The 72,089-nt window shown below is 37.7% G+C and overlaps 2 protein-coding genes across 4 annotated transcripts; both read left to right on the plus strand.

The window, feature by feature from the left end:
- Positions 1-5,391: 5,391 nt before the first annotated feature.
- On the plus strand, positions 5,392-29,648 carry ahnak (AHNAK nucleoprotein). Of its 2 annotated transcripts, XM_057349472.1 has the most exons (6): positions 5,392-5,667; positions 13,259-13,305; positions 20,181-20,243; positions 20,450-20,606; positions 20,894-21,099; positions 21,256-29,648. In XM_057349472.1, exons 4-6 carry the CDS (start codon positions 20,450-20,452, stop codon positions 28,639-28,641), a joined length of 7,749 nt encoding a protein of 2,582 aa, XP_057205455.1. In that variant the 5' UTR covers positions 5,392-5,667; positions 13,259-13,305; positions 20,181-20,243; the 3' UTR covers positions 28,642-29,648. The 2 variants fall into 2 exon arrangements, with proteins under 2 accessions (XP_057205455.1, XP_057205454.1); XM_057349471.1 differs by lacking the exon at positions 13,259-13,305.
- Positions 29,649-29,875: 227 nt separating this feature from the next.
- On the plus strand, positions 29,876-57,879 carry klhl4 (kelch-like family member 4). 2 transcript variants are annotated; one of them, XM_057349473.1, is made up of 12 exons: positions 31,563-32,545; positions 32,644-33,293; positions 42,855-43,022; positions 43,606-43,742; positions 46,019-46,215; positions 49,065-49,277; positions 49,470-49,656; positions 49,874-50,098; positions 51,915-52,077; positions 53,559-53,771; positions 55,986-56,157; positions 56,789-57,879. In XM_057349473.1, exons 2-12 carry the CDS (start codon positions 32,875-32,877, stop codon positions 56,846-56,848), a joined length of 2,154 nt encoding a protein of 717 aa, XP_057205456.1. In that variant the 5' UTR covers positions 31,563-32,545; positions 32,644-32,874; the 3' UTR covers positions 56,849-57,879. The 2 variants fall into 2 exon arrangements, with proteins under 2 accessions (XP_057205457.1, XP_057205456.1); XM_057349474.1 differs by lacking the exons at positions 31,563-32,545; positions 32,644-33,293 and adding an exon at positions 29,876-30,039.
- Positions 57,880-72,089: the final 14,210 nt, after the last annotated feature.

Consider the following 72,089-nt stretch of genomic DNA (forward strand, 5'->3'; position numbering starts at 1 on the left):
TAAAACATGCGGCAAAAATCATACACGAAAAATCATACACGAACTCTCCAAACCAGATGTGCCGACTGTAATAATAAGTGTTGTCCTCAGAGTTAACCCAAATACACAGGTAGCACACGCCCTCATCTCATGCAACAAACCCTCCCACAAAAGACAGGATGGACCTATTGAAAACGCAAAAACCCTGTCTTTGTTTTGCAGTGTACATTGGATACAATAGCCTGTTATGCTTGTGCAGTGTTTGAAAACACCTGGCACTAATGTGTGTGGATTTACATTTTCTAAATAAATATGCACACCTGTCTGTTGGAGCGCTGCATTTCCTGAAGTTGCAGACTTATTTTGAAGGAACACAGTTATATTGTATGGCATTAGATTCAAGATTCAAGAGGTCCCGTGTGTCATTTTTTTTGGAGGATCTATTTACAGAGATGCAAGATAATATGCATAACTATGTCTTCAGAGGTGTAATAAGACCTTACGTGGTGAAGCGTTTTGTTTTTATTATCTTAGAATGAGATATTTCTATATACATACACCACGGGTCCCCTTGCATGGAATTCGCCATGTTGTTTCTACACGAGCCCTAAACGGACAGAGTGCGTTTAGAAAATACGTTATCTGCTTCGACAAAGAAGTGAAAAAGTTGATGACATCGTAGTTCTGTGTCAGCCGCCGTAGTGCTTCGAACGGGAGGGGTGGAGTGAGCCGTTGGTTGCAATTTGCAACCTCACCACTAGACGCCGCTAAATTTCACACTCTTGACCTTTAATAAAACCCATCCAGAAAAGCTCTCTAAACTTGTAACTGGAAACCACGATGATGTTTTCCAACCCAATTATAGCATCTTTGTTATAGAAACAAATGCTACCTGTCAACTACTCAGCCGTGCAATAACACCGCTTTACCAACACTGCTTGCATTGTTACACTGGATGGGAATTTGATTTGAGCTCATTGTGCGGCTGGAGTGGAATCAACTGAATCTTTTCAAGCTCAACATAACATACACAGTCCCTGTTGTAAAACTAGCTGCTCTCAGATTTACAAGCAAAAACCCAAGTCGAAATGCGCATTTCAGGTCACTTTGTTTTGTTTAAACTTCAAATAAAGTGGCTCCTCTTATCCTCCGAGGCTGATCCCAGGACACACCCAATAAACTCATCCTCTCTGCCCCTCCTTGTTCTATCCCTTCCTTCGCTTCTTGGTATAGCACTGCGTGCATTGTAGTCATACGGGATGACTCACCCTGACACACCAACACTCGGTGGTGTTATTCGCACTAGTTCATACAGGCTGACACACCTATGAGGCACACACCAGGAAACACCCGTTCCCACATATCCTAGTATAGAGCTATAGCTACATAGAGATATTTTTCATGTGCGCTCCAACATCACGCATAACACATTTCATACAAATTAAAAGCATGGGACCCTCTTGTTTAGATTATAGTGACTAATCTCGCAAATATGAACATGCCCCAAACCAGAGCGCTTTTTGGTGCATTCGCTATGGCTGTTTCATGTCTTTTTCCCCCTCACACATGGTTTCAGAACCCCGCAGAGAAGCATGACTGTTTTGTTCCTCGCCATTCTTTGCCTGTTTGTGATCCAAACGTTTTTTTTATTGCATTGGGGAGACAGAACTCCTACACCAAGAACGCAATGAATGAGAACACTGGAACACGGACACGATTCTTGACTCATACTTTTTTGTTTGTTCTTCTTGTTACATTTCCTAAATGTTTAAAACCAAGCATTGTATGTTTTACGTACTGAATTGTGCGAAACATGCTTTTCCAAAGCAACTTCTTTTCACGCCACTCCCCGTCCTCTTTGCAAGACGGAAAGTAGAACTCCATTTTGTGTTTGGAGAATTCATCTACTGCTTAGCATTACACAGCTCTGAATATGGGTGTGACATGTGGATTAATTCACCGAGCGCCTCAGGGTTCTCTCTCGGTCTGTCTGTCTTTCTGTTTGCCTCACAACCAACCCACCCCTGGGCCGTATTTACACACCTACAGTATTTGATTGCCTTTTTGGAAAGAGCGATATCTAAGGCAGCTGAAATAGTCATTTAGAACAACCACGGACATCTTACTCAATCATATGTAAAGTAGACCTTGTGAAACGTATTTGATCACAGCAAGTTAAAACAAAACAAAGGAGTCACAGTGTTGAGAAAGCAGTCAATGGAGCAATGGTTCTCAAACTTTTTCGTTGTAAGGCCCCCTTTGTGTAGAGTTCCCAAATAAAGACTTATAATCTTAAACTTCGAATTTTAATTAAATCAAAAACATATTCAGTTATACAATGCTGGAACATCAATTCTTTTGATCGGTGGTCTTATTTTCCTGACGTTTTATTGCATTAAATGCATGATACAAAATGCCACAAAATCTGTGCCCCCTGGATCCATCTTGGGGCCCACAGTTTGAGAACCACTGCTTAAGGGAATGCATTATTGATCTGATAACTGCAGGGCAAAGCGTGCAGCTCTAAAGTCTCTAAACTATACGCCAGTACTGAAAATGTTAAATATCACGTATGAAAATGAGCGTTTGGGGTTTTTCAAGTATCTCATCAGCAATGTAAATCGTGTGATGTTTAAGTGTTGCTTTAGGTTAGGTTTACTTAGCAGCGTACTGTTTTCTTATGCTTATTAAAATATAAACGAGATGCACAAAGATGGGCACGTATGCACGTGTACACTTACATCGACATTAGTAACATTTGTTTTAGCACTCATGCAACCCGTGAGAGAACAACCACTGCTCGTTTACATTACTGATTAAGATTCTTACATTTGATGTAAAATCAAGTGTAGGGCATTTAGGATTGTCAAGATTCTTGGTTTAATTCTTAAATATTGCAAACCATCTTCTGTGAGCTGGATGTGGGGAATCAGCATTAAAGGTGTACACCCTGAATCATCTCTGCCTTAAAGAGTTTGAGCCTAATTAAATTTAACAGATTCACAGACTTCATTATTTAAGTTAATAGGGTTAATTATTCTACTTCAACTTTAGTATTTCTTTTATGTTTTAATACCATTGTGGTCACCTGTAATTTATAAAATTCTGATTTTACTCATCGTTTTATTTACAAATTCCTTGTTGCCATTGACTACGCCAAATGTCCCAAATTCTAGTGTATGGCAAATTTTTATTTTATTCTACGTTTCACTTAGCACAAATTCTATCAAATTCATCTTATATTGTTTTATATCTAATGTAACTTTTGACTTTTCTTTGGGAAGCTTTGTTGCATTTGTTAGTAAAGTTATGCATTAGGCTTTAACTTGTTGGTCTTAATTTATGTCACAAAAGAGAAAGTATTTGACCATTTACTACTATAATCTAGTAAATTAGAAAAAGGTGAAAAAATATCGGATGAGTTTAAAGCTGTTGGTTTTATTACTTGTTTTATATTGAACATTTTTTAATACGTTAACGCTTAGCAAGCTACTTTTGGTAGATCTTTGGTAGATCTTATGAATTATTTAAACAATGGGTGGTTTTAAACCAAGAGTTTTAAATGTGTAAAATACCCAAAGCAATGTTGAGAGGGCCACCCGTGCCATTAAAAAGCTTCATGATATTTACAGTAATATTTATTATCAATTTGTAAGTTTACAAAAGACGATGCATTGTTCCATTTAACAGTGGCAGTATTTGCTAAATGCAGTCATCACAAAATGAGAAACTCTGCTCAGAGATTTACGTTGGATTTTCTAGTATGGAAATTGTATGGAAATGATGTTGGCCTATGAAAGAAAGTACTATCTCTGTGTTTACTGACACAATGAACACATTATCATAGATATGAAGCAATTGTTCAAATGGCTAAATGGTTGGCATTTGTCTATTAACCGTCCGATGCATGATGCTGACTACAGTAAACAAAAATTTGAAAGCCATTTTTTAGGATGTGAAATCAAATTCAAACCATCACCTTTGATCCTTACCCATAATTCTAGATGACATATATAAACATACATACAAATTTTGTAAATTATTTGAAAAGTAGACTAGAATTTTCTTCAGTAATGTTTTTATAATAAAATATACATCTAGCATCATGCACAAATGTCCATTCAGTACATGTATCATTTATATAATGAAACTACTTTAATGCAATACACAAACAGAGCAACAGAGAGCAATGACTGTGGACACACGATACGCACATGTTCACATGAGTGGGTGTGTGTGGTGTTAGGAATGTTACTTCTGTACATGCATACCTCTCAGTTCTACCAGACACCTCAGATACTGATACCATTTGTAATGTTTTGTTTGTTATAAGTTCAGGGACGTTTTTGTTTTCTTCTTTTAGTCTTAATTTAAAATACTGCAAAATGCATGGGGGGGGGGGGTGGTGGCGTGTAACTTTCTCATAATTCATATTTTGTCAATGAAATGAATACAAATTATAAATAGAATTGTAAAAAGTATTTAAAACAGACATTATTGTGATTTAATAACTTATTAGAGGTTTTAAAAATGATTCATCATTAAACAAATAAATGAAGGAGGAAGCACATGTAAACTCTTTTTGTATGAACAAGGGGTACTACAACAGACAGCTGCCCATGAGATCTGACCCAAGGTAATTAATAGAAACAACCCGGTCATGAGTTTATATTTCAAAACATCCTCACTGCAACATTTTTACAAGTGCCGAACAACAGTCTACACAGTATTGTAATTTTGTATTGGCATTCTTCCTTTTGGTGCTATAATTGTATATAACAATCAACTTAAATCAGCAACGTGAGTGAAAAAGTATATTGTGTTAGAATTTTACAGTTTGAGCACAAGACATCACACTCAATACAGCACATAAGTGCATGAACATTATGAGAGACAGTGCACCTGACAACATAAACAACATAGCAATACCTAATAGTGGAGATTGAGGGGTGTTGCAACACAGGATGAGTGGAAACATCTATTTAAACAATTACGAATTGGCTACTCGATAAAATCCCTCTACTGAGATAATAGCAGACCACATAAATCTCCATGGATTTGGAACCATACAATGTGACAGACATTGATGCCATTACTTTAAGGATGTACATTTTAAAATGAATGTATTCAGTTTCTACGTTCAAGCATCATTTAAAATGACTGTATTTTCAAAGTGTGTAAAATGTCAACGCTTTTATATCAACAACACTCTGTAAGTTTCGATATAACCTTGCAGTATACACAAAAACTAAGTGTCGACAGGATAACAAAGAAAGACAAAACTGTTCCTCGATATGCGCGTTTAACAATGCGCCTAAACGGCACGTCAATCAAACTCCGGGTGGGCTGGACTAAAGTTATAAATGACCACTCCCTGCTACACCGTTACCTCCGCCCTGTTCTCTAGTGAAGATCTTCACAGCTCCAGCCTGAACGCTGCCATTCTCCATAGCCCGGAGTTACACGCGAACACGACAAAGCAGCACGAAAGTGAGAGGAAGAGAGAGAGCAAGTGGCATAAAGTATACATAAAAAAATAAAAACATAAAGCGAAGCTTTCACGCCTCGAGAAAGAGAGAAAAAGTACACGATTAAGTTAGAAGGCGTTTTGGTGGTAAACTTTTCTGGGCTGTGGCAGAACAACGTGGACCGCGTAAGATGCCTGAGCAAAAGTGTTGAAGTTTCCAGGTGAGTTTCTGAGGCTTTTTGTCCATGATCAATTAGCGTGCAACTCTGGCGTGCAACGCCATGCGTAATGACTACCACGAGATGGTAATTAAACTGTCTGGAAACGTTTTATGTGTTTAATGACGTATGCATTATGATATATATGTGCTTATGTGTTTTTAAGGAGGTATATTACAATCTACAAAGTTTTAAATATCGTCATCTGTATGTGCGTACTCGCAAAGGGTGGGTGTGTATCTGACTCCTCAATTGCCATCTGTTGCGCACGTTTTTTTTTTTTACCAACAATACTAAACGTTGAGATTGTCCAGATTTCAGGGTTTTATTTCTTCAATTGGAAATGTAAAGGGTGACTCGAGAGCCACAGGCTTCGTTTTATCATCAAGGGAAATTTTCTGGAGTTTTGCATGCCACGCAAAAGATACGCCCAAGTATAGACGCGCGGAGTTAAAACAGTGGAACGTGGTTGTCTCTCACTTTGCTTGTTTGACTTTGAGAATTATTTCAAATGAACTAAATGCATTTGGTTAATACTCGACAAAAGAGAGAGTTGCACTCATTTATAAATATTTTTCCGTTTTTAAAGATGAAACGTTACCGCGAGTGCAATTGTTTCCACATGGAGCTTTAACTCTCCTCTTGAAAGAAATATATTGCCCTGCCCTACCAAATCTGGTCATAGCTCAAGCGTTTTGGACAACGTCAGCACAATTTCTGCAATGTGGGTGTAGTGCCCAAAAGAATAATTTTCTCATAATTTATCCTCTTGTTTTCTGATGTCTACTGTGCGTTGAAAGTATGCTTTTTTGGAAACCTCCAATTTTGCCTTGGTTTTCTTAACCTGGAGTCCTGGTCAGGGTGTGGGGTGTGAGTAAGTGGGCGATGGAGGAGGGGGTAATGGAATGCAGTGGTTTGGAAAGACTTACTAATTGAAACCAGGTTTGAAGCACAGAGGGAGAAAGCAAGGCTTGCTTTGGAGGAGAAAGAATGAGGTGTTTTATTCACGCCCGAATGCTGCGTGACTTTAGTTATAAAGCTGTTTTGCAGAATGTTATATAACCGAATGAGAGCAATAGATAAAAGGAAAAGAGAGGGTCAGAAAGGGGATCGTTTCGGATAAGTGGTGAGGTTTTGGCTGATTGTGTATAGAATATTGTCATTTTTATTGGACTTTTTTGATAAGTGTGATAACTTTGATAAATGTGGATGTTTATGCATAGTGAATATTTGGAGCCCATCCCCCTCCACTGCCACACCCAAAGCTCACTTTTGGTTTTGGCAGAAGAGATGACTCCATAGCAGATTAAAGCAGTCAAACATTTTCCAATGCTATATTCAAGCTGTACATGTTTAGATATTTTTACTGTTTAACTTTAATAATTTCATCCGTGAAGTTTTTAAGTTTTCTGGGGTTTCCTCAAATTCAACAATGCCTTTTCTTTTAACCTTGATTATATCTGGAGGTTGCAAAGTGTTTGGTTTAAAACAGAACGGAATGCATCTTGCTTATCTTATTTAGGTTTTTAATGTTGAGTCGAAACAACAGAAATGGGCGTCTGCCCCGGAGGTCTTCCGTGAATGCAGAACTTTCTCCTGCTCTGTGTTGATGGGTCAGAGAGTTGGGGTGTGCTGTATAGGTCTTTCTTTACCAGTGCGAAACGGAAAGAGTCTGGACTCGTGCACACTTCCTTAGTCATTTCCTTAAACGCTTGTCAGAGTCTTGCCATGCATTCTCATGCTAAAGAAAGCAGACTTTTTTGCATGTTGGTTTGTATCTCGCATCTTAAATGTTCTTTTGTCTTCAACAAAAGATTGAAATAAATACAGTCAGATATCCATGAAATTGTGCAGATTATCCATCAAGGATAAGTGTTTGGCACGGCTTGAGTCGGAGATGATAGTTTATAGGATGTACGGATCATTTAAACATTATGAAATATCACGTTTAAGAGTTTGTTGCATTATCCAAGTGCACGGCTTTCCTGTTCAGACAAAACCTGGAGTTATCTGTCTTCCACGATTGAGAAATTTTGGCTTGAAGCTAAAACAAAGTCTCTGCCATTATTGCTCTGAGTCAGACATCCAAATTTCATCATTTTTCCATGTGTTGTAAGATATGAAGTGTTGTAAGACCTAGTCTGGCGTAGGGTATGCCTTAAGAACAGATTCATACATTTTAGGCAATGGATAATTTTTGTTAATTCTTAATTTAGTGTTTTTGACTGTTTGATAGTCAAGTTTTGCAGGTGTCCAAAGTACACATATTTTTAGTAAATTGACAGATAACAAATGTATTTAAGTTTCTTTTTTTTTTATTGGAGGACTGCTGCGACATACTGTCCCATTGTTCCTCTATGATCCAGTCTGGATTATTTGATTATGAATGGAGAACACAGGCTGCATTTGGTTAGGGTTTATATTATCACATGACAGTAGGATGGTCAGGCTGGCTGTGTATAGATGTTCATTTGGCTTCAAGGTCACTCCAAGGGTGCACTTGATGCTCTTGATTTAGTGCTGTTTTTAGCCATGTGTACTTCTGATACTTCGTTACTTTTTGATGTTTTCTACATATGTAAGAACTGTACTTTCTACCAGTAGACATGCTTATAGCCAAGTTTAAGCACCCACACATGCACTGACATGTGTGACATACGTTTCTATGATTTCCTGTTGGCCACACCTGTGAATGTTGCATGACTAGAGTGACAAAGTAGTTCAAAAAGTGTTGAATTCTAATATCGGTGTAGTTAAAGTACATACAGTATTTGTTCCAAATATGATTGATCAGGGTGTAACTACAACGTGCCACAGGCAGCTGTGACATAATGCAAATGACCAAGTTATATTTCATATCAAATCGAAGGGCAACAGCAAATATACAGAGCACATGATAAATTATTTTTTAGCTTACAGTATGGGTCTGTTTATGAAAACAACATGCATTATGGCAATGCCTGTGTAAAAAAAGAAGTATTTATTTACCCAGCAAAAAAATAAACATGAATTTTAATAGTGCCATTTGTAAGTGTGCTTTAAGGGGACTCAATGATCGGCATTTCTTGACGTAGACTAAGCCGTTGACCAAGGCTCGTACTACATCACGCTATGCCAGCAATGCAGTGATGCACTTGTGTACAACAGCACGAGTAGATGTCCTGCAAAGGGTAGGTCATTCATCTCTGTGCATGTTTACAAAGTTTACACAAGTTTGTTTCTAGTTGTATTTTAGATTAGTGAGTAGCTTTAATTAGTTATTTGGGCACTTAAAACCACATGCTTTTTCACTTCTCCAAAACTCTTTGCAGTGGGATGATGGACATAAGTAGAAAACCATCTGATAGTGATTTAAATATGATGCAGCCTTCTGGCCACAACAGTAATTGCAGTGTGTTGCATTGCTGACTCATATCCCTGTATTTGGTTTGAACAGACTGAAAACATGACAGAAAAAGTGACTCACTCACTGGGAGCGCTTATCTATTATACACATTGAGTAAATGGACATCTAACGTTTAATTCATCAACATGTTATTTAGTGCTTGTGTATAGTGTATAGTATTGTGTGTAGGTCATTACGATTCCAAGGGAGCTTTTAATTCTGCTATTCTAGTTTGCACATCTTTATTTTGTTCCTCTAATATATTCACAGTTGGATTGAAGTATGGCTTGTCTTTGCACGCGCTTGGTCAGATGTGGGTTTTGAATTGAGTCCATGTGGAAGTGAAAATGGAACATTTAACCAAATTATAGTTTTCCCCGATTTTGTTCCATGAATGTATCAGATCTTGTTTCACATTAGAAATTGCCCGTCTGCTGCCAGAAAGATCAATCATTAAAAGGCTAATTCGTCTAAAAATTCCTTCATTTACTCACCCTCGTGTCATTCCAAACGTGTATGAATTCCTTTAATCTGCAGAACACAAGATATTTTTAAGAATGTTGGTAACAGACAAGACTGGACCCCATTGACTTCCATTGTATGGATATCTGTGTACCACAGAGAACGAGTCATATACACAGTGTGAAATGAGGGTAAATAAATGACAGAATTTTACTTTTGGTTGAACTATCCCTTTACTATAAATTTAATAAGGAAATATGACTTGTCGCATTAAGTCCTCTCTAATTTGCTTTGGGGAGTAAAGTGTTTACAAAATGGCGCGTAACCAAGTAACTCCTTTAAGCAAAGCCGAAGACCACAATTTATTTTATTGCATTGTCTAATTGCTGACTGTGTCTACGTGTGTCTCTTATTAAACATTACAACAATTTAATGGAAACATTGAGCCGTTAGCCCAGGCTCTTCTATAATTAGTGGTCTGGTTATCTGCTCAACAATTCCGTGATCGCTTTTTAACCCGCAACATTGGTGAATCTTAAATTTATGGTTGTGTAAGAGCTGTCACTTGCACTGTCATACTAATCCCTAAACCCTGCAAAGACATTTGAACATCTTTTACCCTGCATTCATCAATGTCACAAGGGCTACTGCTTGTCTCTTTAAGCGTTTTACCGCCTCCTGCCATAAAACAATAAAAGGCTCCGATTGCATTGTTAGCCTGTGGAAAGCATGAAAACGAGTACCCTGTTTTTGTACCCAGCTCGGACCCACTGCGTGAGTTGAGTGGTTGGGTAGTGTAGGACATTGCTTTGGAGTTAGTCATTGCAGGAGAGGCTGGGCTTTCTTCCAGCTGGCCTGACGGCTCTATCAAGGAATGTGTGTGACTGGAGGCCTGGGTGGGGCTCGCAGCTCACTGTTCTCTGTGCGGGCTGAAAGATGGTGTGTGTGGAGTTTTTTTCTTGTCGGACGAAGGGCGTGTCCCTACTTTGGATTTGCAACATTTGCGCACTGCGTCGTACCATAACATTGGCTCTTTGTAGTTTGTGGAGATTGTAGCATTTCATACTTGAGATGTCAAATTTCGATCAACAGGTTTCGTTCACTTTAGAAGCTCTTTTTGCACAAGGATATAAAGAGTAGTCCCTTGTTGAATAAATGATTTTTATCAAAGCTTCTATATTATATAGCTCAGAGCAGTTTTACAAGCACACGGCTTGTTGGCTTCTCCATAATCATCTTTTTAATTACACTGTTTATAAAACTGTGTATCTCTGCTTTTGTAGACGTTTTGTTCGACATGCTCCACCTTTAGCTAGGTGACAGCAAACATGATACAGCTAAGTGGAAGGCTTCATAGATGGTTACCCCTTTGAGTGTACACAGCTGCTCTGCCAAATGTTGGTCTTCGTAAACAGTGTGACAGCCCCATCCAGACTGGCCTTTATCACCACGGCCCGAGACTATTTCAGTCTCAGCTCAGAAATACCTCTCGGTTAATGAAACAACAGGGTAGCGAGAGCTTCCAGCGATGCTTTATGAAAAACAGACAATGAAGTATGAACAAGCTGAGAGAAAACATGACATTTGCATGTTTTTTTGTCCGATTTGACCCCATAGACCTGTGTTGAGCTCCTCCCCTCCAAATAACAGGTCATTTTCAAGAGACATTGTTCACGGAGCGCAAACGTGTCATTGAGGGTCTGGGCTTTCTAAATGTTTGTAGCTAAGATTTATGATTAGCTGTTTGTTCTCGAAGGGGCTCGAGATGCTTTGATACCAACTTTGTGTAAATACACAATTCTCTCGGGGCAGTTTCACAAAGTCACGTTTTACAGTTAACTGTTGTTTTCTAGCAGCTTTAAGTGTCAATGGTGGAATAGTACTGAGGGCAAATATCTGGGCAGGTTCTCACAAGCATAGCTGTCTGTTGTTATTTTGGCGTTTCTCTTAAATGAGAGGTCTTCTCATGCGTTGCTGCTGGGTGCAGAACCTCACCATTTTGACTAACCACTGCTCTAATCCTACTGTCGTCATGTGTCTTTTGATGATGATATCACAGTTGAACCCACACACAATTGATCTTTAATCATAGTGTTCTGCACATGCATCTTGTCTTGTCATGCATCGTTGCTTTAAAGTTCTTGAAAGGCCTGTCTATGAAAGGGACATTCCCAACATTGCTCCTGACCAGGCTGACAGGAATCAAACAAAAATCTCTTTGTGCCCAATCTGATAAGTTTCGTTTTTTAATCAATGGGCGCATGCAAAAATGATTACATTGGAACACTGAATTGGAAAGGAGGCTTTAGGCAGGTTCAAAAGGAGTGTAGAATGACAATTCAACAGTTTGAAGTCTGCATTACACAGAAGTTGTGTTGGTGTTTTTCTATAATGTAATGTATATCCGAGTAAACCGGCTTCTGAAATGAGAACAAATATAGGGTTGGAAATAATTTAACAGTTTGGCATTGATTGGAGCATTGGAAGTTAAAAGCCTGGCCATTGGACTGTCAAGATTGTCTCTCGTAGTATATGTCATGAAGTGATGTCGTTGCGGGGAGGGTAGGTTCTTGTTTTTCCATTTAAGAATATGAAAATGTGTAATTTTAATTTAATAGTGACTTGAAAGTTTTCTTTAATGTGAAGGATTGCTAAAGGCACTTTGACATTTGGTAGGAGGTCTCTTAAGCTTGACAAGAACCTTACAGCGTATGACTCGTGAACAAATCATACTTATCAGGTCAGGTTATTTGGTTAACAAGGGAGTTACAATGTCAGAACAAATACTGAGATGAGAAAATATTGAGCTGCTTCAGTTGCACTCATGAAATGTGCACGGATTCAGTGCCTTTCTCTGTTTTGTGTGCGTTAGATAATGGCGGATAATGAAGTTTGATTATTCAGTGTGTGTAAAGTTAAATGGTGTGTATTTAAGTCACATGGCTGGTTTGAAGACACTGGAGCTTTAAGGTTATCAGATGCTGATTTGCACATGGTTTGATGTTTGCTGTGACAAATCAACTTCATTTTGCTTGTGACTTTTGTTTGCTTAAGTGTCCGTTTCTTCATAGGCATGGTAATTATGGATGTTGTTTGATGGCTCTTATATTCTCTTATATAGTATATAGGATGTTGCGCTCTGAAATCTTTCTTTTCAATATCAGGAAATGCATTTATTCAATATATTCAGTTTTCAAATATTAGCGCGGAGATGTGAGGATGTTTATTTCGATGTTGCTAACTATATTTATCAATTGTGATCTTGCTAGCTGCTTATCAAAGCGACTTCTCAAACTTTAGAATTAAAACCAATCAAAGCACTAATTGTTTTTCAGTCTGGTGAATGAAAACTAGGTTGACAATTGTTGATCAGAAACATCCAGAGAAAATGTTTAAACTTGTGCAGACACATGTAATCTCTTAGCTTGGGTGCACATAAAGGAAAACTCCCTGTTTTGTGTGTTCATTCTGTAACTGTTTCACTGTCGCCCTCTTAGGGTAAGCCAGAGAAAGTTAAACAACTAGGGTGGGGCTGCATTTTTGAGGAAAAGAGGAAATAAAGTCTACCTGATCCCTAGCAAAAGTCCTGAAATTATGCAAGCATTACACAAAATTGAGTTTTTTACATGGAATAGGCCTAAATACTAGTGTGGTACTTGGAAGCCAGTTTTGTCACTTAACTGTTTGATACTTAGAAATAATCACTTGGATAAATATTACAATTAATTTCCTTCTGCTTTCTTTCAGAAAATAAAGGAAGACGGCAGAGTTTGAGCATTAGCCTGGGCACTTCAGTACGTCTTTTGTCTTCCTAAAGCGTTAACGCAAAGATTTTGTTTACAGTGCATGCAGAATCATAACAATCTTAATTCAGTGGTTCTAATACAGACTTGTAGACGGTTTCATTTTAGCGACCCCAACTTAACTTCCGGTACACATTTACAAATAATAGAGTGCCTGTAGATTATTTCTGATAACAATCAAAATAAACCAAGAGTAACCGTTAATTGGCTAAACTTGTCTCTCCAATATTTCGAATTTAGACTGCTGTACCAAGCTCAACCGCTAGATTTCAGTGTACCATACGGTTTGTTTAAATGCGTCCAAATACAGGACCCATTCAACAAATCGTTTATTTGATACAATTAATATACAATAAAATAATAGACAAGAACGGGTATTGTTCTTGTCTTAGGACAACTTTGATGAACCTTTTTGATCCACTTCAAATGTTGACTACTGTATAAATAGTTATATTATTAGACACTAGCCAAACACAAACAGGAAGTTAACTGGGGGCCAGGTGTGTGTGTGTGTGTGTCCGATGAAATGGTCTATAGTCTTAAACCTAGAATTTTAATTAAACCAGAAACATAATCAGTTGTACAATTCTCTAACATCAGTTCTTTTGGTTGGTGGTCTTTTTCTGATGTTTGATTGCATAAAATGTATGATAAATATCTACATTTCATAAAATGCCATAAAATTTGTGGCCCCCTGGATCCAGCTTGAGACCCTCCAGGGGGCCACGGCCCCTAGTTTGAGAACCACTGGCACTGACTAACGTATCTCATATTATTTTAATTAAAGCTATACCAAACTTCTCTAGCATATTTGATCAGATTTGTCCTATATGCAGCTGCTAATTAACTGTTTTATAGACTGTTTCAGTGGCAACAACATAAACAAATGTTATGTGGCCCAAACTTAACGATAGACCCCTGCGAAGAAACTATAACAGTTGAGTAATTTTAATTTAATACAAAATGTAAATAAAAATATGAATCTAAATTAAATATACATTTGTTGTAACCAAACACAGACCAGAAATACATTTCTGGCTACGTGTGTGCGTCCAATGAAACCGGCTATACAGAAAGATCTGTAATAGAAAGAGACAAGATTTTGTATATTTTTAATGTTGTAAGAAGCATTTTATCTGCTGTTTGCCTCTTGTTTTAAACTCTTTCGATATAGCAATGAATATGGCCTTTAATCCCGATGTGGCAATGAAGGACACCCATTAGAATTCGTCCGCAATCTGACTCATTTTTTAAATGTTTTTGTAATGAATCACTAAATCCACGGTGAATTTCTGTAACACTACCTACGTAGAGAAGTCCTCATTGTGTACAATGGCACTCATAGTCCATATTTGCCCTCTGTTGCCAGACCAGCCAATGCCACAGTAAAAAGCCATGGCTATATATCACTGTTATGGGGGTCATGCAGTTAACATAAAAGAAGCAATAGGGGTCGAACCACACTATACAGCCCCATAAAGCAAATGTGTCAGCTCACCAGGCTTACTAACTTTTCTTACGTTTTTTAATTATTGGAGGGGAAAACAACTTTTAATTTGACTGTTAATGGCCTGTTTACAGTCTTATTAGAAGTCAACAGATCACAAGCATGTGTTGTAGTTTTAGTTTGGGAGTGTTTACTGTCTTGTGATTTGCACAAACACTGGAGGGTATTAATATAGGCCTGCTTACACTTAGATCATATGATTTTTGAGTAAGACCCAGCTGCTGGTAACCAGTGACATTGTTTGTTTAATCTTGTGAAAGCAAAGGCTGTCTCTGTTCTTCATAGAAAGTTAGTCTGCCTGAATCGCCCACCACGCAGCTAAAAAATCTCTACGGTTAGGAGATGACGAGTGATATGTGCCTACATATGTTAGGGAGCCCTGTGGTTTACTGGAATGTTCTGTGCCTTTGCTCATCTTTGGGGCATGGTTATGACATGTTGCGTTTTTTTCTCTTAAGATTGTGCCCCACTTTTTGGGATTAGTAATCAGAGTTCCCCACATTTCCTTTTCTGTTACCCTCCCACTCCTTCTAAGGCGCACTGCCAGGAATGTGTGAGAGCTATGAGAACAAGTACTGCCCAAACAGGTCTGCACATCATATGGTTATAAAGGGGCTGAAGTAGGTTGGACATGCAGTGCTAGTACTAGAGGTGCACCGATTGACCGGCCAGAGATCGGAATCGGCCGGTTTTTCGTATGATCGGCCCGACCGGTGACCGGCCGGTCAGTCTCACGTCTCGCCGATTCCAAGCCGATCTTCTGTTTCCCGTGATGCGGGCAAGAACGTCACAGCCGTCAGTACACTCAAAGCCGCAAGTAAACATGTAAACGTCGCGCGCACAGCCTGTCTTTCACGGCTCGTTTATACTCGCCATGTGTGTCCACCGGACCGCGAGTCTCTGACGCGCATCTCTCATATCCGCTGACTGCACGCGCATGCACGCGCATCATGTACTGTACAGCCAAAAAGGTGCACTGTAGTTCATCTCGCGCTGCTCCGTCTACATGGGGTATGTACTGTATGCTAACAGTGATGCTATTAGCATCATGCTAAACTCTGACACATGCTAAACTCATGTTGAAGTCCTTCACTCTGTAAAACAAACGTAAATTCCATTCAACCTGATTCCTTGTCTTACGTTAAAACTGTGGTCATTTCACCTAGGTAAAATGACATTCAACACGACTTCTACTTGTTTTTAAAAACCCAAAAAATGAATAAATCAACCAATATATGTGATATATCTTATATATTCTTTACTAACACAAAAAACTGCAAATACATATACATCTTTAGAGTAGAATTCACTCATAAGATTTTTTAACGTTTTTATTGAAGTTGCAGCAAAAATCAACCCACTTCTTTTAATCCTACAGACACAAGATAAAGACAATTTATTTTACATTTCAGAAAAAATGAAATAAAGCAATGTTAGTTTCATAAATGGAAACAGGCGAGAATAAAGTTGAAGTATTTTATTGTTATCTTAGACTTTTGTGAGATGAGTACAAAAATGAAAAAGGTAAATTAAGTGACATGTGTAGTTATATTTTATTATTTGTACTTCTTTTCAGTCACAGAGTTCTTCAATTTAAGAGTTGTTTGGGAAAGAGAAGATTCTGTAAATTAATGCAGCTTGGAGAACTGCATTTAGGGAAATTTGGGGAAATTGTAATGTTCAATCATTTATTCAATGAAAATAAAAAAAATGTGTATTGAAGAAAAGTTAATATGGTTTTATATACAGTATACTGTTAATTATAGTTTGTGGATAGAAAATCGGAATCGGCAGGTTTCACTTGTAATAAAATCGGAAATCGAAATCGGCAAAGAAAATTGCAATCGGTGCATCTCTAGCTAGTACTGTACAGGAGCAAGGCATGGCGTCATGTTAAGAGGCCGAGCGTGCATTAGGCAGGGAGTGAAGTTTTGCATTGCACTGCTTGCTAGGGAGTTGTTAAATAACACAGCGCTGTTGGTTTTCCCCTTTTCTTTTAGTAAATTCCTGATCCAGCCAACAATAATAGAGCTTCAATGGTTCTCTCATAGCCTGTGTTTCTCTCACTGTTGATGGATTAAAACGAGTTTTAAGAGTAAATATGCAGAGTTCTAGTTCTAGTTGATGCAAAATGTGTCTCTTGTTAAAAATCTCTTTGTGTTTTTTATGCATTTCTGCTCAATAACACAAAAAATGATCGTAATAAACACGATTGTGTTCTCTACCTTGTTCGAAGCATAATTTTAACACAGGATTGAAATATGCTTTTAATTGTTTTTTTTCTGCTGAAATTCTTATTACCGTAATGTGTCCCGATTTCTTCGAGTGCATTGTTGAAATTTAAGTTAGGGTTAGGGTCTCTATATTTGCGACGGAGGTCCGGGCAATACCTTTTTAAATAAATATTTAATCTATTAAGCCCAGTCGAATATGTATATAAAAAAGTTAACATACAATACAATACACCTTTATTTATATAGCACGGTTTAAAAACAATAAATAGGCACAATAAAACATAATATAGCATAGATATACACAATCTGTAAGATGTGTGGTGATCCTAAAAAGCAAAATCAAAGACAGGTTGTCAAGGGACATCGAAAGCCAAAGAAAATAAGTAGGTCTTTAGATTTAAAAACAGGCAGGGCTGAGGCAATTCTAATATGGGGGGAGGTTATTCCAAAGACTTGGGCCGGCAACAGAAAAGCACGGTTGCCTCGAGTTTTTAGCCTAGTCCTTGGGACATGCAGCAGGTTAGAGTTTGAAGGTCTAAGCGATCTCGACAGTGTATAAGGCTGCAAATGTTCAGCTAAATACACTGGTGCCAAGTTATGAAGTGACTTAAAAACAAACAAGAGTATTTTAAAATGAATTCTGTACTTTACAAGAAGCCAATGAAGTGAAATTAAAACCGGCATAATAGACTTGTATTTGCGCTTTCCAGTGAGAAGCCGAGCTGCTGCATTCTGTGCTAACTGTAGGCGAGAAACAAAAGACAAGGGCGCACCAACATACAGAGAATTAGCCTCGATGTATCAAATGCACGTATTGCTATTTCGAACATCTTTAAAGACATGAATGGCTTTACTTTGGAGAGAAGCCTGATATGGTAAAAACAAGACTTGACCACAGAACTTATCTGCTTATCAAAATTCAGGTTATTGTCAAGCCAAACATCCAGGTTTCTAACAAAGGAGGTAGTGTATGGTGGCAAACATGAAGTATAAAGTCATAGACACTTTGATCATTGGGTCCAAACAAGATGAATTCAGTTTTGCTCTCGTTAACACATGAGAAATTAGTTGCTAGCCAAAGTTTTAATTTATCCAAACAATCCAAAATGGGCTTAATGGCGTGTCTACTACCATGCTTTAGGGGGATGTAGATTTGGGGGTTGTCTGCATATAGATGGAAAGAGACCCTGTGCTTATTAAAAATAAACCCTAGAGGAAGCATATAAAGTGAGAACAATACTGGCCCAAGGATCGATCCTTGAGGTACCCCAGATCTTAAATGCATCTCAGAAGAAGAACGATGCCCAATGTTAACAACAAATATTCTATTTGTGAAATATGACCTAAACCACTGTTCCCCGTAGACCAACACATGCCTCCAGGTGAGATAAAAGAATATCATGGTTGACCAGGTCAAAGGCAGAGCTAAGGTCTAATAAAACCAGAGCCACAGACTGACCAGAATCCATGGTCACTATGATATCGTTACCAACCCTTAGAAGGGCCGACTCCGTGCTGTGGCAGGATTTAAAACCGGACTGAAATTTTTCATGGATAACGTTAAGAGACAAGTGAGATTGAAGTTGATTTAAAACAATTTTCTCCAAAAAATTTGATAAAAAGGGGAGATTTAAGATTGGACATCTAATGTTTTATCAGGCCATTTATTTTATATTCTGATACCCACTGTATGTCTGAAACATAGAAGGCCTGGTAACTGAGGAAGTGTGTTGTAGGCTGTGTGTCTGGCTAAATAAAGCTAGCGCTAATAAAGATATTAGGAGATATAGCGGAAAAATATAATCAACATAAATGAGTGCGCGTTATGTGTACGTCTCAGTTATGGAGACGCGCTTCTCAGTTTAAACTACAGAAATAGTCTGATGTTTTGAATGGTTCATTATGTCGGGGCGCCCCCTAAGGTAATGGTAGGGGAAACACTGGTTTGTAGTCATGCCTAAGTGATATTAATATCTTGTGATATGCAGCAATAAAGGGATACTCCACCCAAAAATGAAAATTCTTTCATGAACTGCTCCACCCAAGTTGTTTCAAACCTGTATAAATTTCTTTTTTCTGTTGACCACAAAGATAATTGGGAATTTATTTTTATAATTTTTAATACTATGGTAGTCAATGATTTCCCAGAAATGTCAGTTGCTTACATTTTCCCAAATATATTTATTTGTGTTCATCAGAACAAAGAAATTTGTACAGGCTTGGATGGAACAACTTGAGGGTGAATAAATGATGACACAATTTCATTTTTGGGTGTAAATTTGCTTATTGTTTTGAACCTGCATTCCTTCTGTAATCCACTAAGGTCAGGGTCAGGCTCATTTTTAAGTTCGGAGATGATTTGGTCTCACTGATTTGGCTACACAATTTCATAATGGTTATAATTCAATGTCGTATTCATGCAGTAATAAATGTGATTGGCTTTAGTGAATCATGGTGTTTATGCAAGAGATAACTTGCCATGTTATTTTTTATTGCTTTCCTTCAAGTAATTTCATAGGTATAAGAAAATAGATCGTCTTTTGCACTTTATTTGAAATATGCAAGTAGGTGTTTTCATATCCAAGAGGTTCTGTGTGTTATTGCAGGGAGGAGAATGAGGGGGTGATATCTTTGAAACAATGATCTTTCTGTGTTGGATCCTGGAATGACTGGCCCACATGTCAACTCAATAAGCCTCATGTTAATCAGACAGAGACTACTTGTTTTTTAGCTGTCGTTTAATGTGTTCAAGGTGGTTTTAAGAAATCTATATATTTCTAAGTTTAAGCTGGCGTGTCTGTTAAATTCATGACTTTTTGATAAAGCATGTGAGTTTGGATGAAAGATATAGGTCTTAGATTTAATGTTTTAGAACCAAGTCTTCTAAGAGCAACTCGTGCTGGTTTACTTCTTGTGGGCAACTTTATTGCCATCTAGTGGTACACAGCTTTATAAGCTAAAGTTTACTAATCTGTTTTGCTAAAAGCTGAATTCATTAAATCTGAACTTTATAATATGTATTATAATACATAATATGATGTTTTATTGTATTATATTATATTGATGTGTACAGTAAGCATAGAAACATTCCAACACACTAACATTACATTTTGTGTATTGTGTAGGAAGGAACTAGGGCAGACAACGGTCCACTGTAGGGGACTGGTGAAGAAACAACACATTAAGAGGTATCCTATGTAGATATTTGTAAATGTAATTGAAATTTTAACGAGGCATTATAAATGCTGCAGGTGTTTTCTGTAAGTACTGTCTGTTCATTTAAACTCATTTTTAAATGCAATGTTTTGCATTATGTACCTATTATGTTTGGTATATTTAGTATTTTTTTAAACGTTCATATTTTTCACCTCTAAGTGCACATTTTCTCTTCAAGATGGATGACGAGCAGGACACAAGGGAAGTTCTCTTCCCTCAGTGGATGGGCCCTGATAAACATGGGCTCACCATAGAACAAACAGGTCAAGGAGAGATTTTTGTCACAGAGGTGAAAGAAGAGTCCCCTGCTGCTCACACTGGGAGAGTACATCAAGGTATATTAAGTCAAATTAAATCGACAAGCAAAAGTGTAGAAAACTCATGTTTTATGTAAGATTTGTATAACTTGTATAAGAATATTTTTGACAGCGTCAGTCTGTGACTGTTAACTTTTCCAATGTTTGCTCTTTTAGTGCTTGGAGAGGCATAATTTGAACTCTTACACATTTTTAGCACAAGCCTAATGGTTTTATAGTCCTTCCAGATATGACTTGCCTATTGGAAACGGCATTAGATAATAATGATTCTTTAATTCATTTCTCGTTTTCTGCCCATGTCACAGGTGACCAAATAGTTGGGGCTACCATTTACTTTGACAACATGTCCTCAGAGGAAACAGCTGAGCTACTAAAGACTTTAAACAAACATAAGGTTGGACTCAAATTGCAAAACAAGACTGGAGACAAGTCACCTTGCCGCTCTCCAGTGGGGACGTTGTCCTGGGAAGGGCGTGCAGGGTTTGGGGGGTCTAGTTCAGACATTCTCCTGGTAAGTTGATCTAACTGTTGATCTATGCGCTATGAACCATGACAATATGAAACTTTTTAAGCTTAATATTTTCATTGAGTTTTGACAAACATGTATAAGTCAAACATTGTTTCTGTGGTTTTGTTTTAATAGAAGTATTTTACACTTTCCCTATAGAGTGGAGATGATGAAGACTACAGGAGAATCTACACGAAGAAGATTAAACCCAGACTGAAGTCGGAAGATCTTGCTGAGGGTGTTGATGTGCGAACAGAACGTCATAGCAGCACAAGTAGTGATGGTTGCACCGTAACTACAGTTACACGTCGAATAACTACCTACACTGTGGATGTGCCTGGGGGAACTGATGAGCAAACTTATTACTCAAGCCCTGAGTTCAAATTTCAGGTCTCTGAGCATGAGCAGTTGGAGGGCGATTCTTCCCATATCAGATTACCACATGGCAGTGCACAAGGAGGTATAAAAATGGGAGAGATATCTCTTGGAGAACCCAAGGTTACTGGTTCTTCTGTGAAGCACTTTAGCACTGGATCTGTCAAAACAACAAGCGAATTAGATAGGAGTGAGAGGGAAACTAGAATTAATGTATCAGACACTGGACTGTTAGAGGGAAAAGTACAGGGACGTTCAAGTTTAATAGGTGGAACTGAATTTGCTACAACACAGGGGCCTGTTTTGGACACTCATGTTTCAGGTTTTTCCCTTACTGGAGGTACAGGGGTCAGAAACATAACAGGAATGGGCAAAGATTATGCGTCTGTTGCCCTTAAAGATGAGTCTGATGATAAAACCAAATTGTCTAAATTTAGCATAGATATTCAACGACCCAAGATGAATATTAAACGTTCTGAGGGTGAAATCAGTCAGAGTTCTGATGGCACCATGCATGGGTTAGAAGATAAGGTAAAACTACCAAAACTTGAATCTAGCAAATCCGTTCAATCAGTCCCCACCATGGAAATTAGTGGTGCATTCCAGAAACCCCATCTCAAATGGCAAACAACTGGTACTGCAGATAATTCTAGTCTAGAAGTAAATTTTAGCAATCAGAACCTCACAGATAATAGAGGTTTAGAAATAACTAGGAATCAGGATGTGTCACTTCCAAAGATTAAGGGTCAAACAGAGACAAAATCATTTGGAATGAAAGGCTCTAATTTAGAAGGGTCCAAAATGGATACTGATGTTTCACTGACTTGTATTAAAATGAAAACACCCAAAATAGACGATATTGCCTCAGATCTTAAAGTTCAAGGCCCGTCAGTCTCTGGCCCAAAACTTTCTTTGTCTGGTGTGGATGCCAATCTTAAAGGGCCAGACCTAAAAAGAGATGTCAATGTGACCGTGTCAAATGTTGAAGGGGGTGTTACAGGACCACAAATTGAAATCGGTCAACATTCCTTTGGAATAAAGGGTGGCAAGATTGAGGGTCAAGATGGGAAAATGTCAACAATTGGTGTGGCAGTTAAGGGACCAGAGGTCAGCATTAAAGATTCAAAGTTTGATATTGAAGGACCCAATGGAAACATCAAAGGCCCTGAACTAAAGATGTCATCAGACTCTGGTCCTGAGATTTCTATGTCTGATATGGACATCAACTTTAAAGGACCAAAACTTAAGGGAGATGCTAACATTTCAGTTCATACAGTAGATGTTAAGGCATCAAAAGTTAAAATTGAAGGCTCAGACATTGAAGGTACTGAGGGTGGTTTCAAGATGCCAAAGGTCAAAACACCCTCATTTGGAGTCAAAGGACCAAATTACGAGGGTCACAATGTTGATGTTACAATTCCCAAGGCCAAAGTGGATATTAAAGCACCAGAAGTGGATATCAAGGGTCCAGAGCTTAACGTTGAGGGAACTGACGTAAAAGTCAAGAGCTCCAAATTCAAGATGCCATCAGTTTCTGGTCCAAAGTTTTCTATGCCAGACATGGATATGAACCTTAAAGGGCCCAAACTGAAAGGTGATGTTGATGTGTCAGTTCCAAAAGTTGAGGGGGATTTCAAAGCACCAAAAGTTGAAATTGAAGGCCCAGACTTTGAAGGTCCTGAGGGTGGTTTCAAGATGCCAAAGTTCAAAATGCCCTCATTTGGACTCAAAGGGCCAAAATTCGAAGGTCCCGATGTTGATGTGAAAATCCCCAAGGCCGAGGTGGATATTAAAGCACCAGATGTGGATATCAAGGGTCCAGAGCTTGACATTGAGGGACCTGAGGGTAAAATCAAAGGCCCAAAATTCAAGATGCCATCGATGTCTGGTCCAAAGATCTCTATGCCAGATGTAGATTTCAACCTTAAAGGGCCCAAACTGAAAGGTGACTTTGATGTGTCAGTTCCAAAAATTGAGGGAGATTTTAAATCACCAAAAGTCGAAATTGAAGGCCCAGACATTGAAGGTCCTGAGGGCAGTTTCAAGATGCCGAAGATCAAAATGCCCTCATTAGGAGGTCCTGATTTTAATGTGAAAATCCCCAAGGCCGAAGCAGATATCAAAGCACCAGATGTGGATATCAAGGGTCCAACATTTGACATTGAGGGACCTGAGGGTAAAATCAAGGGCCCCAAATTCAAGATGCCATCAATCTCTGGTCCAAAGATTTCTATGCCAGATGTGGATTTGAAGCTTAAAGGGCCCAAACTGAAGGGTGATGTTGATGTGTCTGTTCCAAATGTTGAAGGCTGTTATGTCCAATCGCCAGCGATAGACATAGAAGGCCCTAATGTAGATTTAGATGTTCCAGAAGCAAGTGTGAAAAAATCAAAGTTCAAAATGCCCAAGTTTGGATTTAAAGGGCCAAAGATTGATGCCCCTGATATGGATGTCAAGCTTCCAAAAGGACCAAAAGTGAATGTTCAAGGTCCAGATGTTGATATCACAGCACCTAATATCAAAGCTAAAGGATCCAAATTTAAAATGGGATCAATTTCAGCTCCAAAAATGTCTTTACCTGATGTTGACCTAAACATAAAAGGGTCAAAAATGAAAGGTCAAGCTGGAGTCAGTATGGAGGGGGATGTCGGTGTACCAAAATTGGAAGTTGATTCTCCAAATGTTGATGTTAAAAGTCCAGATGGAGGGTTCAAGATGCCAAAGTTTAAAATGCCAAAATTTGGATTTAAGTCACCTAAAGGAGACATTGATGCAAGTCTACCTGGTAGTGATATCAGTATAAAAACTCCAGACATTGACATAAAAAATCCTCATGTTGATGTCAAAACTCCAGATCTTGACATTGAAGGCCCTGAGGGAAAGATCAAGGGACCCAAGTTTAAAATGCCATCGATATCTGGTCCAAAAATGTCCATGCCAGATCTAGACTTCAATCTTAAAGGTCCTAAAGTAAAGGGTGATGTGGATGTTTCGGTGCCGAAGATTGAAGGAGACCTCAAGACTCCAAAGTTAGACATTGAGGGTCCTGATATTAATATTGAGGGCCCAGAAGGTGGTTTCAAAATGCCCAAAATCAAAATGCCATCATTTGGACTCAAGGGTCCTAAATTGGAGGGTCCAGATATTGACATAAACCTGCCAAAAGCTGATGTTGACATTAAAGGACCTGAAATTGACATTGAAGGACCTGAAGGAAAAATCAAAGGACCCAAGTTTAAAATGCCCTCGATATCTGGTCCAAAGATCTCCATGCCAGATGTGGACTTCAATCTTAAAGGGCCCAAAGTCAAGGGGGACGTCAATGTTTCTGTGCCCAACATTGAAGGAGACCTCAAGTCTCCAAAATTAGACATTGAAGGCACTGATGTTAATATTGAGGGCCCAGAAGGTGGTCTGAAGATGCCTAAAATCAAAATGCCATCATTTGGACTCAAGGGTCCTAAATTGGAGGGTCCAGATATTGACATAAACCTGCCAAAAGCTGATGTTGACATTAAAGGTCCCGAATTTGACATTGAAGGACCTGATGGAAAAATCAAAGGACCCAAGTTTAAAATGCCCTCAATAGCTGGACCAAAGATCTCCATGCCAGATGTGGACTTCAATCTGAAAGGGCCCAAAGTCAAGGGTGATGTCAATGTTTCTGTGCCCAAGATTGAAGGAGAACTAAAGTCTCCAAAATTAGACATTGAAGGTCCTGATGTTAATATTGAGGGCCCAGAAGGTGGTCTGAAGATGCCAAAATTCAAAATGCCATCATTCGGACTAAAGGGTTCTAAAATGGAAGGTCCAGAGATTGACGTAAACCTGCCAAAAGCTGATGTTGACATTAAAGGTCCTGAATTTGACATTGAAGGACCTGAAGGAAAAATCAAAGGACCCAAGTTTAAAATGCCCTCAATATCTGGTCCGAAGATCTCCATGCCAGATGTGGACTTCAATCTTAAAGGGCCCAAAGTCAAGGGTGATGTCAATGTTTCTGTGCCCAAGATTGAAGGAGAACTGAAGTCTCCAAAATTAGACATTGAAGGTCCTGATGTTAATATTGAGGCCCCAGAAGGTGGTTTGAAGATGCCAAAATTCAAAATGCCATCATTTGGACTCAAGAGTCCTAAAATGGAAGGTCCAGATATTGACATAAACCTGCCAAAAGCTGATGTTGACATTAAAGGTCCTGAATTTGACATTGAAGGACCTGATGGAAAAATCAAAGGACCCAAGTTTAAAATGCCCTCGATATCTGGTCCAAAGATCTCTATGCCAGATGTGGACTTCAATCTTAAAGGGCCCAAAGTCAAGGGTGATGTGGATGTTTCTGTGCCAAAGATTGAAGGAGACCTCAAGTCTCCAAAATTAGACATTGAATGTCCTGATGTTAATATTGAGGGTCCTAAAGGAGGTTTCAAGATGCCTAAAATCAAAATGCCATCTTTTGGTTTCAAGGGACCTAAAGTGGAGGCTCCTGAGATTGATGTGAATCTTCCAAAAGCTGATCTTGACATCAAAGGTCCTGAATTTGATATTAAAACTCCAGATGTTGACATTGAAGGACCTGAAGGGAAAATCAGAGGACCCAAGTTTAAAATGCCATCGATATCTGGTCCAAAAATGTCCATGCCAGATGTAGACTGGAATCTTAAAGGCCCCAAAGTCAAGGGTGACGTGGATGTATCTGTGCCAAAGATTGAAGGAGACCTAAAGGCTCCAAAATTAGACATTAAGGGTCCTGATGTTAATATTGAAGGTCCTGATGGTGGTTTCAAGATGCCAAAAATCCAAATGCCATCATTTGGACTCAAAGGTCCTAAAGTGGATGGTCCAGATATTGACGTGAGCCTGCCTAAAGCTGATCTTGACATCAAAGGTCCTGAATTTGACATTAAAACTCCAGATCTTGACATTGAAGGACCTGAGGGAAAAATTAAGGGACCCAAGTTTAAAATGCCATCGATATCTGGTCCAAAGATCTCCATGCCAGATGTAGACTTTAATCTTAAAGGCCCCAAAGTCAAGAGTGGTGTGGATGTTTCTGTGCCAAAGATTGAAGGAGATCTAAAGGCTCCAAAATTAGACATTGAGGGTCCTGATGTTAATATTGAAGGTCCAGAAGGCCGTGTGAAGATGCCCAAAATCAAAATGCCATCATTTGGATTAAAGGGTCCAGAGATTGACGTAAACATGCCAAAAGCTCATGTTGACATTAATGCTCCTGATTTTGACATTGAAGGACCTGAGGGAAATATTAAGGGACCCAAGTTTAAAATGCCGTCGATATCTGGTCCAAAGATCTCCATGCCAGATGTAGACTTCAATCTTAAAGGCCCCAAAGCCAAGGGTGATGTAGATGTTTCAATACCAAAGTTTGAAGGAGACCTAAAAACTCCTAAATTAGACATTGAAGGACCTGATGTTAATATGGAGGGTCCAGAAGGTGGTCTGAAGATGCCTAAAATCAAAATGCCATCCTTTGGACTCAAAGGTCCTAAAATGGAAGGTCAAGAGATTGACTTAAACCTGCCAAAAGCTGATGTTGACATTAAAGGTCCTAAAATTGACATTGAGGGTCCAGAGGGTGGTTTAAAACTACAGTCTCCAAATGTTGACGTTTCTGGCATTAAAATGAAAGGTGGCAGCCCTGATGTCGTCATAAGCGGACCAGATGCAAACATCAAACTGCCTAAAACAAAGAAACCAAAATTTAGTCTTGGAGGTAAAAGCTCAAAATTAGATGTAGGAATTCCTGATGCTGGTGGCAGTGTAGAAGGACCTGATATAAACTTAGATGTGAAAGGAAAGAAGGGTAAATTCAAAGTAGCAAAAGGAAAGTCAAAACCTTTCGATAGTGATGTGAAAACTGGAAATATTAAGCTGGAGACGAATGAAACGGACTTACAGTTGAAGCCAGCCAAAGTAAAAAAATCTCTTTTTGGAAAGCTGCATTTTCCTGATGTGGAATTTGACATAAAATCTCCAAAAGTTAAAGGAGCTGTTAAATCATCCTATGTTGATTTGCAATCACCAAACCTTAAAACTGATATTCAGGGTGTTGATATTCAGACCCCAGGTACTAGTTTGGAGAGCCCAGATTTGAAAACAAAAGGGGGCAAAATAAAAATGCCAAAAACTAGTACTTCAGGAAAGAGCGTTAGCTTGAGTGCTCCATATGTAGGGGGATCTGGCATTAATGGAAAGGGCAGTGCAAAGTTTGATGTAGAAGGAAGAACACAGAATGTTGAGTTGGCAGTACCATCTGTAGATGTGCAAGGTGGTGATGTTAATGCTGGTTTAAATCTTTCTGAACAAAAGGCTGTAAAAGGGAGGATTGAAATGTCAGACTTGGATGTAAGTGGACAATCAAGAGAAATTTCAGGTGGGATGGAGTACCAAGAAGGACATGTAACCTTTCCCAAGATCAGAGTACCCAAGTTTGGTATTGCATTGCCTAAAGTAGAAGGAAAAGAGATGGGAGTAGGTGTAGGTTCAGGAGAGTTGGCTGCTAGTGGTAATGTCAGTTCCCAGAGTCTGGAAATGGACACTACAGATGTGAAGAACAGTGGTGCAAAAATGAAAGTCAAAATGCCAAAACTGTTTATAAAATCTAAATCTAAAGGTGGTAGTGCAGCTGATCTTAATGTTCAGGGAGAAGAAACTGATGTTGCCATCAAAGGTGGTGCAAAAGTGTCTAAGGAGATGAGTCTTAGTTCTGGGGAATTGGCAAGTGGCAGAATTGCAGTAGAAGGATTAAAAGTTTCACCAAAAAGTAAATCTGCCTCGCTTGATCTCTTCAAAAAGTCACGGCATCGCTCTTCATCAATGAGTGATGAGGGAGGTTTAAGTTCCCCCGTTTCTACTGAGGGGCACTTACAGGCAGAGGGTGGCAACATTTCAGTAGATGTTGGAGAAACAAAGGTCAAAGGTAAAAAAGGAAAGATCAAGTTTGCTACAATTGGAGGTTTTGGCTCTAAAAGTAAAGGCTCATATGAAGTGACACTTGGAGGTGAAAGTGAGGCTAAGATTGGGGGTGCTAGTGGTGGAATTGCTCAGCCTTCAAAGAAATCCAGAATGTCGTCATCCTCTAGTACTGATAGTGGTTCAAAAGGTAGTTTTCGGTTACCAGAACTTGAAATAGCAGTTTCACCAAAGAAATGATGTTCATACCCGTATCAATACGAAGAACATTCACACACATCAAGTATGTTTTCTAGACAGCTAATATAAATCTGTCTCATTTAAGCAATAGTGCACTGCTATACACTTCATTTGTTCCAAATTTTCTTTACTGGCATTGATATCTATTTCCAGCTTAACTGTAAATAAGAGAGATCTGTATTTTACCTTTTGTAGATAAGAAAAACAATCCAATTCCACCATGTGTGTAGTGAAATGAAAAGTCTGCATCTGATTTTGCTTTTCATCTGATAGTTTGTTATATTTTTGTACCTTTTGAAAGTTTTGGGAAATGGTTAAGTTTACTCTTACTGCTGTCTTTCTTAAACCTTTTCTGAGCACATGTATGCTAAACAAAATACTTTTTTTACTTTGATATGAAAGGATTTTATAATGTTAAAGCTTCAATTAAATATTCAGTGCTGTACCGCATTTACTTTTCACAGATAATTAATTTTAACAGTGACAGATCTAACCATTTAAAAAGCACAATGATGTTTAAGGGCTGTACAAACTGTAAATATACTTAGATTCATATGGGATGACATAACTTTGTCTCCCAAATAATACCACAGTTTGAATATTCTATTCTAATGGAATTTATACAGAGATTGTAATCTTCTAAAAGTATTTATATCTAAGATTCTTTAAAAAAAAAAAACTAAATTTAAAATGCACAATCAACACCAGCACGTGGCTGAATAAAGAGGCTCGCTATGATTTTAATTTTTCTAAGGTATTTATTCATAGTTATGTCTTCCACATTTCGATTCAAATCTCTCTCATCCTCTCACTAAATATCCACCCTTTGAAATGTTGTGCTGCCATGTGGTGATATAACTACAAGCATGATAATGCCCGTGATGAAGACATATATATATTGAATAAAATGTGCATTGCCATTGTAAATAATGGGACATTTAGGCTGCAAGTTTCTGCCTTTTTCATGTCAATTGCAAAAATTTAAATAAAGTGTTTGATTACCAGTACATCAGTGTGTGTCCTTTACTGTACATGAATGCACCTACTGAACGTTAAAATTAATAACATTGTATGCACCAACATGCATTCAATATTGTTTTTCAAACTCCGTTAATGTAACTTGAGCTTTTAGCTTTCTATTAATATTTTGATTAGTCGCCACTAGGAAAACAGGAGGTTGGTCTTCCTGTTCTAGTTTTTCAACCAGTGCCGAGGAAGGAAATGATCAGGAAATTCCTTTGAGGGTGGAACATGCGTTTTATTTTGTATGCAAATGCGGTATTTTTTTTTCAGCAGAACTGGGATGAGGAAAGTGAAGGCGCAAGCTTTAGTTCACTTAAAGTCTAGGCAACTTATTAGTGTGAAGGAATACAGAGAAACACTTGTTTTGTTTGAAAGGTAAGACGAACGTTCTTTTAATTTACAATGCTATTGCCAGCAATTGACCATGTGAGTTTTTAAGTTTAGTTTTGAAATGACGTTCCACCATCTACAGTTATAAATGTGTTGGTTTGATTTACTGGTCAGTGCTTTACTTGCAGGCTTGTCAAACTGGGATCAGATTAGATTTGCTTAATTACACTGGTTTACAAAGCTTGGTTTTCAATAATTCAAGGTCTGTGTTGAATAAAATAGGCTTATTTGGCTAGACCACTCGAAATTTGTGGCTACATTTTGGATAAGGACACTTTGTCCCATATAAAGGCATGGTGTCAAAGTTTGTTGTTTCTGTATATTTACAAAAATCGAAACTGTAGTTTCCTAATAAATATAACAATGACTTAGGAATTTTCTTTTTTTAATGGGACAAAATAAGGATCCCAGTAGGTTCGGTGTGTTTCTTTCTCAAATAGTATAATAAATATTGACATATGCAGGAAAGAAAAATCTGATTTTTTATTAGATGTTTGTGCATATAAGTGAGCAATGTTGAAAGCAAATCAGCTAGACGGTAATATGAAAAAAATAAGAAACTTGATTCTAGAATGCGTGTATGGATGGCTAACATGGTTTTGATGTCCATGCTCTTATGAAATGTAGTATTGTATTAATTTTAAAGCCTTTAGGATCCTCTATGCTATATGAAACTATACCGCCTTTGAGGTTAAACTATGACTGATCGGTTGTATGATGTTCTAATACATCAACATCCAAACTTTAATTGCATGGGGCAATGTAACTCATCCATGTTACCAGTTATTATGTGTAGCTCCAAATGACATTAATTTGTGTATTCAAAGGGGATCCTACATATGTGGCCTTTACCCCCTACTGTTCAATGATTAGACATGTTTTAAATGTGCAGGATGGCTGTAATTACCACAGCCAGGGCGAGATAATCAAAATTCAAAACAGCTGGATAATGGGATTCTTATCAAAAAGGCTGAATTAAGATCCAAAAGCTAAGTATTTCGACAAATTTGTTTTAGTGTTTTGTGTATTGCAAACATCTTTTGCTTACTTTCTTCTTTAGAACACAAAAGAGGATATTTTGAAGAACGTTGGTAACCAAACAACATTGGCCCCCATTGACTTTTATTGTATGAACACAAAACCACTGAGATATTTCTCACAATATCATCTTATGTGTTCCACAAAACAAAGAGTCATATACAGGTTCTAAATAACATGAGGATCAATACATGATGACAAATTTGTCATTTTTGGGTGAACTATCCCTTTAAATAAGAATATTTACAGTTCCTTTTTTCCTCCAAACTAAAGTGTCATTATAATTACAGTATTTCTGTATTATTATTAATATTATTATTATTGTTAAGTATATTAATACAATTTTATTTTACAAAAGCTTTTGTATAAACAAGTGAACTCAATAAAATCCGAAAAATGAACCTCCTCACCTTGCTGGATACCATTAAGGATAACTGTATCCATACTTTCACAACATTTAACTGAAGGCACTACACATGAATAAATCATTGACTATCAGCAGTATATAAACATCACGTCATTCCATACAGCTGCAGCATATTTTAATCTGCTTTTTATTTCTCAAGAATCTATAGGCTAAACAAAACCTCTCAATTGGGTAAAACGGGATAACATGATCACCTTCCAGTGTACAAACATAAGCAAATATTATAATTGAGTTTCAAATGAATTGTGTCATTTATATTACTAGAGGAAAACATTTTCTGTGTTTTATTAAAAGCAAAAATAATGTTATCCGAAGCAATTACACTATACGACACGTGCAGTACACCAGATGTTAACCAAATGGGTTGGAATGCACATTATGCAGTTAATTTACACATTCTTTAATAAGTGGTGTTTTTTTTAAATATCATTGAATACAAAAAAAGTCAGCTGCCTTACACTTTCCTGCATTTGTTAAATTGTGGTTTTCTCACTGCGACTGTGTGTCGCAAGCACTCTTGAGTACAAGTGCTAAACCGGTATCGATGAAGTATATTTTATTTTAAAGACCGGTTTCATAGTCTCATGCACAGATGTTTATCTGAACATTTACCTACGAAACCATAAACACAGACTGGTGTCAGTTGAAACAGTGATTCTTTCTGGTGTTTCGTTGATGTTCAGCTGTCACTGTGGCTTGAGACAGACAAGGAAAGAATAATTTTTCTGCATGGTTTGCCTCATTGAGAAGCTGAGACTGGCTCCCTCGGGATCCCATCAGATGAGGGCACTCTGCGGCGTGTGCGAGGAGACATGTCTATGTGCATGCGTGAGAGAGAGAGAGAGAGAGAGAGGAAGAGCATGTGTGCACACATAAAGGAAAGAGGCAGAGAGAGAGAGCGAACGCAGATGATGCTGCTCATTGGGGGAGACTGTGCTGGTTCTGGCTTTCCTTCCTGTGCTACGAGATTTCCCTCAGTAAGCGTTGACCTCAGTGTCCTGTCCCTTCGACACCTCACTTTCTCGGGTAAGAGCTGTTCGTTATTTGCTGCTGGAAACTGAGCAGGTTGCCGTAAGCCTTCCTCATTTTTCTCTGTGCTGTGTATCTGTGTACCGTATGTGTAGAGAGAGACAGAACGACAAAGAAGAGGGAACAGGGTGGTACGGGCAGAGGCTATCATGCGTGTGCTGTAACTGAGGACAAGACGCAGCCGGACACGAGGAGAAACAAGAAAGAAGCTGCAGACATTAGTCCTTTATTATCCAGAACCAGCAACAAAGACAAAAGCATCTAAAGCCGAGACTTGGCTTTTATCACTCCGATGTGCCAGTGGCATCACGTCGAGGGCGAATACAATGTCTGTGGCTGGAAAAAAGGAGTTTGACGTGAAGCAGATCCTCAGGCTCCGTTGGCGCTGGTTTAGTCACAGCACCCAGAACCCGGCTGGGAACGGTGGCTATATCCAACAGGAAGGTTTTGACCACCGGGGAACACCAGTCCGGCTGAAGGGTCACTCCCGGGACAGGGGAGGACTTCGCAAGAGCAACAGCCCCGCGCACAGCATTCTGACTCCGAACCCTGGACCCACGCCAGTTTACGTCAGGCCCGGCAATCAATCATGGCACCAGCAAAACATCATCCAGAACCTCCATGCAAGCGAGGAGCTCCCAAAGAGCGACTCACCTTGCAGTGCCAGCAAAGAGGAGGCGAAGAGTAGCCATGAGGATGTGAAAAACAATCCAGAGGATGCCTCCGAGGAGGAAGCCATAGACAGGTAAAAAGCTGTGTGTTAGATACATGCAGCTTTTAGATGAAAATCCTATTTTTGGCCGCCGTGTAGGTGTTATATTGGCGCAGAGTAGATTTGCATTAAGCTCCGGGGAGTGTCGGGTTTGAGTGCAAGTACAGTATATAACTGTCAATTCAGTCGAGTTCATTACATCGGTGAAATTCACTCAAAAATGACAGCGTGTTTTATTTGGCTTCTCAGTACTCGGGAGTGCAGCTTACACGTCGGTTAGGTCTTCAGAGAATATCATTTTTCAATCAACTCCACCGTTGCATCTGCAACCACAGCTCACCTGGGAATGCTTCATTCACATGGCATACGGGTTGTAGAAGCACAGCTCTCTGAAATACCCCCAGATAAATTATTCATCAAGCAGACATCTCGCAGAACACAGAGGAAAACATAGAGGCGCCTCGATATAGCTCGCAATATAACGAGTTCTGGAAGCCGCGAGGTGGCTCGCAGAGAAATCTCCCTTTATTTTAGCTCTCTGCATTTTCGTAAGCCTAAGCGGGAATATTTCACGTCGTGTTAATGCACGTGTCACGTGTTATAAATGTTATGGAGAGAACACCATTACATCAGAGGCCATCGGCGCAAGGGCTATAAATTTGGCCTGGATGAATTATCTTTAGTGGGGATGATATTTACACGTCAGAGAACGTTTCATTTGCTTGCATAGATCGATGGAAATTTATGAGATTATAAAGCTCTGCTCAGGCAGATGCTTTCTATTCCCGTCTAGTGCAGCATCTTTAGGAGAGAAAGACCTTGTATTTTATCCACTGAGTGGCTCTGTCTAATATAACAGGAAGTAAACATTTTCTCAGATAAGGAAGTGGCAACACTAAAAGATGATGTCACAGGAGATCATCTTTTTCCTCTCTGGCTCCTCTCTAAGGACATGTACCCATACAATGAATGCATCTTAATGTCTGCCATTGTGTCAATCCTACTATGTATGGTTCAAGCAAAAATGAAAATATCGTCTGGAACAAGGGAAGAAAAGTGAATGGGGACATTAAATTAATAAGATTTCGTTTAAAGTCTTATTTTGCATCGCACAAATGTAGTCATAAAAATGCTGGGTTATTTACAACCCAGATTTGGGTCAAAAAGGGACTCAGCTGTTGGGTTAAAATAACCAAGAAAATGTTCATATTTGACCCAAGAATGGGTTAAAATGACATTTTAGGTTGAAAACTCAAACAACTTAATTTACAACCCTTTTTGACCCCTGTGCTGGGTTGAAAATAACCCAGCATTTTTGTTGTATTTCGAATAACACAAGGGTCAGTCAGATGACAGAAATTGTATTTCTGAGTGGAAATTTACAAATATACAGTTGATCTTCAATTTAAATATAGGTGGAATTTGGAAATTCTGTCTGAATAGAAGCAAATGATCAGTTATAGTCATATACTGTATGGTTATTTATTTCTCATAGATTTCCTTTGAAATAGCTCTGTTTGGAATACCAATGGCGCTTGGGATAGACACGTGTCCTATTGATATTTGCGAGTCTATCAATATTTCAGTGTGTGCAGTGTTGCTTTTAAGGAGTTTGCCCTTTTATCTTTACAACGGGATGTTAATAGTACGGAGTCAATTCAGGTCAAACTCAATAAATTAAACAAGCAGATTTGTCGAGATTCCTCTGTATCGAGCCATCCTCGTGTCACTTTGATTATACACATTGCTTATACAAAGGGCATGAACTCTTAAACATCACGTCTTGACCCTTTAAAAGCACATGTTAAGCACTTTGCGAGCCTGAAATGTTCTTAGTGTTAATAGATCTGTCTGCAGGTTGATATATATTTTGAATTACCTAAGCACTCTTCCTTCCTCACTGACTTGTTTGACTGAAATGATTCAACACGACAACAAATTGTAAGTTTACTCACACACACACAAATTATTGTTTACCCTGATAAATAAGTGCTGTTTTCGTGAACCGCATGGTGAGACTGTTATAGATTGTGTTATGAATATTTAATCAGAATTAGATAGAAACAATAGAGATTCGACCCCTTAAGATTCCTCATCATGAACTTTACATTAACACAGCTCTCAGAGCCCCTATGGTACGTATATAATGATACATCTGCTGTTACGTTTATTTGTTGTTCTGTGTTTTCTTCTCTGTTCTTTTATCGCTTTTCATTTAGTATGCATAAATAAAGCATAAATGTGCCTTGCAGGCACAATGTGATGGAAATTAGACCCTTTATTTTGCTTCTAGACTGACGATTTTGTTGCGCATCGCTGTGTGTGAGTTAATAGTCAGATCAGACCAAGTTCCCTACAGCACAGTTTTATCCATTCATCCATCCATCCATCCATCCATCCATCCATCCATCCATCCATCCATCCATCCATCCATCCATCCATCCATCCATCCATCATCCATCATCCATCATCTATCTATCTATCTATCTATCTATCTATCTATCTATCTATCTATCTATCTATCTTCCATCCATCCATCCATCCATCCATCCATCCATCCATCCATCCATCATCCATCATCCATCATCCATCATCCATCATCCATCCATCCATCCATCCATCCATCCATCCATCCATCCATCCATCCATCCATCCATCCATCCATCCATCCATCATCCATCATCCATCTATCCATCTATCCATCTATCTATCTATCTATCATCTATCTATTTATCCTGCCATCTGAAATGCAAACTATGTTCATCAAAAATAACACCTTAAGTAGATTTGATTATTAGCAAGCAGTCGATGTCAAAATCTTGCAAGGCAGCCAAAGCAGTAATGAATAAAAGATTTAGTTAAGAAATTAATCAGGATTCAGCCTGAAGCTCTATCACTACAGGAATGGTTGAAAACTGCTGAATACTGCGTTTCAGTTCTGTAATATCAGAGTAAGGCTGCAGACCTGCTTATCATAAATAATTAAGAGGGACTAATGGCATATCCATCTTTTCAAATATAATTTTTTCAAACAGAAAGAGAAATGAAGATGTATATAATATAAGATGAAATCGTAGAGGTCATGTGGTTCCGTGTTTGCCTGAATTAGAATTGACGTAAAACTCTTGTCTAACAAAGAAAGTATAAAAATATTCAGTGCATATCATCTCTTGTGTTTCATGAGAGACATTTTTGGCCCTGACCTTATAATAAGGAAAAAGCAGAGACTTGAGTCAGCAGCTGTTACATTGAATGATATCTCAATTGCCTTGGAAAATAATGATACCATCTTGTCCTAGAGATCTTCATTAAATGGAGAGATTTATAGTGTCTTCATAAAGCATTGACAGGTCAGGAGATATTGTCCAGACAGAGAACTGAAAAGCAGAGCGTGTAGGAAAATATCACCACACAGGTTAGATGAAAGCTGAACGTGTCAGCAAAAAAGCTTTTCTAGCATCAAACAAAGATTAATCTGACAAAGTAGAAAAAAATACAACTGAACAATATTTTCATTAAACATTCCATCAAGGGTTCTTGACGGAGGTGAAAGAGTTTTTCAGTCTTTAATAGACTTTGGATTGAAGCCCTATTTTTGTAATAATTTAGAGAATTAGATTTGAATGTGTTCAAATTAAAACATCAAACAAGCCTACAAATTCACAAGGGCTGTTTTTAAAAGCTAATAAAACAATGTTAGAATAACAAATGATAATAAATGTGTGTTTCTCTTTAGGCTTCACAACATGGTGCATTCAGTTATCCAAGTATTAAACAGACTAGGGTTAGTCTATACTCTATACTTAGTCATTATAAAGCCATTATACAGTTTTTGTCTATATTTCTATCAAATTTAAAACACACAATATATTCCTCAAAGTCAAAATGCATTTCTCACAAAATGCATCCACTTTTTGTTTGCTGTACATGTAGGCTAGTAGTTGTCTGTAATCTCATATATGCCTCCATTAACATAATTATTGATAAATCAAGATTTGTTGTCATTTGAGGTCAACACATTAAAGACAGGCAATAAATTATCCTAACACAGATGCTGAGTGTTCCACATTCAATCAAATTATAATAAAGCTTTTCAACATGTCTATTAGCCTCAGCATAATTGGTAGATTGTACTTTGCATCTGCTGAGTATAGGTTATTACAAAAAAAATGCTAACAGAAACATCTATCAGATTCATGCATACTTTGTTTTACAAAATCTTGACTTTATTGTTTTTTAGTTTCCTTCATTGAACAATACAATGAGCAAAGGAAAGGCCTGTCAGAAAATTCTTAATGGAATGTGACTTTCCTGGATGCTGTACCATAGTTCTTCCTTTGAGGCTAAAAAGTGCCACACTGGTGTACTACAGTATACCAGAATCTGCATACTTTGAGGTACGCACGAATTAACACTTTTGCAGATGGTTGCAGATGTGATGAGACGCTAGAGAGTCACGTCATCTAAGGATAAAAACAAGTGCGATGCTTATGATAAGAAGAAAGAGCCTGACCCGGGGCTTCTATAGCACTTTGAAAAACATGCTTTCATCTTTGCACCTGATCAGCATCTGAAGGGCTTTGCTTTAAAGTACAGCTAAAATGGCCACATGTGACATGTAAAAAAGAGAAATAATCCCGAAGAGAAAAAATAACAGACATGTATCTGGGTATGCTGTGTTTTTGTGAATAGGCCCAGATCTCCACAGAGTGTATAGAAGCTATGCGAAATAAAACGAAAGTGAATTTTTTAACTCTCATTTAACACATTTTACTACTACATTGAAACAAATGGTATAACACAGAATATTGTCATTTTGTTTCACTGGGTAATAGCTTTTCTTCTAACAGGTGTGTTTATATTCAACACAATCTAATTTAAGATGCTGAAGAGCTGTGGCCTGTATTGCTTCTCATAATGTTTTTGTGCTATCTCATTAATAATGCATTTATGGAAGCTGTTCACAGACTGTGGATTATTAAAAGCCTATTTCAGACAATTACCTTTTATCTTAAAACATACTGTATCATCTGTTGATGTTTTCATGTCACTGAATGGGTTCTGCACTATTATGAAAAACGACACACATACAGTATATAAATATACTGTATATAAACAAAAATAAAACAAACAGAAATACCTTCATATTGATTCAGATTGGGTACACCAGGCACATTTTTCATATTAATCTGGATTCAAATTATGCTGGCAAGACTAAACATTTGAAAACAAGTGGTTTTCATAAAGCTTGGCAGCATATAAAATGAGCATGAAAGCAATACGTATATATTATCTTGATTGCGACAGAAGGATCAATTTTATGCTCACATAGTCATAAGGGCCATAAATATTCTATAGTGGAATGCTGTGTTATTTTGTTAAAGAGGTTTATATGGCTATAGCCACAAACTTGGCATAATGTATGGTCCTAATGATGTGATGTCCTAAAGAAGTCCTGTTATAAGATCAATGGTTTTTTGGTTTGAAATTCCTAATACAAAGAGAACAATTAAAGAAATAAAAAAATACGATATTGCTTGTACAATAGATGTGAATAACGACCTTAAAATAAAAGTCAAGGCAAATGTTTATTTCATTTCATCAAGATACTGTCTGTTTCTTTATGTCCATTATGACAAATGGCCACATGATAAATGACTAGAGAAATACAGAGCTCTTTCCGAATGCTAATGGCTAGATATGAATTTTTCAAACAGACTTGTTCTTCGATTGCTGGAAAAAAGCAATTGCACTGAATGAAAACAGTTCCTTCAGCACAAATCCTGAGGCTTACATGAATACAGCTCCAGCTTAAAAATAAGGTTGAGCCCTCACTGTACTCACTACATCAGACTTAAAGGACACTGGGTGAAATTGCTGGAGGAATGAAGCTCCAGTTAAGCTGTCTGGGTGATAAAGATGATTTCTTCTAACGGCTGTGAGGGAGCACAGATAGCTGTAATCCTCTTTCAGAAGTGAGGTTCATTCATCTTCGTTTGTTGTTATGGAATTGTCTGCTAGGCATACTATTAGCATTCCAACTTTTACGAAAATCTATAGGTATGCCAGGCAAAACCTGCTGCTTTTAGAGATATGCAAGGCATTGGAGGACAGAAAAGAAAGAATTTTGCCAAGAATAGGATTTTGACAGGGGGCTCCGTTGAATATCAGATGCACTCTTACAAACGTGGGCTGCTATGAAGATATATGGGGAATATTTATTTGTTAACAGTAGTAAATGCATTAACTAACATGAACTAACAAGGACCAACATAGTTTTTCAGCATTAACGCAGCGTTTGATTTTTAAAATGTATTAGTAAATGCCGAAATTAACATGAACTACAATGAATAAATGCTGTAGAAGTATTGTTCATTGTTGGTTCATGTTAGCTAATGCATTAACTAATGTTAACAAATACAACTGTTACTGATCAATGTTTTTCTTATTTTGTGTTTGTATGAGTCCGTTTTTATACTTAATATTTCTGCTTACATTTAGAGACCTAAAAGGCCCCAAAGAAAATCAAATTCAGTATATTTTCAGATTTATCTTAACATTTTGAAGCAGAGAAGCAAAATAGCAACAAATACAGTTCTGATATAAGCATAATACATATTCTGTTATCTTTCACCACACTGTGCATCTCTGAATAATGATGCATGCTTTAAAATTTGGAAAAGGAGCACTGACTTGCTGTTCTACGAGGAAGAAGATCCTGCCAAATGAAACCGCTTAGGGCTGCTTCTGAATGTTTGCACCACCGGCAGCTATTTCTCGAAAGGTCAACGATATACATGCACATAGCAGATGTGGGCAGAGATGCTGACACATATTTTAATACTAAGATGCTTGAAAAATCATTTCAGACCTGCCTGCCAGCAAAATTCTCTTCCACTCTACACTTCTGAAATTGTAACATTATTTATTTTAAGATGTTAGGCTTTTGTTTGATCTCAATCGTTTTTTTTGTATTGATTCAGTATTGATCAGAACAGGTGTATCCACTGGTGTTTCTAATGAATAAATATCAGCTTTTTTGACTAAATATGATTTGTCAAGATAAATATATGATTTGAGACAAGGCGTAGGCCTATGTTTTCAAATTCACTTGTGGTGCTCAAGATGCTCAACATGTTTGAAACAGCATCCAGAGAGTCTGTTGGTAGCCGGTTCTGTCAAAGAAACTGTCCCAACTGCCCACTTCGTATTGATCAGTTTATATTGAGTGCCTGAGATTAAGTTCAATAACTGCTCAAACGCCGTACCAATAAGGAGAGATATGATGGGTTGTGCAATGCACAACAAGACAACAAATAGCTTTATTCTGCAAGCAACTGATGGATAAACAGAATTAAAAATGTAGTAGCATCATCTGTTTATTTTGTCTGGTCATAGTGCATAATACCACACAGATTTATTAAGCATACACGTTGTATTCCAAAGCCACTGTATTATTTTACAACAACAAAGATAAAACAGATAAAAACACATGGAAACATAACATTTATCCTCTTGTTATATAAGCCATAATGCAATAGAGCATTTCAAACTCCTTGCTATTATTTATTATATTACATAAAATCGGCCTCAACAATTCATGTAAGTATACTGTACTGTATGAGAAAATCAAAGATACTATTCAGGTGTTACAGAAATGTTTGTTTTTTGTTTTCTATACATCATGTTTTGGTGCATTTTGGCTTGTAATGACACACCTTACCCTTTATATAAAAAGCCAATTTCACAGGCAGAAACAAAACATTTCCTGTAAATTTACAACCTTTCAGAAAGTGATACAGAAGCAATTTGGTTGTGCGATACTGGTGGACATAAAAGTCCTCTCAGCATTCCTTAGAGCAAAGTAATGCTTCTAGGTTTTACAACCTCTCTTATGTTGCCTTATTTCTTATTCAGTGCACCCAGTCCAGTGCCAAAATGTAGTTATAATGTCAGTGAGATGAATTACCCATCTATTTAGCATAAAAAACAACTCTATAATGACCAGCTTTTCACAAAATAAACACACTGTTATAAATGGCAAGATGTCTTGCAGCTGCAAATGTGAACGTGTTAGCATAATGTAGAGAATATAATGTAGATTTAATGTCTTTTTCAACACTTGATGGCGTGTGTATGTTCAGTAGCTGAATGCCTTAAAACCCAATAGCCAAAGAACCACACAGAAGTTCATTTTTTTCCAGTGGCCTGTTCAACCATTTAGTGGATGAACCCATACATAAAGCAACAAAATCACAGAAAATTATAAATAATAGAAATAGATTAAAACTATAAAATAGGAAAATATTTAACATGTGCATTAGCCAGTTAGTCTTTGGTTAGTCTTTGGACAGCCCAAAATCGCACAGTCTGTAGCAGCCTTTACATCAGAGCAACTATGAACATGTCACGGGTTCATTTCTGCTAAATATAACACAATAATAGAAACTATAAATAAATGTTGGATTTATTTGTGCTGTGGTATGCTGAAGAACTCATTTCTAATAATGATGAAGCACATCTTCTCTTAAAGTTAAGGACACACGGGTGAAATTCTGCTTTATGTGTTGCCTCTTAGGAGGAAGCCAAGGTTCACAAAACTATTGATCCAATGACCACAGCCTCACTGGGATTTATTCAGTAATTAAAACTTTTACGAGGTCATTACATTTTATCAGGTGCTTAATTTCCCTCTTGTCCTTATGGTCCTCAATACAATGCGCCGTATAAAGTATCCTAACAGTCACGCCTAGTTTTTGTCATGCAAATTTGTTTGTTGATGATTAATACAACCACAGCCGTAAACAACCGTACCAAGCCATGCATCATTTTGGAGCAGTTTTTGGAAAACGTCGTCCCTCTACAAAATGTAATCAAAATGCACAGCTTTACTGTACTTACCTCCGGCAGCCAGACTTTTTAAACAGCGTGGACTGGTTAAATGTCAGCTGTGGATTTTTTCCCCGTGAAGGACAACAAAATAAAGGGTTTAGATTGTTTGTCGTGAGTCAGAAGGATTATTCAGATGCAACACAATGGCTTGTAATCTATCGGTCTGCAGGGAGAGCTGCTCTGAATTTACATGATCAAAGCTCTATGAAGAGACCAGATCCCCACAAAGTCCCGTGCATCCAAACGAATAAATAGATAAATAAAACAGGCAAGTTTGTGCAAAAGGTAATCTGCCCCTTTGGAAAACTTTCAATCCACTTATTTACGGAGTTTAGCTTTAATGGTTTCAATTTAAGCTCTGACAAGTGCGAAGACAGATATACAGAAAATCACTAATGTCCAACTGGGATGCAACGGTGTGCAAAACAAGAATTCACACAGTTTATAGGCATGAAGTAAACAACATGTACAATACTCACAATCTAAACACATTTTCTCCAACATGATCACTCACTGCATGTCATTGGACCTTCATAACCGACGAGTCAATCGAGGAGAAAATAAATGATAAAGTCACAGAAGCTTGTGCAGGTGTTAGTTGAGTTCTTCCCATCACCGGTGAAGATCAAATAGCCGTATGAAGCTGTCAGAGGCGTACCTCGCTCAGTCCCAGCTCAATGCCTGTCTTCTTTTTTTCCACAGGTTGGCTTTGAGCAGTTTCTCTAGAATGAGCTCCAACTGCTCCGATGAGTTTTTCCAGGCCACAAACCACGCGGAACAGACCTTCCGAAAGATGGAGACCTATCTTCAGCACAAGCAGCTGTGTGATGTACTTTTGATAGCTGGAGATCACAAGATCCCTGCACACAGGTGAGTCTCCGCTGATTCTTTGAAATGCTTTGAAATGCTCCATTTACCGTTCTGCAAGAAGACAGGTGCACAAGACGGGAATATGTGAAAAAAGCCTACATTTGAAAAGGCTATAGCAGTGGTGTTGTTTCAATAGTCTGTATCTTTCCTTTGAACATTCATATTTTCAACAAAAAAACATTGGAGTGGACTAGAAGCCATTTGTTTTCCGAAGCTGGATCGATTTGTCTTCCACAGTATAATGTATTAAGTCCTAATGATTTTTGAACGTTCTTCAAGGACTGTAAAACAGTGTTTACATAAAGAAGTCTCCCGGCCGCACAGTGTTTTGATGCTATTCTGTTGGAAAATTCTCTGTAGCCGGCGCTCTACAGCGCGTCCCAGTTTGACGCTGAGCTCAATCAACATCACCCTAGAGCTGCATGAAACAACCTGGTGAAAATAGCTGCTTTACTCACACTGCGCTGAGATAAATGATTCGTAGGGGAGGAATTTTCTTCGAAGACAACTTTCAAGAAGTTGTGTGGGTACATTGTGAAGTATGCAGTATGCATATATGAAGGATCTGCACATTTATTTGCAGACTCGTCCTGAGCGCAGTATCAGACTACTTTGCTGCCATGTTCACCAATGATGTGTTGGAGGCAAAACAAGAGGAAATTAAAATGGAGGGTGTTGATCCGGAGGCGTTGAGAGCGTTGGTTCATTTTGCATATACTGGTATGTATATATATTTTTATTGGTACAGTAATATATAATACTGTTATATATACTGTAGACCCGTTTCATCAGACGCGCACGTCTGGACTACAGTTAACTTCCGGTCTGTGTTTGTTTATCGGTCTGGCTAGTGTCCAATAATATTACTATATATTTTGTTTTATTCAATTTATATTAATGTATAATATTATTTTATTGTATAATAATTATATTAAATAAACGATTTGTTGATTTTGTTGTAAGTTCATTTTATTAAATAAACAATTTGTTGAATGGGTCCTGTAGTGTTGTTGCATTTTAAGAAACCGTATGGGACATTGACATCTAGCGGTTGAGCTTGGTATTGGAGTCTACATTCAAAATATTGGAGAGACAAGTTTAGCCAAGTAACGGTTCTTCACGGTTTCTTTTGCTTGTTATCAGAAATAATCTACAGGGACTCTATTGTTTGCGAGTGTGTACCGGCAGTTAAGGGCAGTCCACGAACGTGCTCATGCGCAGTAACGTTTGTTTATGTTGTTGTTTTAAACCGTCTATAATTATAATCACAATATAGAACCAGCGTTGAAGGAATGGCCAAAAAAATGACTGATTTGACTGATGATTATCTGATGGCAGGCTCATGTTTTTATTAATCAGCCGATATTCACGGGTCTAGTGACTCACAGCATTATTGGATTTTTAAATCAATATTGCCATAAAAATTGATGTAGTATACGTTTCAGATGTTTACTTGATCCCAATTACTGCACAAGAAACATCTTCAGGTATATTTATGTAAATAACTGGCTTAAAGTAATTTTATTAAGGTGAAAATACTAACGTGCCTAAAACTTTTGCACAGTAACGTTATATGGTTCATATTTGTCATTTACCTTAATCACATTTATGAAAAAAGGTGCATTTTTACAAAAAAGTATTTAAATATATATGGCTGAAAACCAAAAACATGTTTTTCTTAAATAAGTATGGATGGTTGAGGTTGGAAAACTGTTTAATTTATTTTCTCACAGACAGGAACACAATGTAAGGGTAAAACTTAAAACATAGGCCTACAGAAAATGTACAAAATGTTTAGTGAAGAACTACACTATCCAGGATCCCGATTTTAGCCTAAAGACCCTCTAATGTTTAACCATAAAGTGGTAGGCTACTACCAAACCATTTTTGGACCCATGTAGTCTAATGTTAGGGTATTATGAACTGCTAATGAATTTACAGTTTACAAATTTGGATGACTAGGCCTACACAACACGAAAACAGATTGTTACTGTTAAAAACAGATTTTTTTTAATTTTAGAAGAATTTGCAGCCAATTGTCTGGGAGCCTGGCCAATACGGGTAATTTGATTGTGCATTTCATTTCAAGTCAGATAACATTTCTTACCAGTATGCACTTTCAATAACCAGCAGAACAATTGTGAAGAACATTTAGTTACTTAAGAATATTAAAGTGGTGGTTCAACAGTGTTTCATGCATTCTGACTCTATGTTAAACATGCTGGCTTCTCATGCTTGACATGGTCAACTTGTCAAAAAATGAGTTGGATGTATGACATAGTATTTCTGTGCTCGATACACTCCCCCAAGGTTTGCATAGATTTCGGGAAGTTTTTTCGAAAATGAAATTCCGTTGCGTAACAACTTTTCTTATTGGACAATTCTCCCGGAAAAGCACGCGTCAATCATCGAGAGTGGGAAAAAGAGCATGCCCACGCATCAACCAGCAAGTCGTGAGAAAGAGCATGCCCATCAATGCACTTCGTTCGTTGTACTGAAGTTCAGCTGTGTTTGTTTGTTCACTGCATTTCGGTGAGGAATGTTATATAAACGGTGGATATAACGCTGGATTTGGAGATGGTTTGAAACTGATAGATGGAGCGGTGCCAGCGCTAAAAGTTGCCGGTCATGAACCGCACGCAGTAAGTGAAACTGAGTCAAATGTCTGTGTTTTGTTTGCAATCGGCGCGTACGTGCATTATGTAAAAAACACGAACTTATAGTGATTCAACGGTTATGCAGGGACAATGCGATGATGTATTATGTGTTCGTGCTGTAGTTCCGCCTCCAGATGCGCATGCCTGTTTTCTGAAATAATCGTACAGCTATACTGCAAAGAAACTGCGTGTGTTACATCCGCTTTAATGACTACACAAATCCATTCATTATTACGTTACTAATTGTTTAAAAACTATAGGCTACATCAGATGTTAAGTTATTCCTTAAGTCATTTTGATAACCCTTTGTTAATTACATTTTTTTTTCTAAACCTACAGGAGTCCTGGAGCTGAAAGAGGAGACAATTGAAAGTCTTTTAGCTGCTGCTTGTCTCCTCCAGCTCTCACAAGTCATTCAGGTTTGCTGCAACTTTTTGATGAAACAACTGCACCCGTCTAACTGCCTGGGGATCCGCTCATTTGCTGATGCTCAGGGATGCATGGATCTTCTGAATGTTGCTCACAACTACACTACGGTACGACCAAGAATGTAAAGTAGCTCACATAATAATCATAAATATTGTATGTCTAGTGCCAACAATTATCAGCTCTCAGAGAACTACAAAGACTTCATGAAGAGTTTTGCAGCTTATACTCCATGTTGGGTTTGCATTTATAAAAACTGACAAAACTATCATTTAGCTGGTGTATGTGTTTTAAATTTAACAACCAAAGAAGCGATGACTCATCCTGCTCTCCTACTGTATTACGTGTATTTAAAAAGTGAGAAAATCCATACCATGATTTAAACCTTGTCACGCATAAAACATACTTGGTGTGACACTTTATATCTCAGCATGGTGGTCTGCAAACCTCTTTGATGTATTATGAACGTAGGAGAAAGTGGCTTTGGCTAAATAATGGCAATGCATTAAGTATTCTCAGGAGCCCAAAGATCCACAGAGCGCATTTGCTTTGATGGGCATTTCTCTACCCAAGTGCGGCAACAACTTAGGAAGATAGCTGTTATCTCCGAAAGGACATCTGCACAGGCTGTTTACAAAGAGCTTTCTATAGCACAGAGGTTAATCTTATCAGAGAGCACACGCAAGACGATTTCCCCTTCAATCACGTTGGTAATGAACATCGCCTGAACAGAGCTTCCTGTTTCACTCTCTGTGGTGTCAGATTAAAAATAGTTTGATAGACTTTTTTTTTCCCTTTCTTTATGACTCATCCTGAAATTCTGTCCTTTTGTGAGAGGCCCAGACTTGAACCTGTTACACCTGTTAATGTCTTGATTCAAGATATCAATGCCCTGACATGCAGATGTTTGGTTTGCAGCTGTAAGAAGAAAAGAATTTGAACGCTGCTTAAAGGTGCTGTGTGTAATTTTTGGAGGATCTATTGACAGAAATGCAATACAATACACATAACTATGTCTTCAGAGGTGTATAAAGAGCTTACATAATGAAGCGTTATGCTTTTATTACCTTAGAATGAGCTATTTCTGTCTACATACACCGCGGGGATACTCAATCATAGCACAGAGCGTGTTTCTTAAATACGTGATCTCCTTCGGCAAAGAAGCGAAAATGTGATGACATCTTAGTTCTGTATCAGCCACCGTAGTGCTTTAAAATGGAAGGGGTGGAGTGAGCCCTTGGTCGCAGTTCTCAACCTCACCACTAGATGCTGCTAAATTTTATACGCTGGACCTTTAAGGTCCCCGCTCAAGAACACATTAATTGGCACAACCATTAAATTCCCACGCCATTCCTTCCAACCTAATCATCTAGTTCATGCAAAGCCTTCTGCGCACTCCTACAGTATATTGCTGCAGGACCTGTTACTCACTGTTCAGTTTGATGCTCTCCCCTAAAATATATGCCTGCAAGATGCTTTCAAAGCAGTGAAACAGAATTCATGTATTCAATTATTTGCCAGGGTTCTTGTGATGGTAATTGGGAATAATGAATCCATATCAATGTCACCAAAAGAAGTAGACTTTAAATCTATATGGAGGAGGGAATGAAAATCAATGTATGGCACTCATTTAATTATGTGTGAGCTAAGCTCCAAGAGCGCAGGCACGAGTTTGGGAGAGAGACTCTGCTGTTTAGATCTGATTCATGATCAATAAGATGTTTACTACCCTTATATGCAAGAGAATCGATGAAGATTACTTCTGATGCACAAAGGAAACTCTGAAAGTGCCATTTGTAATGAACAAGCTTGTTAAAAAGATTTGCAGCATCCTTTTTATCACAGTTTTATCAAAGTCAACCTATACGGTGTCCTAGTGGACGCAATCGAGCAGATCATTATATTGCTGAGATGAATGCGGACGAGCATGAAAAGCCGATTCTTTAGATTTGATTTTCAAAATTACATTTTTCCAAACAAGAGGTTATGTTAAAGCGACAGTTCACCCAAAAATGAAAATTCTGGCATCATTTACTCACCCTTAGATTGTTCCAAATATGTATGACTGTCTTTGTTCTGCTAAACACAAAGGGAGATATTTGGAAGAATGTCAGTAACCAAACAGATCTCATCCCCCATTGACTCCCATGGTATTTATTTTCCCTACTATAAAATGGGGGATGAGATCTGTTGAGAGTGAGTAAATGATGACAGAATATACATTTTTAGTGTCATCCAGCACGACTTCCCATCAAAAGTACTTTAATACGCGATATCTTTCCTATGTATAAATATATATCAATGCAATCTGATGGGAATTCATACCTATTTTACAAGGGGGCTCATTCGTGTGAACTCCTGTTTCCTACGATCTTATTCGTATGTTTTGTTATGATATGACCTTCCCCCTGTGACGTCAGGTTTAGGGGCGGGGTTAGGGGAGCCATTTATCATTGCTTTGCCAACCTCGTGAAACTAGCATTTTTAGCTAAATTAGCCTTTTTAGCTAAAAAAGGCTGTGATTTTAGGGTTTGGTGTGAGGCTAAAGTATTTGCGACTTCTTTTGATATCAGGTTAGAAATGTACATACACACGCGGTCTGTGTATTGAAAAATTGTCGTGCTGGTGACACGAAAAAAAGTCGTGCTGAGTGACACGAAAAAAAGGAAATTTGTGTTGATGAATACGAGTTAATAGATTACAGTTCGTGACAATTTCACGAATTCCCGTGAGACTGGGTTGACAGTAAATACACAACGTATATGACAAGAGTGTGCAAAATATAAGTTTCTCAATATTAACTTCTTCTGTTGAAGTGTTGCATTAAGCAATACTGCACAATCCTTTTGTTAGGCTCTTTATCCCGTGCCTGTTGCTAAATCACAGCCGTGGTGATATTTGTGTCATAATGCATCACGCATTTACAATGCATGAGCAAACAACTACGTTACATTTTCAGGAACATTTTTTAGAAGTCATCCAGAACCAGGAGTTTCTACTGTTACCAACCACAGAAATAATCAAGCTGTTGGCCAGTGATGACATCAATGTTCCAGATGAAGAAACTATTTTCCAGGCACTCATGATGTGGGTTCGTTATGATGTGCAGCACAGACAGCAGGATCTGGGAGTGTTACTGGCATATATCCGACTCCCTCTTTTACCTCCTCAGGTTTGCCAATGACAACCATGTCACATACCCTTATTCATTTTTTCCTGGTACTTTAGAAACCTGGTTTAACATCACTTTTGCTGATCCAATTTTACGAACACTAAAATTGTACAGTGTTTACTCGCCATGTGCACTGTTTACATTAATTCCCTCTGTTAGAATTGAATGCCGTTTTGGCTTGCTTTGTTGTAGCTTCTTGCTGATCTGGAAAACAACAAGATGTTTTGCGAGAACTTGGAATGCCAGAGGCTCCTGATGGAAGCTATGAAGTACCATCTTTTGCCAGAGCGCCGTCCTATGTTGCAAAGCCCTAGAACCAAACCACGCAAATCCACAGTTGGATGTCTCTATGCGGTTGGGGGGATGGATGCCTCAAAAGGTTGACTTTTTTCATTCTTTCCCTAGACTTTTCTCACAGTTGCATCTCTAATTGCCACAAATAGAAATTCCATATGGTTTCTCACAAAACAAAATGTGTTTGCCAGGATGCAAGTCATTATCGTGTTTGATTTTGCCCCTGAGAGACAGTTTGTCAGCTATTAGCCTAGCAGCGTGCAACAGACTGCACAATAAACCGAGATTCTGACTGCTTTCAGGATCTACAACAATAGAGAAATATGACCTCCGTACGAACAGATGGATCCAGGTGGGCATCATGAATGGGCGAAGACTTCAGTTTGGCGTGGCGGTGATTGATAACAAACTTTATGTGGTTGGGGGCAGAGATGGACTTAAGACCTCTAACATGGTGGAATGCTACAATCCTATCACTAAAGTCTGGTCCACTATGCCTCCAATGTCAACCCACAGACATGGATTAGGTGGGTCTTTAAATGTTGTAGTATAGTATTTTCATTGTGTGTTGAGAAGACCTAACAAGATGTAAAAGTGATACATTACTTGGAAATAACTTAAAGCCATGCATAATTTGCTTCATATATAGACGGTTTCATCGGACGCACACGGCTGGCCCAGAGTAAACTTCCGGTCTGTGTTTGTTGATTGCTCTGGCTAGTGTTAATATAACTATATTTATAGTTCATTTCACGATACATCACAATTATTCACATCCAGAATAAAAGTTTGTGTTTACATTATATATTTATATGTACTGTGCATTTAAATTTGGTATCTATAAAAGCATACACATACATGCATATATTTCAGAGAAAAAAAAATTAATCAACATTTATAAATAATTTAAATTATTTGTAAATATAAATGAATACATGTAAATATTTGTCTGTATGTGTATGTGTTTATAAATCAAGGTTATTTTATTTAACTAAAATGAAAACTTAGAAAACGTTTCTTTGAAATCAAATAAAACATTGACCTAAAAATTATTAGAAAAACTTAACTGAAATAAGTTTAAAGCACTAAAATGATAATAATAAACAAAAACTAATATATAAAAAAATTAAATTAATTCATCTTAATCTCAAATAAATTATAAAACGTTAAAAGCACATAGCAAAATTAACATAATACATTTTTTTAAATAAAAGCTAATTTAAAGTATTAGTAAAACTAAATAAAACTAAAATGAAAACTATAATAACACAGTACACACACATATATTATGTAAACACAAACTTTTATTCTGGATGTGATTAATTGTGATTAATCGTTTGACAGATCGTTTGATTTATTTAATATACGTTATTATTAATTTATATTAATATTTTATTGTATAATAATTGACCTTGCAGAGTATTTTATTTAACAAAGAAACAACATAAGCTGTTCTCAATATCCTTCATACAAAGTGTGTCTAGTCTTCACAAAAATAAAAAAACACTAAAGTAAAAAGTAAATCTGTGATATAAAATGCCATCCTCACAAAGCATGATCAGTACAGTTGTTTGCTTATTCCAGGCAATGTTTCAAGCACAAAATATACTAACCTAAACCAGTTGACCAGAAATTGAATTTTGTATCATTAAAATAAATAACACTTTATTGCTGTGCATGTATTTGAATGAAAATAGAACTGGCACAAACACCAGTGCCTGAAGAAATAACTGTATGTTATATACAGTAGCATAAAGGAACCGTGCGCTCACATCAAAGCTACAGTGTGTATAAATCAACAAAGGCAATCTTGGCCACCCATAAAAAAAGTTACATAAAATATATGGCAGGTAATTTAAACTCGCCGAAGTGAAAATGCACTGTACAATAACCCCATAAAACTGACACTCTAAGTTGCACATTGAGGTCTTTAAAGTCATTGCAATATCAGAATCAAAAAGTCGGTCAAGAGACGATTTATATGTCAAGAGCCAAAATAGCAAGAGCTGGAGATTTATAACAGAAGCACGAAGAACCTTTTCTGTGAAGGGTGTAGAGAGATGCACCATGAATTCTTAATGCTTTCCACAGCGTCTCAGGGCCGTTGTGCTTCGGTCCTGACCGGAAGGACATTTTTCAACTCATGATATCTGGTCTGAGAGAGCGCCCTTTGATGTTCCTCGAAATGAATTCCATGTTATTACCATTTAAATTGTGACATTTCACAGCCACATTAAGATGCAGAGAGATACTCTGCTATTGGATTGTGCTTTTCTTCTTTTTTGTGTCTCCAAAAGCTGAGGCCAGTTTTATTTCTTCCTTTAATTTTGTCTGTTTGAAAAGGAATCGCTGTGCTAGAGGGGCCTATGTATGCGGTGGGAGGTCATGACGGATGGAGCTATTTAAACACAGTGGAAAGGTGGGACCCCCAGGCGAGGCAGTGGAATTACGTGGCCAGTATGTCCACCCCACGCAGCACTGTCGGCGTCACAGCTCTCAATGGAAAGTAAGGATCTTTACTTCTTATTTTTTGACTGTTGATGCAGAAACACAATTTACTCATTTTGCTATTACTGTTCCAGACTGAGAATATCTCTAAAATAACCCTTTTGAAGAGAGAGAATACTACATATTAATATTTCACCGCAAAAATGTTCATTAGTCTATGTCATTTACTCACCCTCATGTCATTCCAAACCTGAATGAAGTTAACTTCTGTGTTTGGTTATAGGCTAATAAAACAATTTATTTTATATTTCATTAATATTAATATTAATATTTTATTGTCTATTAATTGTATTAAATGAAATAAAAAATACTCAACAGTTATTGATTCTTCGCAGAGCTCTACTGAAAGTGAAGTTTAGGGTCACATAACGTTTGTTTATGCTGTTGCCGCTAAAAACATCTATACAGCAGTTAATACAATAATTTTTATAAAATAATTTTAATATTTTAGTAATTGTCAATCAAGGCTTTACCATTTTGTGAGTATACTCTCTTGCTGAATCCACAATTATTCACAATGTACAGTAGCACACTCTCTCATCGAATTCCTGTTAATAAATAAATCAATTGTATGTACATTTTTACAGACCTAATAGTGAGATCTAAAACACTGCAGGTGTTGTATCCAATACTCGCTGTACAGCCAGGCGGGAGTTAATAGGCTCCGAGACCAAAGAATCTCTAGTGTCGTTTACATTCGAGTTACATGAGTGGCGGCTGAGCTGGTATAGAGAGAAAAAAGAGAGACTGAAACTGTCTGAGAGAAAAAGAGGCTAGTTTTGAATCAAACAAGACATTGAATGATTACGCGTGGTGTACTTTTGGAACCAGGTCAAAGACAAAAACCTTCAAGCTACCTCCAGAGCCCAATGCCCTACTTTTAAAGTGATTAATTGATCAATCTTATACCAGGAAATATCATAGATAGCCTATATTTAGAGTCAAAATGAAAAACGTTAATACATGTTTCTAGTTTTTTGTTGCACAATTCATCAATACACGTTATTCCACAGGAAAAAATGAATGGTCCTTTTTCATCAAAACGTAATAACTTGCTCTGCATCCTTTCTGACATCACAAAGGCCATGCAGGCTATATGCTATCTAAATAACCAAACTCCAAATTTTAAATCTCCAAAACTGTTAAAGGAAAAGTTTACTCTATTTACTCACCCTGCTGTTGTTTTAAACCTGTGTGATCCTCTTTCTTCTGCAGAACACAAAAGAGGATATTTGGAAAAAACGTTGATCCCCATTGACTTAACTATTGTATGGACAGAAAACCAATGCAAGTCAATGGTGACCAACGGTTTTCTGTCACCAACATTTTTCAAAATATCTGAAAGTCATAAAGGTTTGAAATGATAAGAGGGCATGTAAATAATGACAGAATTTTCACTTTGAAGGTGAACTATTCCTTTAATTCCTGATGGATACAATCAAGTCCCATTGACTGTTACTAAAATCTGTTCATCTACAGGTTGTTTGCTGCAGGTGGTCGCGACGGAAGCTCCTGCCTGCGATCCATGGAATGTTTTGATCCCCACACCAATAAATGGAGTATGTGTGCACCAATGTCAAAGAGGAGAGGAGGCGTGGGTGTGGCCACTTACAACAGTTTCCTGTATGCGGTTGGAGGCCATGATGCACCCGCTTCAAGCCACTGCTCACGCCTCTCGGATTGTGTGGAGAGGTACTTTACCACTGTACAGAATTCTGGAAAGAAAAACACATGACACCTATGTTTATAAAAGCTGCGTTTTACAGACCAGGCTTAGCTTAAATCAGGACTATGCCTTAGGACAGGGCTAGTCAACTGGCAGCCCGTCAATCATCTTTTCCTGGCCCGCCTTAACGTTTCAAATAAGTGGAGAGACTTTAAGAACGGTGTGCTTTAAATGCACGTCCTCCTGAGACGCCACATCTTTAAAAGCCCAAAACGCTGCTACATTCAAAACGAAAGTAATTCCCGCGGCTCATAATGATTTACGTCTTATAATGCGATTTGATCGGTCAGTCCAAGAAACTTAATGTTATTTACAACGTTATAATACTGCATTCATTATGAATAATGGCTATATTTATGAAAAACAGCTGTTCATCTCCCCCAGAACTCGCACTATACAAAGGCTCTGCCCTATAAGTGTGTGGGGCACATGAATGCGATTGGGTTTCACCCGAATATGTGATAATAGCGTTCAGTTTCTTGCACAGATCAATTGACTGATTTATAAGACGCGAATTTAACGTCACAAGGGGCAGGGATTACTTTTGTGTTGAATGTATTTGAGTTTTTTACTTTTATTGATTTAACTTTAATTAATTCAACCAAATATCTTCATAAGTATCTTCTTGAAAAAACAATGCCACCCACACCTCGATGTACTGGAGGACTGTGGGTGAGTAAATTAGTAGCAATTTTTGGGTAAAGTAACGCATTAAGGAATATAAAATACAATTAAAAGACAATATCCCTTTTAATTTAATATCATGAAAAGGCACAAATACTGATGCAATATTTGTGTGCATGTTTTAATATATGGCCTATAAGTAACAGCAACAAAAACAATATAAAAGGAACAAAATGCAACAGAAAAACAAAATAACAGAAGAAATGAGGATATGGTAAAAAAAACTGGCCCGCATCCTATTTATACTTTTGGAATCTGGCCCTCAAAGAAAAGTAGTTGAAGACCCCTGCCTTAGGATATTTAAGTCGCTTTTTTTAAAATGCTTCAGAAAAAACATTACCGGTGTACATCTTGAGACAAAACAAAGGCACTGTCATTAAAATCTGCCAGGGTATTTTTTAGTTGAGAACATTTATTTTAGTCTGGGACTAGCAGCCTCAAGGACTTGTCTGTGAATTTGGGCACAGATGTTTGTTTGTTTGCGATCAACAACAACAACGACTGTGAGGGTGGATAGAAGGTGATGCCAAGTGCTGTAAATCCTGCATTGTATTATTTGCAAATCTGAACACGCCTTACGCTATTGTGAAACCATTGTTACATGGTCACTGAGGAATGTGGGTGGAAGTAGCAAGTAGTTCAGTAACATGGGTTGAGATGCCTCCTGCTGGTGATGACTGGAACTACAGCACAGATACATGTTGAATATCTGAAAATATACAAATCATGAAACAATTGGGCCACAACTGGCTGGAATGCATAACATTATTGCTAATAATGATAATAAATAATAAATGTACTGTTAAACTAACAATATACTGTATTTGGATTATATTATAATTATATAGCCTATTATATTTAATATTGTGAAAAAATAATGAATCTTTGAATGTACGAAGGTTTTGGCACGCACGCACACACACAAACACACACACTTTGTACAAGAATCTTCTCTAAGGCATAGTTCACCCCAAAAATTCTGTCATTTATTCACCCTCATGCCATTCCAAACCTGTATGACTCTTTCCTCTGTAAAAAAAACAAAAGAAGATATTTTGAGAAATTGTTTTGTGTTCATACAATGGAAGTCAATACGATGAGGGAAATAAATATTGAAGAATTTTCATTTTGGCTGAACTATCCTCTTAAGTGGTAATAAACATGAAAATATAACATAATTAAAGTCAACACAAGATGTAGCTTAATTAAGTCTAGAAAGAAATCCTAATAAAAGTAATGCACAAAAAGCCATAAGAGCAGCACAGTAGAAATTAAACTCATTACTCAATTAATGCTCTGTGTGCTAAACCCTCAATAGATTTTATTATTTGGGGATAATCATATTTCTCAGTTTCCAAGGCTTTCACAGCCATACAGCGCTATTAAGTAGTAATAAAAATCTATAAAGCAGTTCTCGCTCATGTTACTCCATGGCTTTATGTTGATTAAAGTGTTTCATTAAACTGTACCCCCTGTGATCTGTGCTACATTTACAGGTACGACCCAAAAACAGACACATGGACCACGGTGTCTTCCCTGAGCGTCCCTCGAGATGCGGTGGGGGTGTGTCTGTTGGGAGACAGATTATATGCAGTCGGAGGCTACGATGGCCAGACCTACTTAAACAGCGTTGAGTCCTATGATGCACAGAACAGTGAATGGACCGAGGTGGGTGCATTATGTTCAAATGGGGCTGCCTTTGTTCTCGCACAGCACACAATGAGAACTGAAAGTCCAAGTGAGGAAATCCGATCAGTTTGTTTTGGTGTAGTTAACTTTCTGTGTATTGGTTGTTATAGTAACGATGTAAGTTTCAACACAACAATTGAGAGTAGCTGTCCATCACTAAACTTGAACTTAAACTTGAAATCAAATACACCAAGCAACATTCTTACTAAGCATGCGTCTGCAACACATTTTACCACAATAACCCAACTTGGTGTTCTTTGCGAAGATGAATGACCAAATGGACCTAGAAATGTTTTCGACATTGAATACGTGTCAAACCGGTCATTTTTTAAATGTTCTTTGAACGCTCGGTTGATGTATGGCTGTGAACAGGAAGTACAAGCGTTTCCCATTCATCTCTTTTCCACTGGGTCACAATGGCACAGGTTTAGCACTCTTTCCTCTGCCAGCCTGGGTTACAAGTCGACTTTGCCTCTTTTATAACATTTCGTGCGATGATGCATTAGATTGTAAACAGGGATTACACACAGAGTGCGACTGGGAGCAGAGCAGAGGAGGGAATTTGTTGTGGTAGGACGGTCATTAACCTCTGTATCTCTTGCTATTCCAGGAGGTCCCTCTAAACATTGGAAGGGCTGGCGCGTGCGTGGTCGTAGTGAAACTGCCTTGAAGGCTCAGATTCCTTGAGCTGAACTGCCCTCGAAGAACTCGCAGCATCGCTGAACTGGAATAACAAAATACACATAGTTCATCAAAGCTATTGAAAACACTGGATTCATTGAAACTGATTCTTTCTGCTTTGTTTCGATATTTCAGCACTACTGCAAACCGACAAATAAATGTGTATAAGATTTTACTGTAATGAAATTTTATGAGACAATTTCATATTTTATATTGAGAGACTTTTGACATGTATCCAAACAGACTTTTTTTGAGTTGAACTTTATCATTTTAATATTTGCATCTTGCTTACCTCGTCACACATTTCTATCTTTTAAAAATATGAAAAGCAACTGTATTTTAAATGTCAGCGGCATACTTGTTTACTTGTGACATTTTGTGAAAAAATTATTTTGATCTTAGATAAACAATTTTAAAAGACCACTGTGAATACTTCCAGTTGTAAGCTTGCAACACAACCTGTAACGCCTAAAATATTGTCAATTTGTCACGCACAGTTCTCATCTGAATACACATTTTGTCTGAGACTAGTTTCAGCACCTTTGTAAGAACTTGTCTTTGAAGTAGAAAAAAATGAAAGAAAAGCCAAAGTTATTAGCACGTGTTTGTAAGTAATGACTTTTAATTGTAATACAGTTTACAGTAGAAAATATACTATTATATCATATTGATATTTCACCATTATGTAAAGGTTTTGTAATTTTTATTGTATATAATTTACGATCATAGCTTTTTGGCATGCTTTAATATGTCTGAATGCCATTTGAAATATTTTAATCATCAAAATCAGCCCCTTTAAGTCTTATAAATTCTTGCTTTTGTGATGTACTGACGTTCATGTTTCATTTGGATCATGCCAAAACAAAAATGGTTTATTGTCTCATCACCTGTCTGACTTACTGGAATGTAACATGCTTATCAGGTAAGACACATTTGCAATACCTGTTCACTGAAACATTTGTCGTTGTTTATGGCATGCAGAAAAAAACTAGGAAATAAAATGATTTTTGTCTTTTCTGAGTATTGTTTCTACAATTTGTGAAAATGATCTTGCATATCATGTTTTTTGGAATTCCCGTATATTTATTTATATGAAGCTGGAACATGTACAGTACTGCCCTCCGGTGGTTGCCATTTGTACAGCAGGTCATGATTAACAGAGCTTGACCTACTCTACAAATGTGTAGTCTTCTATTTTAAACGAATTTATCATTCGTCGTGCAAGCTATAATAATAAGGTCTTTCTTTTTTTAAATCATATATATTTAAACCTAAAATGAAAAGAGGCAATAGCACGTCAATCAATAATCACAGTGACTTTAGTTCACCTACAGCAGGCTCAAGTCCACAAAAAAATGGTGCAGTGTAACCTTTAAAAAATTAATGCATTATTTGTTCTGAAATGTCAAGAGATGAAAGTGATGTGAAAGGACAGTCTTGCTGTCCAAAGCAAGTAAGATTGTTTTTGATAAAACTGATAGATTGCAATTAGGCTATACAAAGAAAAACAAAGACTGAACATTTCAAAGGGAATAAGAATTGATTGTAATGCAACACACCAGAAGGCGAGCGGACAGCGTGTACAAAAGGGCAAGAAGAGTGCAGGTGTTGTTTTAGTCCCTCCAGATGTTGGAAATTGCAAGATTTCTGAAATGACCTGACTTACATGCCCTCACGGATTGCTCTATCTACTCCATCCAACTTGCAATTTAGAAATCAATTTCATGACCTCTGTGTAAAGGAAGGATATAAATATATATATGCACAGGCTCACTATGTTTTGTGTTTAATTTGTTTTATTAACGACTTCCTTATGTATGTGATTTGATTTGTCTGATAGAAATCAAAACGAAGTAACTCTCACAAAACGTTTAATCAATTCATTTAATCTCTAGAAAACAGAAATTACATAGGCATAATCTACGCCCCGTCAATATCGCCCGCGCCATCAAATTACTTTACAGATTTCAATAACAATTCAATATAAACAAGACCGTCTGGACTAGCTCCAGCAAAAGCTGCGGCAGACCTTGCAATGACTTACACTGAGAAATATTGAACACAGCTGTCACGAACATGACTTTACATTCTGATGTGCATGCATGCGTAATATGTGTTTACAGCAGATGGTGCTGTTGCACTACTAGTCCTGTTACCTACAGAAACAAAATAAAGGCCAGCTCTATTCCTGCTATGAACAATAAATGTCAACCTGCATCAACTAGGTCAAGGGCATATAATTGAAATAATAATGCAGCATAATTATTAGACCAGGCTGATGAAATATGAAGAAATTAGACACATATATATATATAAAAAACGTCTCCACCTCCTGCTTCTCATTTTGACACGTCATTTGAAAAAAGATTGTTTCTTTTTTGGCATTCATGAGCCAAACTTGCTTCAATAACGAATAGTGATATCATAGTGATCATTTTTTCATTATTTGTCTAATACTGTTACTATAGATACTGTACATTGTATGATATATTTGGTTGTATCAAATATAATCGTCCGTCGAATGATCCCCATTCCCATATCGAAAAGCCCATGAGAAAATAACAAATACAAATATTTGGTCATTTTTCTCAGTTCCACTGTCTACCGAGTTTTGGTCTTTTGCCTTTGTAGGACAGAACTGCATCTAAGCTGCTTCATTTAAGGGATGGTTCACCAAAAAATGAAAATAAATTTAGTTGTTCTGCGGACCACAAATACATTTTGAACGATGTTTGTTACCGTGGGATAACATTGGGACACCATTGACTATCATAGTAGGAATATACATTATTATTATACTCGGTGGTGCCCTAGAACTGTTTGGTTTCCACATTCTTCAAAATATCTTCTTCTCTGTTCATCAGAACAAAGAGATTCATACACGTTTGGAACTTGAGGGTGAGTAAATGATGGCGGAATTTCAATTTTGGGTGAACTATCCCTTTAACAAGGGTGTCTTTATTGCTATTTAAACATATTCTCCAAAGTATTTTTTACAGCGGCAGAAAACGGTACGCCGGATTGCGCAAAACTGCAGGATTGCAATATTCATTAAACGTTTCAAGCCTGAAATGTGCACTAGTTACTTTATCTCAGAGGCTGAAATGATGCACTGATTGTCATTCATTTTAACAAGATGACAGCAGGAACGTGCGGATCAACACGCTGTAGAGATGAAATGAACCCATTCACTGCTTGCTGTACTGGCTTTGTGCCGTCTTTGAAATTATGCATGCCAAGCCTGTCCACTGACTTCTGATGTTATAGACCCTGTCTTTTCATTGTCAGAATTTACATTTGCGTTCTTCTCCCTCAAAGGAAGTTTTCTGATGTCAGGTAGACTGCTGCCAACTCGCCTGAGAGCACAGATCCAACGCTTGTGGATTTTTCACCAGAACGAATGCAATTAGACTGCTTTGTGGGTGTAAACTGTCCCTAAGCATAAACTACGACAACACGCAATCTATCATTTTAATGGGCCTCAACTTCCAAGGGAGACGTTCTGTAATTCAGCGTCTGCATACACCGAGTCACTATAACCAACACAAGACAACTCAACCTCCACAAATATGAACGCCAATTTCCAAGACAAGCTCGTGACTGAACTTTAACAGGGACATGTGAATGACAAGCGTATCGAGCGCATCTGCGTGAAACCTTATAGCCTATTGAAATCACAGCGAACACGGTGGGTTTGCAATGCATTTTAACTCATCGCCAACATCTTGGGAAATACAGCAGAAAACACAAATAATGACACTTCAGTAAGGAGCGCAAATAAATAATGATCACACTGAAGTCATTATTTAGAGAGATCAGTGAATTCTGGCTACTTTTATGATACTTCATTGGTGTTTGACAGCTTGACATCACTGTGATTGTGTAACAATTGCTAAAACATTCCATCCTCACAGGAATTCTTAATTATTTTACGAGGTGTAAAAAAAGAATACTGAAGCCCCACCCCTAAACGTAACGTCACTGGCACAAACGCTTGTACGAATTTATATGAATTTGCCCAAATTAGCCATATCGTAAAATAGTTACGTTTTTGTCGTGAGATTGTGTTGAACATGTCTATGTTTGAGTTTCACTGGGCGGGTAAAACAATCATTATTATTACATTATTAGTAATATTACAGTAGTACTGCAAAGAACATATATCTGTAGGCTATAGTATTATAGAGTCTAGTAATACTGTTTGTTTTTGTTTTGCGATGTATTTTTACTCATTCATAACATCTTGGGAAATAAAGAAAACACAAATAATAACACTTCAGTAATGAGTGCAACAAAGCAGCATTCTCTTAACAAAACAATGTCTATTACTAAAATACTGAATTTGCATTTTATCCTGTGGTAGCACGATAACAAAATACCCAAATTCACTTTGAAAAAAAATCCTTAATGTCCTTAAAAGACCAACGTTTAATACAACAACAGTTTTGCATTTTGCATAATTTCAGTAAAAAAACGCTTTGAATTTAGATCAGCAATGATCTTCAGGTTGGAAGATGAGTCATTAAACAGTTATTAATTGAACACCCTTCTGAAATCATCTAGTACTCCAGTTTTAGGAACAGCGAAGAGCGGTGTGCAGGAATAATATGTCTCACGCTCACACTTTCAGAGCAACCAAAAATATAAATAGCTTGAAAAAAGACAAGCAAGTAAATTCTATTTTCCGCCATAAGGTCAAACTATAAGGTAGGAACAAAACTGGAACACTTTAATCATAGGTTACAATAACAGCCCAATAAGCACATTTAATGAGCCGTCCTCTTTAAGATAAATGTAATAATGTTTTTACCAAGGACACTGAAGGTTCAGCGATGCAAGAATGACATAATAATTAAATATTAGCTTGTACATTATGAAATGAGTTTATGGATCAACATGTTATTTTCTGTATGGCAGGAAAGAGCTTAATCATCAGTGTAGGTGATAGTAAGCATCCCACTGAGACCTCATTGTTGGTTGTTTTTGTTGGTGAAGATGAACAACCCACGACAATTAAAGTTCCAGGCCATTACTTTGCTTGAATAAATGGTTACATGCCATGCTTAACTGTTCTAAAAAGACCTCCGGCAGGGTAAGACAACTCTCTTGTCGATTCCCAGAGATATTTTGTTATTCCCCATTTGGTCACGTTTAGCCAGACTATGTGCATGAGGTCTGGCCCAGTTTGATCAAAAACCATCCAAAATCACAGTTAGTATTCACCGTTTTTAAATGCTAGGGCAGATTTATTGGAAGTTTGTGACGCACTTTTTAGCGCTAGGGCGGGTTTATACGAAATGTGTCATGCCACAATCATACAGAAAAATATCTTTCAACGTGCAAACGTGGTCATTGAACGCTTTCCCATGTTTTCCAAAATGGCGCATGTTTGCACACCCTCTGTTTTGCCATATGTGTAAACATCACACGTGCGTTTTAGCCGCAGGAAGCGTCTCTACACTTCACCCCTACAGTTCAGTTCAGTTTGAAGTTGTCTAATGCAATGTCATCGGGTGAAGAGCAACTCCGTAATTGTCAGCGTTTGTGCCACGATCCCAGTCCGTGTTTCCCCTGTGTTGGTGAACTTTTCTGTTACTTCCTGTTCTGTGCCATGTTTTGTAGTCCTTTGTAGTTTTTAGTGTTAATTAGTTCCTCCAGGTGTGTCTTGTTATCTTGTTAGTTTCTATGTATTCAAGCCCTAGTGGTTCCTTTGTTTGGTGTCGGTCTTTGTATCATGCTTTGTTTTTGTGCCTCCTTCGTTCTATGGATTACCTTGGTTTGCTTTTGTCTTTGTTTATTTCATTAAATTCAAAACTGCACTTGGATCTACTCTCTGCCTGGTTCCTCTGACGTTACAGTTTGACAGAAAACATCAACAAAAATACACACTGCGCACATTCGGATACAAAGTCATACCCCATCGTGTTTTCAAGTCGGCGGTACGGCCGTTTTAAGGAGACAAGTTTATCTGTATACTGGTACTGATATGTGACTAGTATCATGGGGAAAAAGAAGGAATGTGTACAAGTGGTAATAACGAACAGCCCGTCTGTGTGCTTTGTTGGTAATGTCACTGTGGTAATTTTATGGTAAATTACGGGAATTTCTGTGTATAAGTGGTAATGTGTAACCAAAAAAGAGGGTGTTTAGATGCTTAAAAAAATAATAAATACGGATTAGATCACAAACACCCTTAAAATATAAGTCGTAGATCAAAAACAAATGTTTTTGTCTTGTGGATGTCATATTTACTATAGCACATTATTTCTACTAAAAGTAAGTTTGCAATGCAATGATACGTCATACATGTTCAGTCAACGTATTTTGCACATCACTGTGAATCTTGTTCACGCAGAAATCCTATGTCATCAGCGCGCTCACGTACACTTCTGGATGGGTACATGATTCGATTTGGAGTGGTTTAGATGACAACGCATTATATTGCTTATGCAGTTTGTTCACCTTTACGAATTAGCTCAAAGACAGCGTGACCTGGCGTCTAACTGGGAACTATTAATTTAACAGTGATGCGTTATGCAACACAACTAAAAACCACTACTTGTGTGTTCATGTTTTGGAGAAGACGATTTGCAAGGAGTAAGGGATCGTATGGTTTCAGTTATTGAACTTTAGCTAGCAGGCCCCCTTTATATCTGCTAACCCTTTGTTTTGATGGTTTTGCAAAAGACATTCTACTGACTATAAGTAACATCACAACGACATGATAACTTATTCTACTAACCTAACATACCTACTTGCAGACTAATGAGAGTTAGTTGAAACCGTTCTCCACAAAGACATTAAAAATGATCGCCCCTCTATAACATACTGTAATGAAAAATTGAATGAAGCCACAGGACTGCGCTACTTAACCCACTTAAAACTGCAATCTAGCAGAGTATTACCCAGACCTCTCATAAACATTGTACAGCTGTCTTAGTTCACAGCAGGCCACTTACATTCACATCAGCAAATGTCCCAAAATATTCCAGCGATAAACACAGTAAGCAGGGCAGAGGTGACAGAGCTTAACCTTGGGGTCGTGGTCTATAGCTGCCAGCCAAGGGACATAAGCCGTGCAGCACACTGAGTTAATTTAATCACTTTTGGACCATTTTGTCGGTGGCTTCACTGTGTGGGACCTCCGCTTCACACTGTGTTAGTCCAAACCTCACGTGCACTGCCAGAAGGTCTGCCCACGGCAGCACATACTGCACCTGCCGCGGGTTCTGAGTGTGGATTTGAGCCTATGCTGTTAACAACTTCAAAAGATTAATTTGATTTTACCGTGCATTTCACAAGCGCACCGCAGTGCTTTGCATAAGTTGACACAGTATAGCCTTTAGCTCGAAAATTTGAGAAGGCAGATTCTCGTTCAATTCAGCCTTCGAGCATCTTTCCAGACTCGTCTTATTTAATGTGTATAACAAGCTTTACATCATTTAGAGAGCCAAGTCATTGTGTGGATATTTAAAGCCGGAAATGTGAAAGTTTCGGCGCTTTTGTTGAGGCGGTAAATTCATTCCTTTCAGTGGAACATTTTAAGGGCTCATTGTTTTTTTCTTTTTTTTTTCAATAATTGTAAATAAGTAAAGCAGTTATCGACTCTTTTCAACATCCAGAATAATTGCAAAACTGCAGTTGATAAAAGCATAACAGAAGTCTTCCGTCTGGTTTTCATAAAATCTACTTATATAATTAAATCACATTAACTGAAACAATAATAAATTATATAAAAAAACATTACCCTCGTATTCAATCGTAATGAATTCCTACATGCTAAGATTCTCTTACGATAGCACGATTGTATTTCATGCCTGCAGTCTATTGTATTTTCCCAAATGAACGGTAAACAAAAGCAATATTATTTCCCATTTTACGAGTCTAAAAACAACGTCTATGTTTTGATTAGGTCTGAGATACATATTTAAATACCGGAAAGAAAATATTACTTCTGACATTACTATTATTATTTTTAAACTACTGTATATCATGGGGGTCTGGGAGCTACAGTACATGATATTCAAGCCAATCTCAAACACAACAAAGCTACTGCATAAAAAGCACACCAACTAAACTTCTGTATTTTAGGTGTTGAGAAGCTATTTCCTTACCTCCATCACACATGCACGTCCTTGAATGTGAACTCCCCAGCATGGTTCCCACATGACCTTCATACAACATCTCACTGCTTGAGTCTCCCCAACCTTAACCCATTCATCGCCCTTGGCAAAACACAACATGTACACACATTAATCTTTTGCCCCAGACAAAATAGACTTTACTGGCAGCCCTTTGACTAAAAGAGACTGAAACAAACTCTTTAAATATGGCAAAGTCTAGAACCTTCAACAAGGGCAGCACTTTACAATAAGGTTGTATTTGAAGAGTTTGGTTCCAAAATTGTTTCAAAAATCATGTTTTTTTTACCGTGCATTTCAATTAATATCAATCAAACTGCAGTTGGCTTGTTTTGATTTAGGCCATAATAACAAAAAAATACAGCTAACTAACACAATAAAAACATGATAACATCATAAAAAACCCAATTTTTGAAAAGTTTTAAAAACGGAGTTATCTCATTTTGGAACCATCTTCTTTTGTTAACATTAGTAAATGCATCAACTAACATGAACTAACAACGAGCAATACGTGTGCAGCATGAACGTTTGTTAATGTTAGTTAATGTCAATACAATTGTTCACGTTAGTTTATGATGCATTTAATAACATTAACCCTGTACAATGTCTCTTATATGTTATTATCCCCCATTTTCTGTAAAATAGTCTTTATTTTATATATGCACAATTTAGAATCTTTTAGACTGTAAATCGTATTATATTGTATTGTCATTGTGTTGAATGTCTGTACTAGAAGCTTCCAACACCAAAGAAAATTCCTTGTGTGTGCAAGCACACTTGGCAATAAAGCTCTTCTGATTCTGATTCTGATTCTGATTAACAGTTACAATGCTTGGTTTTAAAAATGTATTAGTAGAAATTAGCAAGAACTGAGATGAATAAATGCTGCAAAAACTCCTGATGTTAGCTAATGCATTATTGTAAAGTGTACATTCGGTTATATTCTCCACTAAAAGGTGAATTTTCAAAGCCATAATTTTGGCTTTAAGAACCCTGAATGATTATTACAGACTCAACGGCGATTATCTCTGAGCATGAGTCTAATTCTTTTTCACCTGACCTTCTTCAATAACAGTCCTGGGGTTTGGCTTTAGACGGCCCCAAACGTCAATTCACGCGACACAGTAACAACCTCTGCGCCCGCAATATCGGTAAGCTTTAGACGGCCAATTATAGTTAAAAGCCAAGTTGTTCTTTAAGAAAATGAAAGAGATTTTACACACATCAATATAATAGGAGAGTTTGTCTCAAGGGTCCCTTTAACTGACTTATCCACACGGTATATAATCCACCGAAAAACCATGCCTGCAATAAAAAAGAAAGGCTTGGGAAGATGCAATTAATTTAAAAGAGAATTATTAGGTATGATGTAGAGAGGGACAAATTCAAAGGCAAGTCGTGCCTGCCAGTGACGGATATGATGCCAATGCCTCTGAGCTTTGCAGTCACACTCCAATCACGGGGAGCTGAGCAAAAGCAACCAATAACCTCTGTGACAGGAAACCCTCTTTTATTGTGTTTCAAGCTCCAACGCTCTCGCAAAACATGCCCTTCACGCTATTTTCAGGAAAAGCACCTGGAACACGCACAGCCACTAGGAGAATAGGCTACATAAAAGGTGAATGTGCAGCATGGTGTGTTAAACTCTGATAATCTGCTGTGGCACAAACAAGACACACCGCCGTATAACTAGGCATCGCCGTGACCCTGCAGCTGGTTGGAATTTCAGATGGGTATATTTTCGTAGGAAAAAAGCCACCGAGCCGACATCTTTCTTCTCTTCTGGTTAGGAATCAATCACGTCTGTTGACAAAGCCAAACCATGTCATTAATATCATATTCAAAGGCCTCCCAGCAATGTGAGTCATGTCGACGCTGAGAACGGCCTCCAGAACGGCCGGCAAGCGATCCATCTGCGAACAGCTGAGGCTCGCTGCGACGACAAATCTAAGAGCAAGGCTTTCTTCCAACACGCTCCCAAAAGCTTAATAATGTGCCATGTGGAGAATGATGTAACATCAAGACAGAGCAAGACGCGCTACCGGCTTAGAAGGACGGACTCGAAGGAGCTGATTACTGTGGATAATCTTGAATGCAACAAGCACCATCCAAATCTCCAGCGAGACTCTAAATAGTGTTTGACGACGGTCACAGAAACAAGAGAGGATGCAGACGCGCAACAGCAGCGAGTGTGATCATTACAGCAGCTCCATAAGGCAAACCGACGGCAATTGGATGTGCTGAAAGTTTTTTCTTTTCTTTTTACTTTCGTTGTCAGTTTCTCAAATCCACAGCTCTGTTCAACCCAATGTACCGTTTAACTGAGTGATAATATTCAGTCAGCTGATCATTATCGCCAAATGAACCACATCGGGGTGATCACAACCCCATTGCAAAGCAGAGGGGTCTCTTAACAACCTGAGGGGCATTTTGCGATTATGATGAGCTAACCGTACATTATTCGGATTATTACATAGTAATTTAACAAACAAATATTCATTTAAATTTAGGTGAATTTACTTTTTATTATTTCAGAATGTGAAGGGATACAAAAAACTACAATCAGAAAAATGTTGGGTTATTTCAATCAAAGGTTGGGTCAAAAGAGACAACCCAACCATTGGGTTACAAATTAACATATGCTGGATTGTTTGAACCCAAAATACTGGATTGTTTTAACCCTATTCTTGGGTCAAATAAAACATTTTCTGGATTAATTTAACCCAACGGTTGGGGTTGTCCATTTCTGACCCAATGCTGGGTTGAAAATAACCCAACATTAGTAGGAAATATAATAAACATTAATACCCTTCGAAAATACACTGTTGAGAATCTTGTCATCATAAGTGAAGCTCCCTAAACATGTTTCAGATAATTCATTTAAATAACGTGTACTTCCTGTCAGCTGGTAATATGTGTGAGTGGGTTGTGAGCTTAATTCCCATCCCCGATCACGTTTATTTGATCACAATATATACATCTCTGTTTAGATTTTCTATTCAAAACTATTCTGAGGTATAACACAGCATGTGAGCTGGTCTTGTCACTTGATATTAGCTTTCCACAAGATGGCAACCTTGACTCATCTTGCTGCTTTTTATAAGCCTCTAGTCTCCTATAGGAGGCCGAAGTCTGACTAGCCCTGTGATTTTATTTTCCTTTTCCAGCTACCGTTAAAACAAAAAGAAAATGATGTTGATCCTTTCCATGTTCACTTTTCACTTCACGCAGCCAATATTCTCTAAGTTATTCTAATTGCATTACAGGACACGAAACATTGCTTTATTAAGATGTTGTGAGTCTAAGCAAACAGACTTGATTTAAGCAAAATGTGACCGCGTTTACCTCTAGAGTATGTAGGTAACTCAATCACCAGTCATAAAGATCTGAAATGAAAGCATAACTTGTTCCAATCAATAGTGAACAATGAATAAAGTGTGCTTTAGAAAAAGCTGAATAAAATATAAACATTGCAAGATTGACTACATGAGCTTCCCATAAATCATAAAACAGCGCTGTGTTAAAAAATACTTTCTTCTTTTTAAACATGTACTTTCACTTCTAAATCAGGATTAAAAACTGCTGGTAAGGATCACGCCTGACCCAAGTTAATATTTAGTCATTTTACAATTTGCTTTTAATTCTGCTTCAGTAGTTTTAGAAAGTGCTGAGTTAATAATTAATACAAATTTAGTCCGTACCTCTGCTTAAAAAATATTGATCAACCAAAACTCCTTGAAGTCAGCCTGAGGGGAGCTTTAACGCATCTGGATCTACTAGTACGAGGACATTTAACATAGATGAACGCCTAAATTATTCAAACAAAATGAATTAAAGAAATACATTTATACAATCCTTGAAGCTATGCAAGATCTGTGGACTTTAACAGACAGCGCTGAAACTTTTAACATTTACAGAGCACAAAAAACCCCCGTCAAACTCCTCCCACACAACCTGTTAAAGTCACAAAACAGACTTCACCCACATATATTGCTCACGTCAAATCTTTTCAGTGTCTTACACATTTCCAACGCATTGATCCTCGTGAATCATGTTATCAAGCTTGACAAAGGTTGTTTGGATGTAAAATGCCCTCGCGTGATTAAAGACTATTTACAAAGGCAGGTCTTTGAAAAATGTTGTTTTATGACAGCATTGACATGTAAAGCATATCTATATGTTATATTGTGGGTATATGTAGTAATCCGTTCTCCCAAACATCACAAAATAGAGACTGTGTCTGTCCCCCGGATTAGCAAACATAAAATAATGCGTAAACCTCTTGAAAGTAATTTAATAAACGTTAAACAAACTAAACATGAACAAAATACAGATAATCAACTGTTACGACTCGGATTGCTAAATATTAGATCTCTCTCTAATAAAGCACTTTTTGTTAACGATATGATAACAGATCATAAAATAGACATGCTCTGTTTGACAGAAACATGGCTAAAACCAGATGATTATATTGCTTTAAATGAATCTGTCCCCCAAGATTATTATTATAAACACGAGCCTCGTCTAAAAGGCAGAGGGGGAGGTGTCGCAGCACTTTACAATAACTCTCTTAGCATTTCCCAGAAGTCGAACTCTAAATATAATTCTTTTGAAGTCATGGTTCTTCATGTTTCAACACCTAATACTAAAGATAAAACACTTTTTAAATTGATTCTAGCTATTGTATATAGGCCTCCAGGGCACCACACAGATTTTATTAAAGAATTTGGTGGGTTCTTATCAGAACTAGTACTGGCCGCAGATAGACTCCTTGTCGTTGGTGACTTTAACATCCACGTAGATAACGTTACAGATGCCTTAGGAATGGCTTTCAAAGACACTCTTAACTCCATGGGCATTAGTCAACATGTGTCAGGACCCACTCACCTTCGTAATCATACTTTAGATTTAATACTGTCTTACGGTATAAATGTGGACGACGTTAAAATCCTTCAGCAGAGTGAAGACATTTCGGATCATTATCTGGTATTATGTTTGCTTCACTGGCCTACGGCTGCAAATAAAACTCATTGTTACAAATATGGTAGAACAATAACTTCAACTACCAAAGATGCGTTTCTCGATAATCTGCCCGAATTGTCTCAAATCATGAGAAATAACGTTGAAGATCTTGACATTACCACTGAAAATTTTAATTCCACCTTCTCGGTAACGCTAGACAAAGTTGCTCCACTACGTTTAAAGAAGATTAAAAATGGCAGCCCCACACCGTGGTATAATGAACACACTCAGGCTCTAAAGAAAGCGGCCCGAAAAATGGAGCGCAACTTTAAGAAAACTAAATTAGAGGTATTTCGTACAGCATGGAAGGATAGTATTCGAAAATACAGGAAAGCCCTAATAACTTCTAGATCCGCCTACTTTTCATCACTAATAGAAGAAAACCAGCACAACCCTAGGTTTTTATTTAACACGGTGGCTAAATTAACAAAAAATAAATCGTCAGTGACTTCTGATCCTGTATATCAGCATAGCAGTGATGAATTTATGAACTACTTCACATATAAAATCCAAGATATTAGAGAAAAAATTATAACAATGCAATCAGAAGTGAAACCCGCTGAACAAACTAACTACAGCGCCCTTAAGGAGAAAATGCAATTATTTTATACCGTAGATCAAGATGAGCTGTCTAAAATTATTAGATCATCTAAATCAACAACATGCATACTAGACCCTATACCTACAAATCTACTGAAAGAGATGCTCCCAGAAATTATAGATCCTCTTCTTGGTATTATTAACTCATCTCTGACATTAGGACATGTGCCTAAAGCATATAAGGTGGCTGTTATAAGGCCCCTTGTCAAAAAACCCCAACTCGACCCTAGAGAACTAAGGAACTACAGGCCTATATCGAATCTACCTTTCATATCTAAAGTTCTGGAAAAAGTAGTTTCAACTCAATTATGCTCCTTCCTCCAAAGGAATGACATCAATGAAGAATTCCAGTCTGGATTTAGAGCATGTCACAGTACAGAGACTGCTTTGATCAGAGTTACAAATGATCTGCTATTGGCGTCTGACCGAGGTTGTATCTCGTTATTGGTGCTGCTAGACCTTAGTGCTGCATTCGATACCATTGACCACAGCACACTCCTACATAGACTCGAAAATTATGTCGGCATTAAGGGAATAGCTTTGAAATGGTTTAAATCTTATTTATCCGACCGTTTTCAATTTGTAGCAATAAACAATGAGGTGTCACGCAAATCGCAAGTCCAGTACGGTGTACCACAGGGCTCAGTCTTAGGGCCTCTGCTCTTCGCATTATACATGCTACCTCTAGGAGATATAATAAAGCGACACGGAGTTAGCTTTCACTGTTATGCTGATGATACTCAACTTTATATTTCCTCGAAGCCTCATGAAACACAGCAGTTCCATCGAATAATGGAATGCATAGTCGATATAAAAAACTGGATGAGTAACAACTTTTTATTACTGAACTCGGACAAAACGGAAGTGTTACTTATTGGACCGAAAACTGCTATAAGTAACAACCAAGAATACTGTTTAACTATTGACGGATGTTCCATAAAACCCTCGTCGTCAGCAAAGAATCTTGGCGTTCTATTCGATAGTAATCTGTCATTTGAGAGCCACGTCGCCAACACCTGTAAAATTGCGTTTTTCCATTTTAAGAATATATCTAAACTACGTCATATGCTGTCAATCTCAGATGCAGAGAAGTTAATTCATGCATTCATGACATCAAGACTAGATTACTGTAATGCACTGTTAGGTGGTTGCCCTGCAGGCTTATTACAAAAACTCCAATTGGTCCAAAACGCGGCAGCTCGAGTTCTTACACGTACAAAAAAGTATGAACATATTAGCCCGGTTCTGTCAACCTTGCACTGGTTACCTATAAAGCATCGCGTTAACTTTAAAATCTTGCTTATTACCTATAAAGCCTTACATGGTTTAGCTCCTCAGTACTTGAATGAACTCCTTTTGTATTACAGTCCTTCACGTGCATTACGCTCTCAGGCGTCCTGTCAGTTGGTAATACCTAGAATTTCAAAATCAAGTGCAGGTGGTAGATCCTTTTCCTATCTAGCGCCT

Source organism: Triplophysa rosa, linkage group LG13 (assembly GCF_024868665.1).
Source record: "Triplophysa rosa linkage group LG13, Trosa_1v2, whole genome shotgun sequence".
NCBI lineage: Eukaryota > Metazoa > Chordata > Actinopteri > Cypriniformes > Nemacheilidae > Triplophysa > Triplophysa rosa.

What these genes read in the sequence shown, in the direction of transcription:
- ahnak (XM_057349472.1), top strand. Translation starts at nt 20,450, where the DNA reads ATGGATGACGAGCAGGACACAAGGGAAGTTCTCTTCCCTCAGTGGATG. An exon ending in CACTGGGAGAGTACATCAAG is followed by an intron (nt 20,607 to 20,893) that starts GTATATTAAGTC and finishes CCCATGTCACAG; the next exon opens with GTGACCAAATAGTTGGGGCT. An exon ending in CTAGTTCAGACATTCTCCTG is followed by an intron (nt 21,100 to 21,255) that starts GTAAGTTGATCT and finishes CTTTCCCTATAG; the next exon opens with AGTGGAGATGATGAAGACTA.
- klhl4 (XM_057349473.1), top strand. Translation starts at nt 32,875, where the DNA reads ATGTCTGTGGCTGGAAAAAAGGAGTTTGACGTGAAGCAGATCCTCAGG. An exon ending in TTGCTCACAACTACACTACG is followed by an intron (nt 46,216 to 49,064) that starts GTACGACCAAGA and finishes TTACATTTTCAG; the next exon opens with GAACATTTTTTAGAAGTCAT. An exon ending in GGGGATGGATGCCTCAAAAG is followed by an intron (nt 49,657 to 49,873) that starts GTTGACTTTTTT and finishes GACTGCTTTCAG; the next exon opens with GATCTACAACAATAGAGAAA.